The sequence below is a fragment of the Helianthus annuus genome, chromosome 16 (assembly GCF_002127325.2).
Source record: "Helianthus annuus cultivar XRQ/B chromosome 16, HanXRQr2.0-SUNRISE, whole genome shotgun sequence".
Classification (NCBI taxonomy): domain Eukaryota; kingdom Viridiplantae; phylum Streptophyta; class Magnoliopsida; order Asterales; family Asteraceae; genus Helianthus; species Helianthus annuus.
Genome location: NC_035448.2, coordinates 195,122,374 through 195,194,462, shown reverse-complemented (window position 1 = coordinate 195,194,462; position 72,089 = coordinate 195,122,374). Strand labels below are relative to the sequence as shown.

The window sequence follows — 72,089 nt, the reverse complement described above, 5'->3', positions numbered from 1 at the left end:
AACGATCTTCTGTCGAAGCGCATAAGCACGATCGTTGTCTTGGGCGCATATACGCTTAAACTCGGCCTTCTCCTTGGCCAGTTGCTCCTCAACATTGTGGAGTTTTTTCTGCAGCCCCTCGCGGCCCCACTCTTCAGCCTTCTTGTCAGCCTCAAACTTGGCTCTCTCTTCACCAAACGCGGCTTTAGATTTTTCAAATTCAGCAATACGTTTCAGCATACGCTCGCGATAAGCCTCCCAGTCGGCGCGCTCCCTAACCATCGTTCGCCATTCGCGAACTATTTGATGGTTGGCAGCACGAGCGTTGGCCTCGCCAAGGATATAAGTACGATACAACATCTCGTGAGGTTTCGCCCTTTGCCGATGGACTTCAGCAGGTGTAAAGGAGTTCAGGAACCACTCGCGCGCAGGGCTGAACTCAACGAAGGTATCTTTCTGTTTTAAACTCCAGGGGGCTTGATGAGGAGCGTCACCACGTTCTTCTTCAGTGTAAGTCTTGTAGTAAATATCCCCAACGGTGTCCTTCGCACCTATCACATTGGGGTTATAACCCCCAGCTCCACCAGAGCTCGCGCCGCTTGAGGAGAAGCGGCTGGAACCCTTGGAAGTAATAACAGGACCGGTGTTGGTTGGTTTGGTGACCTCAGGACCCGGAGATTTAAGAGGCTGATCCATAGCCTTTTTCGCCGTTAGCTCCTTCTCTAAGGCCTGCTTCCTCGCCACTTCAGCCAACCTCTCCTGTTCCACCCTCTGCTTCCTCTCCTCCTCCTCTTTTCTCTCCTCCTCTATCTTCTTCCTCTCTTCTTCTTTCTTTTTCTTCTCTTCCGCAACTCTCTTTTTCTCCTCCTCTCTCTTCCGATCCTCCTCCACCTTTCGCTGCGCCTCAGCAGCCTTCGCGGCATCCTGAGCAGCAGTGTCAGTGGACTTGACGGTAATCTTGGGCCTTTTCGCCGAAGCCTCACTGAACGTGACACCCTTCTCAGGGGTCTTCTTCTTGATTTCTGAAAAATAAAGCAAGTGCATTTGAGTAAAGAGAAAAGTATTAAGAAGAGAAGCGAAGAACTTACCAGGAGAAAATTTGTATAACGAGCGCAGCTTGCTCGTTTTCCCAACCACGGGAATCACAACAGATGTAGGGGCGGAAGCCACACCAGTCGTTGCTTCGCTCCTACCCCTCTTCCGCCCAATAAGATGGGCACCAGCATCTTCCTCTTCTACTTCTTCATCTTCTGGGAAAGACGGAGTCGCGCCAGCTTCAGGGTTGCGAGAACCCGCGCTCCCAGAACTCTTAGACCCACCAGCACCGGTCTTCCCCTTAGCTGCATGTGATAAACCTTCATATGAGTCACTGATTATCACATAGTCGTCTAAGTCACGTTGACGAAGGCGAAGAGTACCTTTGACAGCAGCAGATGTTGCGCGACTAGGGCCAGTGCCCTTACTGGTCACCTCAGGCTCCACCTTCTTCTTCCTCTTCACCGGTTTCTTCTTCTTCTCCTCGGGGTCAATCCCCAGGTCGCGCAACACACCTGCAAAGATTTTAGACCAAGAGCTTAGCTCGCCGCTGGAAGAACCTACGGACTCCTCGCTGGAAAGATAGAAAGTCTCTTTCCCAGCGAGAGTCACAGAGCACAATGGACGAGGTTTAGGGTATTGCGCACCTTCAGTAGCGGTCGGCGGTGAAGCGAAAGCATCAGCAGCAGGAAACATGAAGTTTCCTTTAATCTGGTCATACCAGCTTTCCTCGTCATCGCGCAATGGGCGAGCGCCCATGGAGCCACCAAAGGTAGAGAAGGCAGCTTGGTAGAGTTGCGCTTCTACAAATGGAGATAAGTAAGTGACAATTACAGAAATCCTACTTAGAAAAAGACAACAAAGAAGACACTAACCTTGATCGCCGATCTTCAAAACCGGAACCTCCCTGCTGCTAGGTAACCACTGGTCACTCATCTTAGCAGCAACTAACACATTTTCCCCAAACACCCGATTTGGGGTTGGGGTTAGCTGCTGGTACCACCGAGCAGTTTTTGGGATGGGAAGATCTTCCTTCGGTATGGCCTCGGTCCAGTCCCTAAAGGGCATGGCTATCGGCAAGACTTCTTCCCTGATGAAGAAGAACTTGGGTTTCCAGTCGTGGAAACTCTTAGGAGGATTCAACAAGATCTTCTTTGCCGCGCCCCGGCTTGCAAACGAGAAGAACCCCATCGTTCTTTGCAACTGGTAGAAAGCACGAAACTTATCTACCGATGGCTCGACGCCATGGGAATGGCACAAAAATTCAAAGTGTCGTACCCTCACCATCCCGGGAGGGCTCATCTGAGATATATGGAAATTGTAGTAAGAAAGGATACTGCCTAGGAAGTTGGTCGCCGGCAGTCGGAAATTACCCTGAAGAAAGAAGTCTTCATACAGGGTAATGTAACCGGGTGGTGCATCAGCCGCGGTCTGGCCCTGAGCCGGATACCGGGCATCCCACTCCGGTGGGAATCTGAAACTACGAACAATCTGTTCGAAGAGACCTAAGTCCCATCTAAGGACAGGAACTGGTCCTTCCTCACTAACAGGAGCCTCTTGGTGTTCTTCACTCATCTTTTTAGAAAGATCTGGAAAAAAGCTTGAAGAAAAGTTTGAAGATTTGAAGAAATCTTGAAGAGACGAAGAACACTTTGAAGATTCAAAGAGTTTTTGAGAGAAAAGTGGAGAAGAAACGAAGAGAAGTGAGAATCTCACCTTCTCTTCGGATATATATACCCATCGCATTTAATACGATGGGTAACCGTGCCGCGTTCGCCGCTAGGTTAACCAACAGGAGGTTGCCACGTCAAGCGGGAAACCAGGGGTGACGGTTACCACGCGCGCGTGGGCCTCACTCTCCTGACATGAAGTGCAACCGCCGCAGGCGGCATGATGACACCCGTGCCAGGGGTCAACTCAAACGTCGCTCTCAGCGACTTATCCCACCAACCTGTCAGAAGTTCAAATTTCGAAGTTTCCCGCCATAAAACGTGCAAGTAACTTCATGCAGAAGTCACATGAGCCGCGCCAGATATACGTAAACTACTATAACCTCGCGCGCCTAAAAGGCCAAACAATAAATCATTCAACACCTGCCTAGTACCTGCGCATTTAAAACGACAGTTTTCAACATACGCCATACAAGTCAGGATCAAAAGAACCATTTCCCCTTCTCTTATTTTTTATTAAGTCCAGAGCTCCAACCACTTGCGTTGCGCATGGTGCAGCACTGGACTGGGGGGACTTGAAGGGGTATGGTCCCAAAAAGTCGCGCAAACCTCAGATCAGGTTGCGCGTGAGACCATACTCCTTAACACAACAACTTGTTAACAACAACCTCGCGCGACCTACATCGCACTACGATTTATCCCGCGCGAGGGAATGCACACAACAAACCCAGATATCAGCACTTAGCATAAAACAATGGAAGAAATGAGCCACTCAGTAGGGAAGCGCGCGGCTACCTACAGTGGTACATAAGGTACAAGTGGCAGTAAAAGGAGCCAATGAGCGTCTAGCAGGCTCTGGTCAGTCGTGCGCCACGATCGCCTGACGAGAAGTACACAAGGACGCCTACATGGCACCAATCAGAGGACGGAGACAACTGTCCCACGATCTCCACTCGTCTGCTGATGACAGAAGGACAACAAGGCCGACAACAATGACACGTGGCTCCAATCAAGGTGCGCCAGCACCAACGAGCATCTAGAAGCCACTAAGCGGTCGACGCCAGTGAGACAAAGAGCATATCCGTTTTGTTGTCCGCTTCTGGCCCAAGGCCCATCAGCCCATAACCCCTCACACCTCTCCGGCTATAAACAGAGACCTCATTCCACAGGTTAAACATTCCATGCTCTCGGCTCTTACTCTTTACACTTAATTACTCTCAAAGCAGTCGCTTATTCTCACGCCGGAGCCTGGTTAAGAGGGAAACCCCCACATTCCCCTCTTAACGAGTAACGGTGTTCTGTTTTGCAGGTTAGATCACCAAGTCGGAGCTCAAATATCCTTAAGAAGATTAACCCCCATGAAAGGAACATAAACCAACCTAATTAACTCCCTAATTAGATCACTGTTTCTTCAAATATCCAATTAAGTGGTGGTGTATTATACAAGATTTTCTTTCTTTTTATCGGTATTTTACAGTACCTAAAATACCTAATTAGGTGGTGTATTATGCAATATTATTCCCTTTTCTTATCGGTAGTCTATACTTGCGGGGTTGGTTCCGTTACAAACCATATTTATCTTACAAATCGTAAGAATAGATCCTAACACTTAAAAAAAAGTTAAATTAGTACATACTAAAACAATACATACATAAAAATAGCACTTTTAAATATTAGCACATGAAAATTAACCAAGATAATTGATTTTATCAGCACATTGAAAAAAAAAAGATCCAAATAAAGAATTAATTGCTTGTTAGCAGTGTTATAAGGAATTCAAGATAATTGATATTATTTAGGTTATCATTTTACCATTTTTTTATAATTGGTTGGATGACACGTGACACTTTTTGTCTACTATAACGTTTTAACAAAAATAAACCAAAAGATTGTAGGAGGTAAGGCTACGCGGTATGGGGAGCGGCCTAGGGCCGGCATGCCTCCAACGCTCAAGACGGACATGCTCTCTCTCTCTCTTTTCTTCTTCTTCTTTATACACACACATACATACACACATATATATATTGATGCCTATCCTCACACCCTAGGTCCATCCCCTTTACGTCCATCCTCACACTTGCTTACGTGGACGCCTACATGCCGGAGCATCCTTCGAGGACTACCCTTCTCAACACCACATAGTCTTATCACTCATCTAAGTCATAAACAACGTATAAGTTTTACATGTCTTTCACTACATATTTGATATATCTATGTTTCTTTTGTCATTTATAAACATAAGTTTAACATTAAGTGTCCAAAACAAATGACATGATACACTAGTAGGATAAGTATATTGGTTGCCACATCAACGGAGACAACCATGAATTTTCATTGAAGCATCGATATAAACCATATACAAGATTCGCTACTCTTTGGTTTCCCCACCTCAAATGAAGTATACAAAATAATACGATCGATATTATCCCCATCTATGATATATTATTGGTCGCTGATGACGAGGGTAGCTCAAACCTTAATAAACCTGATTAGAAACACAACAGCTTAAAAGGTTGAAAGGTTAAAAGGTTCGGAAATAGTCCAACGGTCATGAACAGTAAAAAGACAAGTCAGAGCCTTGTCACATCACCCTCTGCGTGTCCAACACTCTCACAGCTGTAAAAGAGAGTATGTGCACAGAGAACACGCTTTTACCCGCAGGTCTAAACCCTTCAACCCTCAAATGGGCAAGTCCCTCACTGTAGCCAAGGATCACTGGTCAAATGCTTCCTCTTATAGAATATTCTTTCCCTATAAATAACAGCCTCTTGCCATTCATTCCAGCCATTCCAGATCAACTCAGATCACCCTTGATCTCTGATCTTACTTCCCCTCTCTAGAACCTGCTCCATGCTTGTTCTATTCTCGGCTCACTACAATATTATCTCACTTAACATAGACATTCTGGGTTGGACCCTTCAAGCCAGAATTCAAAGTGAATAATAACAAAGTGATCCGCCTCCACGTGCTACAAACGTGGGGGGACCCCACGACCTGCGTTAGGCTAATCTAACCCCTGAACCCTTTTACCCTGAGATATCGCTACAGGCCTTGGTCTTGTATTTGTTGCATCAACAAGTTGGCGCCCACCGTGGGGCTACGCCGCTTACTTTATCTTAAAGACCAGTTGTGTAGCTCCATTTTCTCTTTACATCATGTCTGAAAGCGAGTCTCTCGGTCAGGTAAATCAGGTTCCTAACAACACCGATTTAACACCAAGTTCCGGTCGGATCTCACCGGTCAAATCTATATTTCTTTCTACTCCCGGAAGTACTCCACCGGGATATGTTCCCGGAGTTCACTTCTTTTCAAACACCAACCCCTTCTCGGTCAGGGGTTGCACCTACTCAAATCGATGCAATGCATACGCCGGAACGCATAGATCTAACACCCGAGGGAGTAGCTAGAAATTTCTTACAACTGAGATTTCTTCTCAACTAGCATGTGAGCTTAGAAAGGGGGAAAAGGGTGAGAATAAGACCAAATTATGAGGAGTCTAAACCCTTATTATCACCTGGCCGTCCATCTCTTCCTTTTAGCAGCTCACATTCAGCCACATCTTACCTTGAAGTTGGTCCTAGTGTGACAGACCAACCACTCAAGCCTTTAAGGTTTTGGGAGGCCAAGTCCAACCGTTTTTTCCTTATTTACCTCCCAACCCATTACAACCGGTGCACCTATGGGGCATAAAACCACTCTTGATCAATTATGGCAGTCACCAGCTTCAAGTGTTCCCCCTCCCATTGCCACTTCGTGAAAACAAGCCGTGGCCACCCTGCCTTTGGCTCGAGGTGCGGTCATGAGGACATACATGGGAATGACTTATACAGTAAGCCTTTAAGGCTTTAACCTTATGACACAGATAATGGCATCTTTTATGAGTACCATCAGAAAGCCTTTAAGGCTTTAACCTTATGCCCTAGCTCATGACACAGATGATGGCACAATTTCCTTTGCAGCACATGAAAGCTGGATGATGACACAGAAAGCCTTCAAGGCTTTAACCTTAACTTCATCAACCAAATGCCAATCACTCACCAGGGTACCTCAAACGGTAACTCAGCTTCAAGGGTAGTAAAATACCTCTCAAAACCTTACAAGCCCAACAACTTGTCTTGCTTCTTCCAACAAATTGTTGAGTACGGATTTTAAACCCAGATAAAGATGCCATCACGGTACTAAAGACTACCTCCAAATCTTCGCCGGGACTGCAAGAATTGAAAAATGACCCAACTCCGAATGTTGTCCCATGTTCATGCAAACCCTTGAAGGGCCTTCTGGCATATGGTTCAATGACCTTCCTGGACGAAGCGTTCAGACCTTTGACGATCTTAGCAAAAGTTCCCTATAACAACAGAGGCATGTCAATGACGCCACGGTAATCTTCCAGACCAAACAACGTGATGATGAAAGTCTCAGAGACTTCATCAAAAGTTACAAGAAGGAAGGTTTAACTTACGCCGATGAAAAAATTAGGGTCGCAGGGTTCATGAATGCTAAATTCCAAATATCTCACAAGAGACTTCAATAAATGCCTGCCCAAAACCCTTGAAGAAGCACTCAAAAGGGCTAAAGCCCACATTCGAGGAGAATAAGCTGTATATATCAAAAAAATAAATAAAAAATAAAAATAAAAAAAACCTCTTAACTAGAGCTTCCAGTATGGCTCTTATGACAAACGGTTCAAAGGTTCGGATTCCAGAAGGCCTGAAGGCCGGAACCCTCAAAGCTTCAACAGTCTGAATCCCCCATCGAAGGTATCGCAGACATACCTATCAAGCCTTTAGGCCAAATAACCCATTATGTTTGTTCAACGAGAGAACAAAGGGACGAACCGAACAACTCACTTTTGCGGTGATCAATATCCCTTCCAACTATGATATCATCATAGGAAGGCCAGGGCAAGGTGTGTTCGGAATGGCAGTTTTAGTTGGTCAAGGCACTATGAAGTTTCCCACTGAAAAAGGGATATCAACCCTTCAACCTACCCAAGAAGCTTTTGTGGTTGAAGGGGAAAGCTCAAGAAAGGACGAAGACGATGAATAAGGGTTGAACATAAACCCAAAATATCCTCAACAGGGGATAAGGGTAAACACTAACCTTTACAATGAAACCCTCTCATACCTTGAAAGGATGCTCTTGCACTACGTCTTTGCTTGGTGCCCGGAATATATGACCGGCACCCCCCGTAGCATTATTGAAACATGAGATATGGATCCCATCTTATAATAAACTCATTATACAAAAGATGGAAAAGCTTGTTCTAGCCAGAATCCTTCGAGAAGGTTAAGTATCAATCATGGGTGGCCAATCCCGTAATAGTTCGAAAACCCGACAAGTCTGGGAGAATGTATATTGATTTTAAAAGACTTGAACAAAGCATGCCCAAAGGATTGCTACTCGCTGCCCGAGATAGACCTCAAGGATAACTCGCTCACAGGCTTCCTATTCAGGTGTTTTCTTGACGCCTAAAAGGGTTACCATCAGATCCTAATAAAAAAATGAAGAAAAAACCACATTCCACACTGATAAAGGTATATCTTGCTATCAAAAAATGCTTTTTGGTTTAAGAAATGCAGGTACCACTTATCCATGTCTGGTTGACAAAGCGTTTGCCGGACAAATCGGCAAGAACATTAAAGCTTATGTTGACGATTTGATGATCAAGAGCAAAACGGAATACCAAATGCTCGATGACATACAAGAAATCTTCCAAAACTCGAGAAAGATCAACATGAAGCTTAATCCAGTCAAGTGCTCGTCTCTAGGGCACATCATGAGGAAACAAAGCATAAAAGCCAACCCTCAAGGGATGTGCTAACAAGAAAGACTTTCGATGAAAAGCTTACAGCTTTGAAGCGTTTTACCCCAAAAGGAAGCCTTCAACCAAAGGAAGCAACACTTGGCTTCACTCCCAGGCATTTTGGCTCCGGAAATAGGAGGAACAACCTCTATCTACCTTTTGATTGCTGAAAATGCCATAAATACGGCTCTGATCATTGAACGAAACAATGTTCAGATACCCGTTTACTTTTTCAAAACTTCAAAATTAGCAGAAATCAAATATTCTTCTTTGGAAAAACTTCCTCTAGCCCTAGTTCAAACGGCTAGAAGGCTTCGAAGGTATCTTTAGGCACACCTAATACAAGTAGTCATTGATCAAACTATAAGGAATGTGCTTGAAAAACCAGAAATATTTGGACGGCTAGCCAAATAGGCTGTTGAACTAGGTGAACATAAAATCACTTATGCTCCAAGAAAATCTCTCAAAGCTCAAATTTTGGCTTACTCACCTTGTAAGTCCCTAAAGAAACCACAACAGAAGTTAATACAACCACCGTTGAACCTTTCAACCCTGATACCTGGAAGCTTTTTTACCAACGAGGCTTCCAGTATCGAAGGTTCAGGGGCTGGTCTGGTTTTAATCAACCCTGATGGGTTAGAATTTACATATGCTATTCGACTTGAACTTCGTACCACCAACAATGAAGCTGAGTACGAAGCATTGATCGCTAGGCTAAAACTAGACAAAGAAATAGGGGTCCAAAAGCTTCAAGCCATCACAGAGTCCTTACTTGTCTAAAGCAAATGACAGCCACAAAGAAATACCATGATAAATCAAAGGAACTGATGAACACATTCCAAACATGTACCATCAAACAAGTTCCAAGATCCCAAAACAAGAGAGCTGATGCCTTAAGCAACCTTACATCTCTCACATTCGCCCATCTCACCAAGAAGGTACTAGTCGAAATATTGAAAACCTCATCAATTCAAGAACTTGAGGTTCAAGATGTGATCACTGAAGAAGGGCCAAATTGGATGACTCTAATTGAAAATTTTCTCAAAAATGGTGAATTACCCAATGACCAGATAGAGGCTGAAAGGGTTCACATCAAATCATGGCAGTATGTGTTGCAAGGAGAAATTATTTACAAAAAGGTTACCTTGCACCACTACTCCGATGTGCTAGCCCAAAACAAAGCCAACATCAGATCAAGGAAGTACACGAGGGAATATGCGGAGCTCATTATGGTCCAAGATCTATGAACCTTAAATACTTATGACCCTCTATGCACCAAGATCCCAATGAACAATTATGAATATGTGAATACTGCCAGATACACGCACCGGTACCCAAAAGTCCTAAACACGATCTCGTTCCCATCCCTCAGCTTGGCCACTCCACAAATGGGAAATGGATATTGTTGGTCCATTCCCACCGGCCAAAGGAGGAGTGAAATTTTTATTGGTCGCCGTAGATTATTTCACAAAGTGGCTAGAAGTCAAGCCGCTAGGAAAAATCTCGGGCAAACAAGTCATTGACTTTGTATGGAAAAACATCACTTGCCGCTTTGGGCTTCCAAGGGTACTTATCGCAGATAATGGCAAACAGTTTGTCGAGAAGCCTTTTAGCTCATGGTGCAAAGAGTTCAGAATCACACAAGCGTTTAGCTCAGTGGCCTATCCCCAATCAAACGACCAGATTGAAAGAACAAACAGAAACATTGTGAAGGGGATACAAACAAGATTGGGAAGACATGATACTCAGTGCTTGAAGAGCTTCCCAAAGACTTGTGGGCAATTCAAACAACCGAAAAAACAAGCCACAAGAAAACACTTTATAGCTTGGTATTTGGGTCAGAAGCTTTCATCCCGACAGAAATAGCAGCTACCACACAACGAACACTCAACATTAACCTTGAGGCAAAACAAGCTAAAACCATGCTAAACCTGGAACTCCTAGAAGAAGCCCGTGACCAAGCCACTATAAAGGAAGCCAAATATAAGCAAAAGATGGAAGCTTATCACAAACTAGAAGTAAAACATGAACGATTCAAACCCGGAGACTTGGTCCTCCACAACAACGAAGCAAGGAAGAAAGAAAATCAAGCCAAACTTGGTCCCAAATGAGAAGGACCATACATCATTCTCGAAAAAGCACAAAAAGGATCATACAAGCTTGCCGATACACAAGGCAAAAAGCTTCCTTGCCACCGTAATGGCAAAAACCTTAAAAGATTCCATGTGTGGATAGAATGTTCTATGTTCCATCTTTCCTTCGTAATCAAAGTGCACCTTTTATAAATAAATGATGATTTTTCAATCAAAAATTTGTCTTTTCTATCCTATAATCAGGTTGAGAACCTAGCAAAACACTCCATGGCAAGGGCCATGTAAGGGGATGAGCTCCCAGGCCACATCGCTCAATAGGTTCAAGGGTTGAATGGACCTATATACGGGGTGAGTTCCTAAATCAATCCAACTCCATGAGATCATTGAACAACTCTAACTTGTCTCATAGACGGGTCTGAACAGCCTTCACTAAATGTTCCTTAAGCCTTAGAAAGTTTTCCTAAAAAGCAGATCATAACCAACAGGCTTACGAACCAAGATCAAACTAAGGAAAATGATAAATAGGATAAGTGCTATGTCTTATTGTTAAAAATACCAAGGCTAAGTGACTGCAGCACTGAACCCTTCAAGGTATAAATAACATAAAGACAACACAAAACCAACAAAGACAATTCCCTAGACATAAACACAATAATACAAGGTTGTATGCAACTTGGTGACCAAAGCACAAAGCAAAACACCAAGTCACAAACATCAAATGACAACCGGACGCCTCGAAGGCTTTAAGCTACAAGTATCTAACCAAGCTATCTTACAAAAACATACATCAACATTAAAAAATCATCAACACATAAGGAAAGAGTGGAATAAAGCATTAACACGTCGGTTTTAAACACAAGGCCTTAAAGGCCATAAACTTAACATATTGATCAAAATCCTTGAAGGCTACCAACTACCAAAGGAAACCTTAAGGGTTCCCCTAAAACCTACTTGTGCACAACACATCACATAACATTGTTTAAGGTGCTAAGAAAGCTACGAATAAAGTCAAAGTGTTTTTAGCTAGCAGCATCAGAAACGACAGTCTTTGCTGCACCCGCTTCACCACACTTAGACTTTTTGGCGTTCTTCTTTTTCATCCCACCTTTACCTGCTATCTCAGAAGCTTCAAGGCTTGTATCCTTCAAGCCTTCACCACAATCAGAGAACGTCTCTTCACTATCATCAGAGCATGAGCGCTTCTTGGAAAGAGAGTTCAACACTACCACACACAGCATCATTAAGGCCAGTGGGTTACAACTCCTGCAAGACAGAAAGAGGCTTACCAAAACACTTGGAAACCTCACCCACATAAGGGTAAGTCAAGTGTTCCATCTTCAAAACAGTTTCTTTGAATACATCAAAGGCCTTGGGATGAAAAAGATAAGACTTTTGCTGAGTTTATTCGGATTCACATGCCTTAAAACCAGCAAATAAACCTTGGTGCCTTCCATGAGCAAGAAGCTGGCTGTACGAATCACCCAAGGCACTATTGAACTTCGATGAATGAAGAAGATATGTAACCACTTGCTGGAATCCATGTTCAATTAACCATTTGTTATCACTAGTCGCATGGGCTAGTGAAGCTTTCAACCTATCTTTCTCTTCCAAGAAAGCCTACTTCTGAACCTCCAAAGCAGCCCAATCAACCCTGACTTAAACCCTGTCAGCTTCCAAGCGTTTTTCCAACTCAACCATCTCAGTCTTGTGCTGGGAAGAAAGCTCATCAATCCTCAACATCAGCTTTTCTCCCTCCCAGCATAACCCTCTGCCTCCTTCTTTAGAGTAGCTAGTGAAGCCTTCATCTCATCCCTCTTCTTCGAGAAGACATCATATTCTCGCATCCTCTTGCGAAATCTGGATACACCCTCTGGAAGCAAGGCAACAAGGTTACAAGCACCCATTACCATTTCTCGAAATCATCAGGTCATCATCCATAGATGAGCAAGAACCTCGAACAACATGAGAATCAAAGTGGGTAAGAACATCCTCACAAACGGATGAACTCTTGAAGCTGTCACCAACTGTGACCTTCCAATCCAGCACATAAACCTCCCCTGGATTAACATTGGTGGAACCTTCACCACCCTTCCCGGAACCCTTTAAGCTCACAGCCTTTTTACCCGCCAAATCGCCAAGGGTCGTCCCTTGTCCTTTTTTGATTTTCCCCAACCCCAACTTCTAAATCATCTGAAGCCTCTATGTCATTACTTAGTTCCACCGGCTCAGAAGCCGATGGTTGGTCAGCAGTCTTTATCAAACAACAGCTCGAACGACGAGTAGAGACTTTGGAAGCAACAACTTTGGTGAAACCCTTGACATTGGGAACGTTCACATAGCCTGAACCCTCGAACCTATGTTCAGTGCCCCTAACAACAACATCTTCGTCTGACGTAGCCTCGGTATCTCCAAACACAACATTAGATGTGTCATCACTCTTTATAAAGTCTAAGGCAAACATAACTGCAACAAATAAAATATAACATAAGCAGAAAATACAAAATATCATACCTTGATCATCTCTCACGAGCACAGGGTCACGATCCGGCTTGTCCCACAACTTGCTAACATCCATCAGCACTAAAACATGTTCGGGAAAGGGACAAAGCCTGGAAGGACACCCCCTAATAAACTTCAACAACCATCTATCTCGTGTTTGGAAGGTTCAAGCTCATTCAAAACAGCATAAGGATGCCTCCAAACAAGCCTGAAAGGAACAATGGACTCAGAAATCCAGAAAAATCGGTACTTCCAAGAACCAAAGGTAGTAACAATAGACGAAATTAAACACACATCAACCTGAGATGTTTCAAAGCTAAAACAATCGCCGTTCTTCGCTAACTGGAAGAAACGGCGGAACAACAACAACGATGGGTCATAAAACATCAAAGTGTAAAACCCTAGCAAGACCTTAAGGGTGTAACTGACCAAACGACAAACGATAATACTCTAAAACATTCAGAACAAAGACTGAAAACGGATGACGCAAGTTGGAATACTCAGCAATAAAGAGCAATGGAACCAACGGGACACTAATCGATCGATTTGCCAAAACCCAGAGCCACCGGATTAAACTTTAGATCGATCCCCCATTCTTTACAAAAAGCCTCAACTTCCTCTATAGTGAGACAAGTTGAATCCTTTAAGCCTTCAAGCCTTAAAGCCTTCAAGCCTTAAAACCTCGAAGCCTATCACATCTACTATCATTCTGAAATTCAAATCCCAAAACTCAAACGCCTTAAAGCCTTGAAGCCTTTAAGCAATAAAAAATAATGTGTAAAAGTCAGAAGCATTTGAGCTTACATCCCAAACACCTCTGACTTGGGGGGCTGATGACGGGGGTAGCTCAAACCTTAATAAACCTGATTAGAAACACATCAGCTTAAAAGGTAGAAAGGTTAAAAGGTTCGGAAATAGTCCAACGGTCATGAACAGTAAAAAGACAAGTCAGAGCCTTGTCACATCACCCTCTGCATGTCCAACACTCTCACAGCCGTAAAAGAGAGTATGTGCACAGAGAACACGCTTTTACCCGCAGGTCTAAACCCTTCAACCCTCAAATGGGCAAGTCCCTCACTATAGCCAAGGATCACTGGTCAAAGGCTTCCTCTTATAGAATATTCTTTCCCTATAAATAACAGCCTCTTGCCATTCATTCCAGCCATTCCAGATCAACTCAGATCACCCTTGATCTCTGATCTTACTTCCCCTCTCTAGAACCTGCTCCATGCTTGTTCTATTCTCGGCTCACTACAATATTATCTCACTTAACATAGACATTCTGGGTTGAACCCTTCAAGCCAGAATTCAAAGTGAATAATAACAAAGTGATCCGCCTCCACGTGCTACAAACGTGGGGGGACCCCACGACCTGCGTTAGGCTAATCTAACCCCTGAACCCTTTTACCTGAGATATCGCTACAGGCCTTGGTCTTGTATTTGTTGCATCAACAGTCGCAAATGCTTTATACACTTGGAATTTGAATTAAAAATAAAAAAATTATATAAGGTTTATTCGATATAATATAAAAATTAAAATTATGATAAGTGCAACACGAGTTGCGACAAAGATCTTCCCAAGATATATGTCTCAACACGGGTAATTGCCTTAAGGTTCATCTTATTTAAGTTGTAACAATTCACTGGTAGTTGTCCACACACACCACCTTTGCTCTTTATCGTTTATGCTCTCAGTCATCCTTGAGTGCCGATGGTTTTTCAACAATCTCAAATCAACTACACCAAACATACCCCAGTGCTCCACCTTAGTCAACATTGCAACCAAAAGATCATCATTTAACTCATCTTATCGTTGATTCAAAGTTTGTAATTATGTGAAGTATTGAAATACCTTAATTAAATAACTTGGAAACATAAGGTTATACAAAAATGCCGACATGTTTAACGTTCATACAATACACCTAAATTAGGCTAAATACACCAAATAAAACATACCGATACGTACAAAACAAGTTTTCGGTCACTTTGATATATTAAGTAAGAAGATGGCACCAGCAAACACCAAGTTTAAATGATTTAAAACATTTTTTAAAACAAGTTACATTTTTTACCACTAGTTACATACATCACAAACTGGAGGCCTCAGGTTCAAACCGGTCCCTCCCGAGTAACATTTTTCTATTTTACTTGTTTATTATATGTTACATGATATTTGTCTTAAAAGAATTTGTAGTCCTTTCAATATGTACAATATATGCCACACTAACAAAGAATTTGTAGTCCATTTTAAATATGTACAAATCTTATTGCCCACTTTGGAATGCAACACGACATATGAAAATAATCAAGAATTGTAGCTGTTTATAGACTCATCAACATGCTTCTAATCTATCACAAAGCACACGTAATCTCAAGAATTGTACAGGATTTGTTGGTTGTATCCTTATACATGGATCAAAATAAAAACCCTAATCATGTTTATTCAACCGTGAATGTGAATATGATATTAGACATCAAATCGGTAAAACTTACTTGTTGGAACAGATATCTAAGATGAGAATGATGAATCCATGACTCACGTGACGTAAAACATAGACGAAGTTGAATTTATACCAACACGTATTTTTGAAAGTCAATGGGGTAAAAACGTGAGGGGACAAATGTAATCACCAAACACTGTGCTAAGTAGCAACCAAACGATGACCAAATTCGAGAAAAATGTAAAACAAATCCTTAAAGTTTTGCACAAAAAGAAAACACAAACACAAAAACAAAATTATAAAAAGACAAAAAAAATATCACTATTATATATAACTAGTAATAACACCCGCGCGCGTTGCGGCGCGAGAACATTGCAAACATCGAATGGATTAGTCCAAACGTCGTGTGATGCGTTAACCGTATGGAAACGCGCATTTTGACGTATCGAATTGAACCCGAGGTAACCTATATAAGCATTGCGATTGAATCAAAACGTAAAGTAAATCAAATTTATATGTGACTCGCCTCATACATAGAAAAGAAACTACAATTTGACTCCACACGTTCGAAACAAAATTTAAGAAACATACATAAAATACGCACAAATACATATTATATTTGTCCTGACTCATCTCCCAAATCAAAACGTAGACCAACTCAAATTTATAGCACATAAAATTATCCACGTAATTTTTTTTAATGAATAAGTATTATACTTGACCTAAATCATTTTCTAGAAAAAGTTTACATCAAAACATAGAGCAAATCATATTTATACCGACACGTAAATAAAAATATGCACGTAAACATATTTTTTTTAAGTAAAGGAAGTATATGGGTAAACTCGAAACAAATTATAGGTAAAAAAAACTTAATAGGTTAAAAAGGTTCGTAAAACCGTACCAAGTAGAACCAATGCAACACAATTGCCAGCGACCCCAACATTGGAAAATTTCGTAAAATAAAATAAATAAAAAAGGAAAAAAATAACAGCGAACGAAAAACAGACGTAAAATCGCTGAACCACGCACGCCCGTTGTTGTGTGTTAATGCGAAGAAATTAGACCGAAACGTAAAACGTAGAAAATAATAACTAAGTCGAACGGGGAAAATAAACGTATTGCGACGAACCTCTCAAATGGGAAAAATATACCAAAAAACGGTGAACCTCACATACATGTTGCGGTGTGTTAACTTGCAAAATTTAGAACGAAACGTAAAACGAATAATTTGTGAAAGATGAAATTTATAAGAGGCCAAAGATGAAAATAAAACATATTAGGGTTAAATTGCAAAAGAAGAAAAATATTGGGTTAGAAATGAAAAATCAAACTTTTTTTTTGAAAATCTCCCTATATATGATATACATGGGGTGTACAACTCTATAAAGCAACATTTTTGTTGCTAATTTATAGTTTATAATTCCTTTTTATATAATAATAATAATGGGAAAATATCAAATAGGAAGTTAATTTTCGCTAGGAAGGATAGGAAGCCATAGGATTATGACATGTGGCAAATTTTAAAATAAAGAGAAAGGGTATTTTAGTCAATCCAACTCCTTCTTCTTCCTTTTTCAAAACCCAGTAAATTCAAAAACCCACCATTTTCAAAACCCACCATCTTCAACTATTTCTTCACTTTCTATCTCAATAATCACTACATTATAGTGCGATTTTCATCACCAATCAATGACTCAGAACCCGATCAACGTGTTCTTCAGCTTTTTTTTTGAAGAAAACTCAGTTTAATTTCATAAAAAGTCTCGTTTTTTTCGGGTGATTTTGGAGATAATCACTCGATTCATTCGATTCGAGCGTTGATAAGTGTTTCTATCATTCAAATTTTGTCAATTGATGAAAAAATCGGCTTCGATCCATGTAAGAAATTCTTTAATTTCATTTTCATGATCTGGGTTTTTGATTTAGTCATTGCGTTTTACGATCTTTGCGGGGGTCCGGGGGCGGCAGCCCCTGGTAGCGGGGTCCCAGGGGCGGCAGCCCCTGGCTGGGGTTGAGCTGCAGAAAAATTAATTGGCTCATCAGAAAAATTGCTGTACTAAAAACGCATCAGAAAAATTAATTTTCCATAATTTGGCTCATTTAGGTAAAACACATTTTTTAGGTGTTTTCAGTCCATTGCGTTTTAGAATGAGTCATTTTTAAGTGTTTTCTGGCCATTGCGTTTTACATATAAGACATTTCTTTGTGTTTTTGGTGCATTGCGTTTTAGGTAAAACACTTTTTTATGTGTTTTCAGTCCATTGCGTTTTAGAAAACAAACATTTTAAGTGTATTCTGGCCATTGCGTTTTACAAATAAGTCATTTCTTTGTGTTTTTGGTGCATTGCGTTTTAGGTAAAACACATTTTTATGTGTTTTCTGGCCATTGCGTTTTACAAATAAGACATTTCTGTGTGTTTTCTGGCCATTGCGTTTTACAAATAAGTCATTTCTTTGTGTTTTTAGTGCATTGCGTTTTAGAAAAATGTCATTTTTTAAGTTTTTTTTTCATTGCGTTTTACGTAACTGGTGGTTTTTCTATTGCGTTTTACGCAACTGGGTTTTAAATTTTTTTTTTAAAATATAGCAATAGTATACTCGTTTTAAAGATAAAAAAACGCCCGTTTTTTTGGTGCAATTTTTATAAAAAAATAATGTCGTATGAAAGAGTTATTAACGTTTAAAAAATGGGGGGGAATTGGAGGATAGAGAAACTATTGGCTTGGATTGACTAGAATGCCCTTGAACAAACTCACGCGCCTCTTTTCTTCCTTTCAATTTTGCCTGATTTAATCTTAGCCCTTGATTAACTTAATGGATGGTCAAGATCACTTCCTATCCTTCCTAGCCAAATAAACTTTCTATTGTATCTCCACCCTAATAATAATAATAATAATAATAATAATAATAATAATAATAATAATAATAATAATAATAATAATAATAATAATAATAATAATATATGTCTTTAAATGTCTTCATATCAAGTAAACGGACAAACGGTGGACGGTATCAAGTGAGACGGTAGACATGGTAAATGCGAAGCATCAAACGATGTGTCTTTTGACATGCAAATTTGGTTAACCAGTTGTAAAGAAGTTGGTAATTATCAAACAGGAGCCTTCTAGTGAAATGATTCGAAGAACGCAATCCAAGTTGTTATTTGTAGTATTATATTATTAATTATTATATAATTTTACCATCGTAATTTCACAATGAAATAAATCAACGTATTAAATTCTCTAGCTAATTGTGGTCGTAGATTTCTCTTAGACCATTCGTAATAATTAATACCTTTTAAAAGAAATTATTTTTCACGTCAGCATCATAACCGTTCAACCATAACAATAATCCAGATGCTACTTTATTTTTTCTTTTTTTTTTTATCAAACTTTAACTTCCCATATTTAATTGTTGACGGAAATTACAATTAAAAAAAATCCAGGTTTAAGTCATTTGAATTACCACCACAAATGTGGAACATCTTTTCCAATTGTGAAGGCTATTTTTTATTTCGGCTTTAATATCCATTATTTTTTGTTTCGACTTTATCCATGCATTTTTTTCAAATCTGCATTGAAGGATTAATTGGTGATGTCTGCCATGTTCCAACTTTAATGTGTTCATGTTGGAAAACGTGATGTAAATTTATCGTATTGTGTTTAAACAAATATTTCTTGATGATATGTCGACAGTTTAGATTATGCTATGTTCTACAACATGTTACTATGACATTTAACTGTTTTTTTTTTTTTTTACTTCAAATCAAGGGCGGACCTAAGGCTAGAACAGGGTGGGCGGGCGCACCCCCAGGAAAAAAATTTTTAGTGCTAAGTTCCGTCGAAAATCTCGTCCGCACCCCTTGGAATTTTTCGTCCGCACCCCATAGAATTTTCTGTCCGCACCTCTTGGACTTTTTCGTCCGCACCCCTTAGGTAAAAAGTGTTTTCAATTTATATTTTAAAAATATTCTTTAGTAAACTCCTATTTTATTAAAAATGCTACCTAAATTATTTTACTTTTAATACCTAAATAACTAAACCCAAATACCCAATACATTTAACTAGCCCACTACTAAGTCTTAGCCCAATAAACAAACCCAACAAATCATCAATATTTCAAACTAAAATAAAATAAACAAGCCCAAAACCGTTACATATTCTATCCTGTTCTCTTTATCATCCTTGCACGCCAGCGATCAGAACATCAACAGCGACAACAGTGAACAGTCAGCAGCCGCATACCACCGTAATCAACCACGGGTAAGTTTCTTTGTTATTTTTTATGATTTTTGACTGGTTTTTGGTTGATATTATCCACCTCCAGCGGCCTATTATAGCCGCATACTAACCATAGTAGACATGTGCTTCGTTTTGTTTTCATTATGTTATGGTGGGTTATATAAATTAAGTTCTTTTGTTTTACATGACCCGACTCGACCCGAACCGACCCGATACGAACCGGTTTTTTATTTATATACCTTGGGGCCGCCACTGCTTCAAATCAAAAACACTTTGTTTTTTTAACATAGTTGTTTAATCCATTTTACAATTTACTCTAGAACATTATATTACAATTCGTGATCTGAAGTATAAATGATCTAAGGTTTTCCTAAATAGTGTTTTGGTTATACTCAAATTACCTGATTTTTTCATATTAAATTAAAATTGTGTTCACACATCTCATTACGATTATTGTTATTTTGTTTATTCGCTCATTTCGGGTTTAGTCAATACTATTTGCTTTGTGCATAGTATCTTTTCAGTTCAAGAGGGGTTAGGGGAAGATATGGAGTAATAGAGTTGTATACATATTCCTCATATGCGGTGAGGTTTCCACTTGCATCATCGTCATGCTAAATACTCTAAATCGAAAGGGATATCTATAAATGTTGCTCAATCCGAGTCTAGTCACTCTTATGCTTCTTGTTGTAAATGATAATCAGAGACCAGAAAGATAATCAAAAAGGAACTCGTTTTATTGATATATTTCTTCCATACAAACAGAAAAATCAAGCCTTTATTTATAGGCATTACAATAATGAAGAAAAAGGAAAGATTTTGATAAATATGGAGAAGATGTTGAAGGATCCATAATTTTCTCTAAATTATTTTTTTTCTTTTTTCTAACACTCCCCCTCAAGTTAAATTGTGGGATTGTCACGATTCAACTTGGATAGGTTTTGTTTTTGGGTTTTGATTATGTTTGGTTTTTGGTTTGGCTACCGTCTCCTTGACATGGTAGTTTGAGCTATTGAGTTACCGCCTTTCGACATGGTAACTTTTGGGTTTTGATTTGAGCTACCGCCTTTAGACATGGCAACTTTTGGTTTGATTGAGGCTACCGCCTTTCGACATGGCAGCCTATTTTGGGTTTTGGTTTCCCCTCAAGCTGAAAAAATTCAACTTGGCCATTTGGGTCTTGGCATTGGTTTTGATTTGGGTTTTTGGGTTTTTGGTTTTGGGTTTTTTGAATTTTTGGTTTTGGGTTTTTTGAATTTTTGGGTTTTGGTTTTGGGTTTTGGTTGTTTTTTTTTATTTTGATTTTGAAAAAAAGATTTTTTATATTTTAAAAGATTTTGTTTTTTAATTTTCTAAAAAAAGGTTTTTTTTTTCCTTTTAAGGCACTCCGCCTTCACCGTACAAAACAGGAAAGAACCCGTGGGGGAGTTTGCACTTTGATGGCTTGCTTGGATAATCTTCAGTGAAATTAAGGGTGAGGGGATAAAAACCACCCTCCCAATCAGTCCCAGCTTTACTGGGTATAGTATAGTGCCAGACCATCAAATTAACTGTACCATCGGGGAGAGATTCTGGCCTCGCTACGGAACCATGAGGGTGATTCTTTCGCCATGCTTTGCGTTCCTCGGTGAGACGACCACGAGCTATGCCGCCAGACATGATTTGCGGTGGCGATCAGTGAGGTGTCGGCCTCTGCGAAAGTGGAGATATAGTGGTCACAATGGTTTGTTTGCTTTGTTTTTCGATCTGTGAACAATCTTTTAGTGGTGCCGAACAGAACTGTTAGGGTTCAAACAACAAGAACGAACTAAAACAAGGTCTGAGCGGCTAGGGTTTCTTGCACGGCGGTGGAACTGATTCGCCGGAACTGATGAACGACGGCGGCTAGGGTTTCTTGCAGCGGCGCTGGATTCAGGTCAGATTTTGGAGTCGATTTTGAGGTTTCAATTTTTTCTTTTTGGATGATATTGGTATGAAAAAAACGGCTTTGATTGGATTGGGGTTTGAAGAGAAGGCGACCAATATTCTGGCGGCGTTGTGGCTGATCGCAGCAAGTTTTATGATTTTCTGGTTTTGTTTTGAGATTGAATTTGGCTGGGATAAATTGTAGGAAATCAACAGAGTTTTCAGGGATCAGAAACTCTGCTCTGATACCATGTTGTAAATGATAATCAGAGACCAGAAAGATAATAAAAAAGGAACTCGTTTTATTGATATATTTCTTCCATACAAACAGAAAAATCAAGCCTTTGTTTATAGGTATTACAATAATGAATAAAAAAGAAAGATTTTGATAAATATGAAGAAGATGTTGAAGGATCCATAATTTTCTCTGAATTATTTTTTTTTTCTTTTTTTCTAACACTTCTAAGTTCTAATAATCCATTTCGTCTTCCTCCATGTACATGATAACTTATCAGCTACAAATGATTACCCGGAAATATATGAAACCGATTCTGTTTGTCTACGGTTTTAGGTATAAAGGTCTTTTTTTCGATTGAGCTTGGGTATTCGATTTGGTGACTTTGGTTATAATAATAATCTTAAACAAACATGAGTAAAATGAAGGATGAAGATTAGAGTAGTTTACACTCTTTTTCCTTGTTACACTTTTTTTTTTCATTTTGAAATATAGCAATTTGCACTTTTCGTTCTTAGTTTTCATTAATAACATAGATCATCCTTGTTTAATTAACCAAACTAACATTATGTACTAAAAAAAGAATTAAAACAAATAATGATGCCGAATAATTATTAGTGAAGATTAAAGACTAAATGTACAAATTAGTATGTACCTAAATAACAAAATATAAAATTTACTTCTTACATTAACACAATTACACAAAGAATTCATTATTAAACCTCACAATAGGGATACAATAATTGCTTAACGTCAAATATTTATGTTTTGAATTACCATAGGACTGAGAAAAATAATCCATTCATTGCTAAGGCTTCAAATAAAGCCTTAAACTTGACACACGACTGAGTGACTACTTTTAATAATCTCAAGCTCGACAAAACTCTATTAGGCAGACAAGTACAACTTTAAATATGATATTTATATAAAATAAAATTCAATAAACAAAGGGCTTGTAGCCTATCAAGGTGTGTACACACTAATGTTCATCCCTGTGAAATTGATGTTCGAGTCTCATGGTGAACAATGATGTAGATTTAAAGTAGGACTGTAGATGTCATGGATAAACATAAAACCGAATTAACGGACGGTTCGGTTTTTTGTATTTTTGAAAATAGATTTTTTATTTGGTTTCAGCTATGCTTGAGTGCATAACCGAAAATAATCGAAACGAACGGAAACAAACTAGAAGTAGAACTTTTAGTGTTTTTGGAAAGGCTATCTCCATCCACAACCTTCTCCAACCCAACCTTATAATAAAAAACTAATTTCTCTCTCTTCCACCTATACAACCCAACTTACCTCAACCTTCTACTCACATTCACAACCCAACCTTTAAAACATTTTTTATTAAATATATATTTTTATGCTTATTATTTATCCATAAATGTGTTAAAAATAATTACAATTAATATTTTCATTTGAAACCGATTTGTTTAAAAAAAAATAAATAACAACAATATAAGAAATCTTTTAATAAAAAAAACACACACATTCATCAAACATAGTTAATAAAGTTATCGAAAAAAATCTAACGAACCAATAAGACCAGTACATGTGGAAAACAAAGATATATGCATTTTTTATAAAAAAAATAATTAAAAAATATATTTTTTTGAAGAAACTCGGTTTTTGATAAAAATTTATATCGATATGTTCACAAAAAATAGTTAAACAACACTGTGTTTTCAGATTTTTTTAATAATTAAATTTTAAAAAGTTATTAAAGAAAATCATGTTTTAGCTAAAATGAATTGTTATAAAACAAAAATAGAAAACATAATTATAAAAGAACCACTTACAAGCCAACATGTGGCATTTTAAAATAATAAAAAAATCATCAACCAAAGTTGACACACCAACTTGGTCGTGAGTTTTAATTGATTTTTTTATTTTATTTTTTCACTTTTTAACCAACCAACCAAGGTTTTGATCACCAATGGTTGTAGCCTAAGAACCTTGTTGGATTTGAAACTCTAGGCATTTTATATTGATGTGGTTTCACGTGACACGTGTCTACTTTTATTTGTTGAATTAAATATGCTTGAGTTTTAGTTAAAAACTTTGTTGGATTTAAAACTCAAGCCATTCATTTAGACCATGTGTAGTGGTAATGTTTCTACCCTTAGGCGTTTTGCGCCATGTGTCAGCCCAGTCAGCAATGAGGCATTATGGGGCGTTTTCTAAAATGGGTGTAGTGGGGATGTGGGACATTATGTTAAAAGAGATATAATAAAATTAAATAAAAAAACCATCAAAAAATCTTATTGGACAAAAAAAGGAAGATCAAGGGTTATTGGACAAACAAATGGAAGCAAGGCGTAGAAAAAAGCACGCCAAAACCATTTTTTGTGAAAAAAACACGCCTAGGGGGCATATGTGGGCGTGATTGGGCGTGATTTTGTAAGAAAACACTCAAAAACTGGATCACTACGCATGGTCTTGGTAATATAAAACTATACTTTATTTTACTATTATTAATTCCGATTAATGTGCATATCCATTTTTTTGTGTATAATTTAGTTAATTTTTTGCATGGTCCACACATTTGTACTTAAAAAAAACCCCAATTAATTAATCATAACCGATACAAAATTCGAATAATCGAAACTTAGGGTTGGCGTATCGTGTCAGACACGACCTACTAAGATATGAATACAAAACAAGTAAACACGAAGACGACACAGAATCTTATCGTGTCAGTTTTTCCAAACATGAACACGAACCTGATAATAACAAGTAACATGAACATAACATGTTAAGACACGAAAAAAAAACTTACAAGCATATCATACGACCTGTTAAGACATGAAAAAAACTTACAAGCGTATCATATGACCTGTTAAGACACGAAAAAACTTACAAGCATATCATACGACCTGTTAAGACACAAGCTCGGCCTGGAGGGGTGGAGTGTGGAGTCTTAGGTCTGACATATCGTGTCAGACACGAACACGAAATACGTAAACACGACATGAAAATTAACAAGTCTTATGATGTCGGTTTGTTTAAGACACAAAATCTGTTAAGAGTCAAACTGACACGAACCTGTTAAGGTCGTGCCGTTTCGTTTCGTGTTTTCGTGTCCGTGCCTAAAATTACCAGCCGTATCGAAACCAATATGTTATAAAGCTCTAATAACCAAACATATGGGTTTTAGTTTCAATGAAAGCTCATAACCAAATCAATCCGTACTCATCTAGACATGTGTATTTGCATTTCTATTTTTTTAAAGAAAATATTAAGGGCAAATTACACTTTTCGTCCTTTATATTTGTAGCGGGTTGTAATGGATAGATTTTGACTTCAATATTTACAGTCACGATCCTTTATTTGGAAAACGCATTATATTTTTCGTCCTTTAGCACTAACCACGTAAAAATTTTCAGTTATGTCTATCCATTTAAAGGTATTTTGGTCATTTCATGTTTTAATTTAAAATTTCATTAATATATAAACACCATCTTCCCCAATTCCCCAACCCTAATCTCTCTTCTTCATCTTTCTCCAACCAACCTCTACTGTCACACCCCAATCGATTGCGGAAACATCGGAGTGAGACGAAATAGATTGCTCGAGACATCATAACAATAATAATCGTGACAAGTATTTAAATAATAAATTCCATTTCATTTCTAAAGAATCAATTACAATAATTATAGTAAATACAACACGAGATACAACACAATAAGAATACAAATGAAAGTGTGTATCTAAGCTTCCTACTAGGCTCCATGCATCACCAACATCATCGCTAAACCTGCAACATGTTTTAAAAGTGTAGTTCAATACAAAAAGTATTGGCGAGCATACAAGTTTTTCATATGTAGCATAAAAAGATAAGTTTCAAACAATTCCATGTGGCAAGCTCTTGATACAAGATAAACATTAAATTCGGCATGTGTCTAACATATCAAACCAATGATGAAACGCAATACGCTCATGACATAACCACAAGTCTACGGGCGGTGTGTTAATCCTATAGCGCTATATATGTCACGGATAGGCTCGTACGAAGTTAATGATAAGTCTAACACAAGATGTCATAAACCCAAGTTTAAAGTATCAAGTAATCAAATAAGCATGCGTGTAGGAATGTTTGTGTATTATGATTAAAGTGTAAGTGTCATAAGAAAACATGTTACACCCCAAAAGTGATAAACGTAAAGAGGGATTCAAGTATACTCAGAGAATTGCTAAGTCTTCCGATCATCCAAGTGTTGACGAGTGTATGAAATTAGGAGGATGGAACACCAAGGTCACCCTAGATGGGCAAACGAAGGTGTATGAGAAATGGGATTACCACGAAGGATTTGAATTAGAATTTAAAGTATAACCCGCTGATATAAAGGTATATATATACATATATATTTTATATAGTTTAGGTAAAAATTCTAAATTACGTCTATCGAGAGTATTGTTGAAATGTTGTCTAAAATAAATATACATTTACATCTATTTTATAAAAATTAGTCGAATTTGATAGATTTCGATTTATAAAACTAGTTCGTTTCGTTTTACGGAATTTTACAAAAAAAACGGGCAGGGTTTCCTCTGTTTTTTTGGACGATCCTAACAACACAAGTTGTCAATTTATTTGCCAAAACTCAACAATCAACGAAACATAGTATATTTAAACAAGTTATATAACAAAAATATGCATATTCATACAAGATTCAAAGGCACGATTAGTGAACTAGTTCGAGTACTAATAATAAATAAAAACAGTAACTATGAATACGCAGTAATAATAATAAAAATTTGTGTCGTTAAATTATCAAGTCTCGTGCTTAACCCGATGACCCGAACCCAAAACAAGACTGAACTGAGACCCGGAACTAAAGCCAAACGAGACCCGGAACTAAAGCCAAACTAGACCCGAAACAAATCTAAGTTGAACCAATATCTGAGTTAGACCGAAACGACTGACCGAACTGAGACAAAACTCGAACCTGCTGAAACAACCAACTAAACATGAAATCTTATCCGAACCTGCTGACTTGAACCTGCTGACCCGCAACCCGAGAGACCAGAACATGATACTGAACCACGACGCCTTGTTAACTGACCCGACCCGCGTCTTGAACCGAACAAAACGAAATTGAACCAAACCTACCCAAATCAAAACTGAGATGAAGCTTGAACCTGCAACATAACCTGAATCGAACCGCCACGAGCCGAGACCCGAGCCCTGAATCTGACCAACCTAACTCAGATCTAAGCTGATCGTTGCGGGCCAGAACAACATCGACATCACCTTCAATATAAAAGGAAACGGAGGGGGTGGATTTCTTTACCGGAAATTTGTCGAAGGCCTTGAACCGTCGTCGTCACTTCCACTACCGCTGTCGTGAGCGGCGGCGCCGCTCCATCTTGTCGACCTTTCTCTCTCTCTCTCTACGTCGTTAATTGGTCTCGCCACCGCCACTTTCATACACCGGAAGATCAAAGATTCATGGGGGTGTGGGGTGTGTTGTCGGAGGGAGAAGGGTGGCGCCCGTCGGAGATGTAGCTCCGGTCGCCGGAGCTCGGTAGAGGGGGGAACAGAGGGTTTGAGTTCTATAAGTTGTAGGTATGAGTGCTAATGAGAGAGTGGGGGAGAGAGGCAGTGGTGTGTTAGGTTGAAGACAAGTTTTGAGATTTTTTTTTTTTTTGGGAGGGAAAAAGATAGAGTGCGGCTGAACACAATTGAGTAACTTTTAGGGTTTGACTTGTTTGACTTGTTTAAGTACCAGGTTTCACTTAATGGGCTTGGGCCCAAGGCCCACAAGTCCAAACTCGTGCTTTTAAGTGGCCCGCCAGCTTCTACAAACCCATTTACGAATCTCGAAATCTACGTAGCGTCGTAAGCTAAAATTTTAAATTTAAAAAGGCGTAAGATAGCGTCAGTAGACGTTGTTTGTCAATTGCGTTAAAACACTGCAGTTGCCGTTCCTGGTCAGTTTTTTTTTTCGATTCGATTCCGACCGTGATTCCAAAAATAGGAAAGCGAACACGTATTTTCTAAAAACATAGCAACACGGAAATACGAGGCGTTACAGTCTCCCCTCCTTTAGGAAATTTCGTCCCGAAATTTATTCAAGAGGAAGATTTCAAGAAGGATGGAAGAATAGGTTCGAATGTTTAAACGGATTTGTTTGCAAACGGGGATTCGTATAAAAGACAAAGAATAACGGAGATTAAGGGGAGTATAAAAGTGAACGATTGTCTTTAATAAACGAATGCGAGTATTAGAATAGCATTAGTATTGGATAGACGAAAGTAGCGTGCTAAGAATGGAGTCTCGTCGTGGATAATCGGATATAATGCGTTTGTGAGTTGTTTAAAGTTTGTATTAGGTCCAAAAAGGTCTGCAAAACACTGAATTTTCTCATGGCACGTTTTACGGAAGTTTGGTAACATGATGAAAACACTTATATATAGGATGTACCAGCGGCGTACCCAGCATGTTTTGACCATATTACGTTCGTCTCGTATTCGATGTCATGTTACGATCCGTGTCTTACCATACACAGTAGTACACTTTATGGTTCTCATATGCCCATCACTATAATCCCGTGTGCACCCGCGATTATATTGATCGCCGCATGATCAGCATAGCTTGTACTAGTTGTGTACGAATCAGGGTATTCATAAATTTGGAAAATACAGATGAGTGCGTATACGAATGTAGTGTTTAAGCATGTTTATGTGTTTAAGCATGTATGGGACCCACGTAAGCGAATCCCTCGGATTCCGCTCGCATACGGGTACGAATGTAGTATTTAAGCATGTATGGGACCCACGTAAGTGAATCACTCGGATTCCACTCGCGTACGGGTACGAATGTATGAGTCACGAGTATGGATGTAAGTATGCGTATGGATACAAATAATAGTATAAGTATGAATATGAGTAGTCATAAATGACGATGATTTCGTGTATGACATGTACTGAATGTGACGAACTTACACATGTAAAATGATTGAGAAGTTTGAGTATGTAAAACGAATGATATAAGGGAAATCGTTGTGAGACATAGAATAAAGCATGTGCGATGATATGCATGTGTCGTTGTTTGAGTAACGCGTTGAGTTTATCAAATCAAATAGCTTAAGCTTGATTCGGAATGTAACATCTAGTTCGTGAATGCCAAAAGTATGTAAAACATCTATTGATTATGCGAGATATACTTTGTATAAGAACGGAATTTCTATTCTTGTTCCAAAAGAATTTACGTTAGTTGAAAAGTGCTGATCCATATGAAGTCTTCTTACCCACGTGTTTTGAATTTAAAGGACATATTGAGCGGTGTATGTAAAAGGTTTTGAAAATGGTAAGTTTGCATCGTTTTAAAGGGGTCTTGCATTAAAAATAGGAAATTTGAAATTAGAAGGTTCTCGTGAAAACGTTGCTTCTTAAAGAAAATTTTATGCATATTGAACTTAGTGATCTTTGAAAAGTGTTTTAATAAAATGTTTTATTGATTTTGAAAAAGGTCTTAGAAAAATGGTCTTATAATAACTATAAGATCTTATAGGCAAACGAAATGGCTAGTTTGATTTTCAATTGCGAACAAAGTCTTTGATATGATGACAAAATGTGAGTGTGTGTTAGTGATTAGGTTGAGTATGAAGTTCACGGGCAAGAGATTCATTGAACCGATTAAGTTGATAGGTAGCATTTCATAAGGTTTTGAAATTTGGGTAATAAAACGTTTTAAGGTATGATTAAAAGTTTTGTGTTTGTGAGTTACGTGAAAACAGATTATTGGGCAAGATGTACGTTTAATAAAAACAATGAATTTTAAAATTTGCACAGTAGGGATTTTGACAATTGAAAACGACTTAGATATAAAACATGATCGCGTTGTACAATGGAGTCTCTCTTGAAAATAAAATTTTGGTAACGATCGCCTAGGTAAGGAAATCACCCCTAACTCGTCGGCGAGGTCGTTTTAAGTAAAAGGAGGAGTGGAGTTAATTGTCAAGGTAAGGGATTCACTCCTATCTCGACGATATGTCTTCATTTCGGTGTTACAAATAATATAAACAAAATTAAGCGATGTTTTGAAATCATGCATATGTATAAATATATGAATAGATTTAGTACGATGTGTGTGTGAGAAAATGATCTTGAAAATAAATTTGAATTTGAAACGAGAGAGTTGTATCATATAAAAGCGATGATAGTAAAGCATAGGTTTGATTAAAACTTGGATTGTTCCAAAACGGAACTTTGACTAAACCAAAGCGGTCGAAAACTCTTTTAAATTTGAGAAACATGCTTTGGCCTAATAGGTGGAATACTCTCGCCGATATCTCGGTTAACGGTATTCACCCTTCCAGTTACTACATGTTCCAAATCCATCGAAAATTCGAGATTTGGCGGGATTTTTGAAAATCAAGGAGCGGAACTAGTCGACAAGGTGCGGGTTTTACCCCTAACTTGACGATTTCGTACCCTAAGTGTGGTTGGTACTCTTCGAGTCAAAATTTAATTCCGACACTTTGACGAGAGCCCACTAGGATTTGAAATGGAAATTCTCCATCGAGATGAAGATTTCACTCCTAACTTGGTGGCGAATTTCGCGTAAAAGAATAGGTGGATTGAGAGTCCTTCACCAAATTGTGGGTTTCACGCCTATTTTGGTGAAGTCGTCTCGTTTGTGTATTACGAGTGGTTTCGAGTTTAGTATAAACGAGTAAAATGCCTTTGGAAGGCGTACGTTCGAAATATTAAATCAAGTATAACACACAATGCATTTCAAGAAATTAACACATAGGGAACGTTTTCAAGAAGTTAACACATAAGAGACATTTCAAGAATAGCACGTAAAGATGTTTCATACGGGTAGCATGTGAAGCCAATATGGTCGAATTTGGTGCTTAACTATAGACTAGGTCAAAAGCATGGCAATTTTCCTAATTCCCTATAGTTATGGCTCTGATACCAATCTATCACACCCCAACCGATGGCGGAAACATCAGAGTGAGACGAAATAGATTGCTCGAGACATCATAACATTAATAATCGTGACAAGTATTTAAATAATAAATTCCATTTCATTTCTAAAGAATCAATCACAAGAATTGTAGTAAATACAACATGAGATACAACACAATAAGAATACAAATTAAAGTGTGTATCTAAGCATCCTACTAGGTTCCATGCATCACCAACATCATCGCTAAACCTGCAACATGTTTTAAAAGTGAAGTTCAATACAAAAAGTATTGGCGAGCATACAAGTTTTTCATACGTAGCATAAAAAGATAAGTTTCAAACAATTCCATGTGGCAAGCTCTTGATACAAGATAAACATTAAATTCGGCATGTGTCTAACATATCAAACCAATGATGAAACGCAATATGCTCATGACATAACCACAAGTCTACGGGCGGTGCGTTAATCCTATAGCGCTATATATGTCACGGATAGGCTCGTACGAAGTTAATGATAAGTCTAACACAAGATGTCATAAACCCAAGTTTAAAGTATCAAGTAATCAAATAAGCATGCGTGTAATATAAATGTTTGTGTATTATGATTAAAGTGTAAGTTTCATAAGAAAACATGTTACACCCCAAAACTGATAAACGTAAAGAGGGGTTCAAGTATCCTCAGAGAATTGCTAAGTCTTCCGATCATTCAAGTGTTGACGAGTGTATGAGATTACGAGGATGGAACACCGAGGTCACCCTAGATGGGCAAACGAAGGTGTATGAGAAATCGGGATTACAACGAAGGATTTGAATTGGAATTTAAAGTAAAACCCACATATATAAAGGTATATATATACATATATATTTTATATAGTTTAGGTAAAAATTCTAAATTACGTCTATCGAGAGTATTGTTGAAATGTTGTCTAAAATAAATATACATTTACATCTATTTTATAAAAATTAGTCGGATTTGATAGATTTCGATTTATAAAACTAGTGCGTTTCGTTTTACGGAATTTTATGAAAAATGGGCAGGGTTTCCACTGTTTTTTTTTTTTGGACAATCCCAACAACACAAGTTGTCGATTTATTTTCCAAAACTCACCAATCAACGAAACATAGTATATTTAAACAAGTTATATAACGAAAATATGCATATTAATACAAGCTTCAAAGGCACAATTAGTGAACTAGTTCGAGTACTAATAATAAATAAAAACATTAACTATGAATAAGCAGTAATAATAATAAAAATTTGTGTCGTTAAATTATCAAGTCTCGTGCTTAACCCGATGACCCGAACCCAAAACAAGACTGAACCGAGACCCGGAACTAAAACCAAACGAGACCCGAAACAAATCTAAGTTGAATCAACATTTGAGTTTGACTGAAATGACTGACCGAACTGAGACAAAACTCGAACCTGCTGAAACAACCAACTAAACATGAAATCTGATCCGAACCTGCTGACTTGAACCTCCTGACCCGTAACCCGAGAGACCAGAACATGATACTGAACCACGACGCCTTGTTAACTGACCCAACCCGCGTCTTGAACCGAACAAAACGAAATTGAACGAAACCTACCCAAATCAAAACTGAGATGAAGCTTGAACCTGCAACATAACCTAACCCGAACCGCCACGAGCCGAGACCCGAGCCCTGAATCTGACCAACCTAACTCAGATCTGAGCTGATCGTTGACGGCCAGAACAACATCGACATCACCTTCAATATAAACGGAAACGAAGGGGGTGGGTTTCTTTATCGAAAATTTGTCGAAGGCCTTGAACCGCCGCCGTCACTTCCACTGCCGCCGTGAGCGGCGGTGCCGCTCCATCTTGTCGGCCTTTCTCTCTCTCTCTCTCTCTCTCTACGTCATTAATTGGTCTCGCCTGTGACAACCTGTAATTAACGGCCTTCTAATTACGTGATTAACAAACGTTTAGGCGATAACAAGTAGTGTTTAAGACATAGATTAACTTACTTAGGCCTTCTGGAGTGCCTAGGAACGTCTATTCGGCTTTACAGTACACGAATGTTGATTTGCGGGAAGACTGCTGAACGAGAAGCGGTAACGAACAGACACCAGACAAAATACTGCTCAACAGCCGACAAAAGGGTCATTCTACCAATGCGACAACTGCAAAATATCGTTAAACCCGCTTAACCGCTCGTAGAGGTCGCGATGTCTGTTCAACAACTAACAACTGGTAGGGAATTGTGGTAACTTGTTCAACAATTGACAAAGTTCGGGATAATGACACATTAAGGAATAAAGACAAACCTAATTTCGGGATGAAATTCTTTCAACAAGGGAAGAATGTGACAACCGACAAATCCAGGCTAAAACCCGAATTTGGCGCACATCGTAATCTTACGTTTTAGAGATAGTTTTTATTAATTTGGTCGTCATATGCATAGTGATGTCTATCCGGGTTGAATTTCACATTTGATATATTTTTTTTTTTTATAAATTACCGGCTCACACACGAGTTAACCCGACACGTACGAAGATTGGTGGTAAATGTCTAAATACATGGGAAACCACTCTATAGTAATACTATGTGTGTAATGCTATAAATATATATATTTAGATATATATATTTGTTATTATTTAAGTTTTTGACAAGTTAATTGTAAATTATATTTGTGATACGCGGTTAGAGCAACACTAATACAAATGTATAAAAATATTTTTATACACTAGACACATTCATATTTTTATGATGGTTCTATTTTACATTTTATTAAAAAAAGTAAATAGAGGGTAAAATTAAGTGAGCATTTTGTACACCTAGCAAAACATAATCCATACTCAATAAACCACCACCCTACCCTACCCTACCCTACTCCCACCACACCTTACTCCCTAGTCCTACCTGCATATCCTACGTCCAACCTACCCTCCCATATCTTGAAGATTTGCTTGATTAAATCTTGCCCATGTTTTGATGATGACCATTAGATATTTGGGTTTTTGTTTTTTTTATATATTTATGGTTTTACATAAAAACCATATCCATTAGAAACAACACCACAAAAACACATTAGCCCTTTCATCCATTTCTATCTTACGGTTACACACATCCTCACACACATAAGGTTGAATCTTCAAGTTCAAGCATCTCACTATCTTGTTTCTACTCTACTCTAAGTTGGTATGATCCCTTTCATCCTTGTTTCTCTTGAGTTATATGCATTTTATTTTAGATCAAACAATCACCCAACACAAGTCCCTATGTAATATATGTTATATTCTAAGATTTAGAAACATGCTGTTAGAAATGTGATCTCACCCATTCAATTGGTTTACATGAATATAAAATGTTTGAGTTCACAAAATGTTAGTGACATGTTATTCATCCAAACTTTTTAGTTCAGAAATAAAAAGGAATCGAAGGGCATTAATAAACAACTTAAAAGTCCTATAAATATATATATATATATATATATAAGGCTACTGATAAGTTATTTCTTGGGGAATATTTATAAGTGTTTTAGCTAAAAACAAACTGATATATATACTTTAGTATATTGGGTTTTGTTGGTGAAAAAGAAATATTGCTAGATATTGTTGATGTTTAGTGGGGAAACTTGGAAACAAAGTGATAACTTGGGTGTTTTGGTGAAAAATGATGCGTTTAAAAACTCTATGTTTGATTTTGAGGGAAATTATATATTTTGTAACCTTTAACGTTTTAAACCCTAACAAGCCTTTTACGTAGGGAGATTATGATAAAATTTTATTTTGTTGGTGAAAATGACATAAACATAAGACATGGATTTTGTGGACCATTTTCTATATATACATTTTTATAACATAAAACATGCATATCTTTTGAAAGGCTTGGTAATATCAAATGGCACAAGTATTGTTGTGCAGTTATGTGTAATTATAGGAGTAACATGGGTATATACCGTAGCATAAAACAAATAGAGACACATGAAATAAATATAGTATTTATTTGTTATATTATATATAAAAATAATATACATTATTATTATTTTTATTACGATACATGATGTATTTGGGACATATTCTTCTAAAAAAAATAAATATATATAAAATATATTTATTCATTTAACAAAGACGAATAAATAATACGGATATTATTTAGACTCGGGTTAACACGAACACGTAGACGTGTGTGTCGAACACGAATTATGTCTTATATAATTTTAATCCTACTAATATTATAATTATTTATAGTTGTAAATAAACATATTGGGAAGTCGGGAAACACATCACCAACGGTTGTCGAGTCAAACGAGTCGAGTCAAACATTTGAAACAAGGGTCGTATTAACACATCGAGTTGTGTTGGGTGAATCAATTACATATCAGACCTGTATGTCTTAGACTTTGAACAAACCTTAAAGTATCTTTGTTGTAATTAGGACACCTATAGGTCATCACGCAATCGCGGGCTTTATTTGTCTTTGATTGGTAATTGGAGTAATTGCTTTGCTGATCAGGTGAGTTCATAACCCCCACTTTTTACTGTTTTACATTTTTATAAATGTTTTCGGGGGTGGAAAGACATGCAAGTTTTGCAAAAGTAAACAACTTTTCGTTGAACAAAAACTCATATTTCTAAACCATATTGCGAATGGATTTCAAGGAACTCAAATGGTTTACGAACGGTTTATACTAAACATACCGGTTTTACAAAACAAATGCGTATTTTCACAAACGTGCATGATTTTCATGACTAGTGACAGGAATGTCCTAGTTACTACAACGGGACTGGGTTGTTCTGCGTACGAACAACGAGACAACCCAATGGGTTTATGTCCCCCTTTTTCTTTTGAAATACATATTAACTACGGTATGATTAAGCTATGGAATGAACTCTTGGATCACGTGCGAATAGGCGCTAACTTAGGCACCATTAATCCTTTTAAGGACCACGGAACAGGGGGTAGATCTATCGGGTATGGGCGAGCCCCACTCACGGTCCTTGTGCGGCCACTTAGAGTGCTTTTGTGTCCCTGTCGAAGTGAATCGACACTTAAATCGTCTACCGGGTTGAGTGCTTCCTATGTCGGCACGCATATTAATGTCTTAGCTACACATTAATGATCAACATGTTCATAGACGCATTACATACCTACTTATAAACTGAACTTTCAAATGTTTTTAAGATTCACTTGATGTAAACTCACAAGTACATGGATTTACAAACTTTAGTAACGGTTTTCAAGTTATACCTAAGTAAGAGGAAGCGCCGATCCTGCTTACAAAGGTTCGTTTGGGCTCGGCCCATTCTCTCTCGTGCAATGCACAAAGACTATTGTGGGCTAGACTCACAGTTTTTCATAAATCATGCCAAGAAAATAATTTTACTATATTTTCTCAACAAATTTAAACCGGTTATCAAAAAGATTTATTTTAAATCTTTTTAAAACAAACTATGAACTCGCTCAACTTTATGTTGACTTTTTCGCATGTTCTTTCTCAGGTTGCATTTTTCAAAACTACGGAACGGTTGGAATAGAAGAACCCACGGGATTTCGAGTACTTAGCGGGCGTTCATTGTTTAGAAGTCTTAGCTTTTTGCTTCCGCTGTGCAATGAAGATACCGGTCCAGTCACGCCAGCTCTGATATTTCGGGGTGTGACAGATTGGTATCAGAGCTATAGGTTTCAGCGAATTAGGTTTCTGTAGAAAGACCTAGGCATTAACCTCACTATCCCCTGGGGACTTAGATATCAAGAATTGTACGCATACAGAACGCCTAAGACTTGAATATGGGTTCCAACCGTTGCCAAAAACAATGAGTCAACAATTTTGGTTTTAAACAAACACAAGTGTTGTGTTGATACACGGTTCACGAAACAAATTCATACATTAAGCACGACTTTGAGAGTTTTGGATAACATGCATTTCGGACCTTTGTAAAGCTTATATCGAAACTCATTAAAGGTCCTCACTTAGAAACCGTGACTAACAACTCGGGCAAAAGCCATTATATTATGTCGTCTATGCTATCTTACTTACCTGAGCAGGTAACCTATGTGGAATGAAACGCTATTGCGCAACTATACGTGAAACATAAACTATACGTCAGCGAATGTCGAAGTACATCACACACGATTTTCGAGGCAAGGCCTTGGGGAAAACAAACTTGGGCACGACAACAATGATGTTAATTCTGTCAGCGAGAGAATTACTGATCGAAATGCGGCAAATTACCACGTGATCCTGCAAATGACACCAATCACGCTGAAGTATGTTTAACTGGGATTTCACAACAATCTATACTTACTCTGAAGAGACTCACAATGGTTGGCGCTGCAAAGGAAGTCACACGTCTTCGCATTCCTCCTATTTCATTTACGGCGGATATGCCATGTTCGACATTCCATGGTAATGTCATCTAACAACCGACCCTCACACGAAGTTCCAGGTAAAGTCCTTAAACTTCTTTTGTTGAAATTCTGATTTTTGCATATAGCGAGTAGACTTTCATATTTCTACTCCCCCTAATGATCCTTGCATCACGAAAATTTTCTTTCATAATAGCGAATACTCATTTGCTTCATTCTTGACGAATTCATATGTTACACATGCGTTGTTTGTTAAGCATGTGGCTTCACTTGAAATTGTTGCTTTATCAAGTTCAAATATTATTTCGCTATCTTCAGTCCTTGCATTGTGATCTAGCTAAACCACATTATTGCATAATGTTGACTCTTTGATATCGAGTCAACGAAACTCGTTGAAGCTCCTTTTTTTTTTCAAGCTACATACATGGTTTTTCGTTGTAACCATGGCAAAACTTTCTTGTCGATACATGTAATCATTGTTGGATTGCGCTTAAACCAAGTTCAATTGTTTGAACTTGCTCGTAATATACATTCAATTCGAGGATCCATACGATGGGTTGAGGCCATCATATTCGAAATAATCCCAACAAGCACTTCATTTGCTTCGAACCATAACAGGCTTGTTTGGTCTTCGACTTCATTGAATCATTTCTTTGATCACGATCACCTTGTGGTGGTGTTTTTTTTTCACAAGTTTGAAGCTTGCGCTAATCTCTTTGCTTACATCATACACGGATTTAATTATTTATTTGTTTATTGATATTAAATCTGCTTGTTCGATTTGTTGTATTAGATCAGTCTTAATACAATCGTGTGTTAAGATAATGGTACACAAATTCATGTCATATTTCGGTATACCTCTTAACGGTTCTTTAATCATCGATCGAATATTTTGTGATATCTATTGCTCTTTCATTTCCGATCGGAAAACATTATTTATTTGTTTCATTATCAATTGAAAATATCATGATGTTTGTTTGGAACAAACATTCACATTTACTTCGTTGAGCCCTTCATCTGATTTCATACACGGTGATACTTGTTCGTTCACCACTATTATTGAATTATTTCGATCACTACGACACCTTGTGGCCTCGGTGTAAACTTGTAGCTTGTGCTAATCACGATCAGCCGTTTCATGGGAAACTATTTATGTTTTTCGTTTGACACATCGTTTAAATAGTCTTAATGCAACTATGTATTAAGACGATGATACACCAGGTTTGGTTGTATTTAATTTCGGTGTATCCTTGCAACACGTTGATTTTGACTTATTCATTTATTGGTTCGACAGTTGACAAATCATTTCTTGATTCTATCTATTTGAGCTTGTTGATTCAAGTTTCATTCATACAACAACCAATGCAAGTTTCCGTTGGTAGAAAATTCGATTGTTTCCAAAAATTGACTTGCATATTGTGAACGCTCATTTAGAATTCTATTGGTCGAAATTCCTCTTTTGTTGAACCCCGTAAACTTGGTCGCATTGTTGATAGTATCACTATGCTTTGTTCACTTGACATCGATTCCTAGAACAAACTCAGTTGAACTGCTGGGTTCTTATTGATGCAAAATGTCTTTACATTCACGTAATCTGAATAAGTCTTGGTTCGATTACACGGTCATTCACTTTGGTATTGTTCGGACTTACCTGCGAACGACACAACTCTGAGGAGATAGCATATTCTAAATTTCGAGGACGAAATTTCTGCAACAGGGGGAGAATGTGACAACCTGTAATTAACGGCCTTCTAATTACGTGATTAACAAACGTTTAGGCGATAACAAGTAGTGTTTAAGACATAGATTAACTTACTTAGGCCTTCTGGAGTGCCTAGGAACGTCTATTCGGCTTTACAGTACACGAATGTTGATTTGCGGGAAGACTGCTGAACGAGAAGCGGTAACGAACAGACACCGGACAAAATACTGCTCAACAGCCGACAAAAGGGTCATTCTACCAATGCGACAACTGCAAAATATCGTTAAACCCGCTTAACCGCTCGTAGAGGTCGCGATGTCTGTTCAACAACTAACAACTGGTAGGGAATTGTGGTAACTTGTTCAACAATTGACAAAGCTCGGGATAATGACACATTAAGGAATAAAGACAAACCTAATTTCGGGATGAAATTCTTTCAACAAGGGAAGAATGTGACAACCGACAAATCCAGGCTAAAACCCGAATTTGGCGCACATCGTAATCTTACGTTTTAGAGATAGTTTTTATTAATTTGGTCGTCATATGCATAGTGATGTCTATCCGGGTTGAATTTCACATTTGATATATTATTTTTTTATAAATTACCGGCTCACACACGAGTTAACCCGACACGTACGAAGATTGGTGGTAAATGTCTAAATACATGGGAAACCACTCTATAGTAATACTATGTGTGTAATGCTATAAATATATATATTTAGATATATATTTGTTATTATTTAAGTTTTTGACAAGTTAATTGTAAATTATATTTGTGATACGCGGTTAGAGCAACACTAATACAAATGTATAAAAATATTTTTATACACTAGACACATTCATATTTTTATGATGGTTCTATTTTACATTTTATTAAAAAAAGTAAATAGCGGGTAAAATTAAGTGAGCATTTTGTACACCTAGCAAAACATAATCCATACTCAATAAACCACCACCCTACCCTACCCTACCCTACTCCCACCACACCTTACTCCCTAGTCCTACCTGCATATCCTACGTCCAACCTACCCTCCCATATCTTGAAGATTTGCTTGATTAAATCTTGCCCATGTTTTGATGATGACCATTAGATATTTGGGTTTTTGTTTTTTTTATATATTTATGGTTTTACATAAAAACCATATCCATTAGAAACAACACCACAAAAACACATTAGCCCTTTCATCCCTTTCTATCTTACGGTTACACACATCCTCACACACATAAGGTTGAATCTTCAAGTTCAAGCATCTCACTATCTTGTTTCTACTCTACTCTAAGTTGGTATGATCCCTTTCATCCTTGTTTCTCTTGAGTTATATGCATTTTATTTTAGATCAAACAATCACCCAACACAAGTCCCTATGTAATATATGTTATATTCTAAGATTTAGAAACATGCTGTTAGAAATGTGATCTCACCCATTCAATTGGTTTACATGAATATAAAATGTTTGAGTTCACAAAATGCTAGTGACATGTTATTCATCCAAACTTTTTAGTTCAGAAATAAAAAGGAATCGAAGGGCATTAATAAACAACTTAAAAGTCCTATAAATATATATATATATATATATATAAGGCTACTGATAAGTTATTTCTTGGGGAATATTTATAAGTGTTTTAGCTAAAAACAAACTGATATATATACTTTAGTATATTGGGTTTTGTTGGTGAAAAAGAAATATTGCTAGATATTGTTGATGTTTAGTGGGGAAACTTGGAAACAAAGTGATAACTTGGGTGTTTTGGTGAAAAATGATGCGTTTAAAAACTCTATGTTTGATTTTGAGGGAAATTATATATTTTGTAACCTTTAACGTTTTAAACCCTAACAAGCCTTTTACGTAGGGAGATTATGATAAAATTTTATTTTGTTGGTGAAAATGACATAAACATAAGACATGGATTTTGTGGACCATTTTCTATATATACATTTTTATAACATAAAACATGCATATCTTTTGAAAGGCTTGGTAATATCAAATGGCACAAGTATTGTTGTGCAGTTATGTGTAATTATAGGAGTAACATGGGTATATACCGTAGCATAAAACAAATAGAGACACATGAAATAAATATAGTATTTATTTGTTATATTATATATAAAAATAATATACATTATTATTATTTTTATTACGATACATGATGTATTTGGGACATATTCTTCTAAAAAAAATAAATATATATAAAATATATTTATTCATTTAACAAAGACGAATAAATAATACGGATATTATTTAGACTCGGGTTAACACGAACACGTAGACGTGTGTGTCGAACACGAATTATGTCTTATATAATTTTAATCCTACTAATATTATAATTATTTATAGTTGTAAATAAACATATTGGGAAGTCGGGAAACACATCACCAACGGTTGTCGAGTCAAACGAGTCGAGTCAAACATTTGAAACAAGGGTCGTATTAACACATCGAGTTGTGTTGGGTGAATCAATTACATATCAGACCTGTATGTCTTAGACTTTGAACAACCCTTAAAGTATCTTTGTTGTAATTAGGACACCTATAGGTCATCACGCAATCGCGGGCTTTATTTGTCTTTGATTGGTAATTGGAGTAATTGCTTTGCTGATCAGGTGAGTTCATAACCCCCACTTTTTACTGTTTTACATTTTTATAAATGTTTTCGGGGGTGGAAAGACATGCAAGTTTTGCAAAAGTAAACAACTTTTCGTTGAACAAAAACTCATATTTCTAAACCATATTGCGAATGGATTTCAAGGAACTCAAATGGTTTACGAACGGTTTATACTAAACATACCGGTTTTACAAAACAAATGCGTATTTTCACAAACGTGCATGATTTTCATGACTAGTGACAGGAATGTCCTAGTTACTACAACGGGACTGGGTTGTTCTGCGTACGAACAACGAGACAACCCAATGGGTTTATGTCCCCCTTTTTCTTTTGAAATACATATTAACTACGGTATGATTAAGCTATGGAATGAACTCTTGGATCACGTGCGAATAGGCGCTAACTTAGGCACCATTAATCCTTTTAAGGACCACGGAACAGGGGGTAGATCTATCGGGTATGGGCGAGCCCCACTCACGGTCCTTGTGCGGCCACTTAGAGTGCTTTTGTGTCCCTGTCGAAGTGAATCGACACTTAAATCGTCTACCGGGTTGAGTGCTTCCTATGTCGGCACACATATTAATGTCTTAGCTACACATTAATGATCAACATGTTCATAGACGCATTACATACCTACTTATAAACTGAACTTTCAAATGTTTTTAAGATTCATTTGATGTAAACTCACAAGTACATGGATTTACAAACTTTAGTAACGGTTTTCAAGTTATACCTAAGTAAGAGGAAGCGCTGATCCTGCTTACAAAGGTTCGTTTGGGCTCGGCCCATTCTCTCTCGTGCAATGCACAAAGACTATTGTGGGCTAAACTCACAGTTTTTCATCATGCCAAGAAAATAATTTTACTATATTTTCTCAACAAATTTAAACCGGTTATCAAAAAGATTTATTTTAAATCTTTTTAAAACAAACTATGAACTCGCTCAACTTTATGTTGACTTTTTCGCATGTTCTTTCTCAGGTTGCATTTTTCAAAACTACGGAACGGTTGGAATAGAAGAACCCACGGGATTTCGAGTACTTAGCGGGCGTTCATTGTTTAGAAGTCTTAGCTTTTTGCTTCCGCTGTGCAATGAAGATACCGGTCCAGTCACGCCAGCTCTGATATTTCGGGGTGTGACATCGCCGCCGCCACTTTTATACGCCGGAAGATCAAAGATTCATGGGGGTGTGGGGTGTGTTGTCGGAGGGAGATGGGTGGCGCCCGTCGGAGATGTAGCTCCGGTCGCCGGAGCTCAGTAGAGGGGGGAACAGAGGGTTTGAGTTCTATAAGTTACAGGTATGGGTGCTAATGAGAGAGTGAGGGAGAGAGGTAGTGGTGTGTTAGGTTGAAGACACGTTTTGAGATTTTTTTTTGGGGAGCGAAGAAGATAGAGTGCGGCTGAACACAATTAAGTAACTTTTAGGGTTTGACTTATTTAAGTACCAAGTTTCACTTAATGGGCTTGGGCCCAAGGCCCACAAGTCCAAACCCGTGTTTTTAAGTGGCCCGCCAGCTTCTACAAACCCATTTACGAATCTCGAACTCCACGTAGCGTCGTAAGCTAAAATTTTAAATTTAAAAAGGCGTAAGATAGCGTCAGTAGACGTTGTTTGTCAATTGCGTTAAAACACTGCGGTTGCCGTTCCTAGTCTGTTTTTTTTTTCGATTCGATTCCGACCGTGATTCCAAAAATAGGAAAGCGAACACGTATTTTCTAAAAACATAGCAACACGGAAATACGAGGCGTTACATCTACCACCACCACTCCCACAGTGCCACCACTCATTTTCGATGACCTATGTTGTCGAGGCTTCTCGTTATTTTGTTCTAATGACCGATTGAAGGCGTCTTCTACAGGACCTCTTGATGACTGTCGTAAGGTAAACCAAAAACCTATTTAAACTACGTAGATAGCGTAAGTAGGGTATCGTATCCACGGAGAATTTGTGGTCAGTGTTAAAGAATTTAATTAAAAACTAAACTATCTAATTGTGGGTTTGTTTGATTTAAAAGAAAACAAAATTTGTCACGAAAAGTGTTATCAGAATGAGAAGAAGTAACCTCCACCCGGAATCCTGAATACCCGTTTTAATACAAAAATCCGTTTACTGATTCAAAACACCACATAGACATGACCTTTGAATTAATGACTTTGATTAATTGTTAAGGATAGTTTTAAGATTCACCATTCAACCTAACAACGCAAGAAAGTTGCCAATACGCTTAATAAACGATAACTAATTCAAACACAATCAACGTTACCAAGAAATCAACACAAGTAGTCAAGATATACCCGTTTACAAGAATCAGAAATAAGATAATTATGTCAAACAGAGCAAACGTTCATCCGGGCGGAAGTCACTGATTATTTAGCCGCTCATGCTTGTTTATCTAGCTTCAATCTTGATTCGGGAATGATTAAACATGAGAAAACAGCCTTGAATGATGTTGAATCATGTTATAATTGTCTCCTGGTTTGTATATGACGGTTGCCAATTGATTGTTATGAAAGTTGATGACCTAATAATCTATTTTCGTTGTTTAAATAAGAATTCCCGTCGTCACCCGGGCCGCGCGTTGCGGAACAATCACCCCCACCCTCCGTGTGTCGCGGGGGTCACCTACTTGACCGACATTGTTCAATTTTGACCGACATTCACTTCTTGATCTCCAGCGCGTTGCGGACATGGACCAGAAGACTGCCGCGTGTCGCCTGACGTGTTCAGGTTGATTTTTTTCTATCTCGCGTCCCGTTGACCTTCAGATCCCGCTTTTAAGCTCGTTTTCTCTCAATTACTCACATTAACACTTGTTAAGTCAAAATTACCAACACTATATAATACACTTGGTTTGACCAGACATCACCTCTGGTGGTTACTGAAGTCTGCATTCACCACATTCCCCCAAATCTCCCAAAATCACCACTATTTTTCATCACCTTCACGCGTACAATCATTCATATTATGTAAAACAATACATTTATCCATCAATCTCAATGGCAAGAAACCCTGCAACTCGTCTTCTCCGCCTATGTTCTTCACAATATAAACTCTCAAAGGTCAGATTTTTCCCATCTTCTAATTGATTTTCTTTACATTCCACACAAACCCACCAATCTTTTTGCTTTTTTCACCCTAAAAGAACCAAATTTCCCCTTTAGGGTTAGATTTTAGGGTTCCTAGTTTCAGTTATTGTACACTAAAATCTACAGTGTTAGAACATGTTGATGATAATAATAAGAAGAAGGATGAAAATCAAGTATCTACATCACATGTTGCAAATGTTGATCATGTACAACTTTACCGTAGGCTTCGTGATGGTCCGGTTGCAAGAAAATTAGGGGTAGAGGTTGGTTGGAGAGAGATGAAGAGGAGGGATTCTAGGGTTAGGGTTGGGGAATTAGGGAAGATGGTGTTTATTTGTTAATGAACATTTTAAATAAAAACATGGAATGACCAGAATACTCTTAAGTGGATAGACATAACTGAAAATTTTAACTTGGTTAGTGCTAAAGGACGAAAGGTGTAATGTGTTTTCCAAATAAAGGATTGTAACTGTAATTATTGAAGTTAAAAGCTATTCATTGCAACCCGCTACAAACATAAAGGACGAAAAGTGTAATTTACCCAAATATTAAACTCAACGAGATTTCGATTCAAAGTTTAAAACAGTTACAAACTTATTTATCTATCTATCTTTTCAAACATTTTTTTTAATAAGAAAGTACTAAATTTAAGAATAAAGTACAATGGTATACGGATGGTCTATGTGGTTTATCAAGATTTTGGATTTACCCTTTAGTTTTCCAAAAGTACACAACTCGTCCTTGTGATTTACTCTTTATAACGTATTTAGTCCCTAACTTTTTTCAAAAATACACGGATGGTCCATGTGGTTTGCACTTTGTAACGTATTTAGTCTCTAACTTAAACATACTGTGCACTAAATACGTTACAAAATGCAAACCAGGGACTATTCGTATACTTTTAAAAACTAGAGGAGTCCATCAAGATCTTGTGTTATTCAAGCATTCGTAACCGTCTGGTCCATTACGATACAAACTCGTGTCACCTAACAACACTAGTAGTCAGAATTGGACTCTAATTCTAATTCTAACAACAATAAAATATTCACCTACAAAAAAACGGTTTCTCCATCCAATCCAGATCCCAAAAAAAAAAATCATCCTCATCTAACCTAATTTCATGGAGTCCGAATCCACTGTTCAATCAGACAACGATCACGGATGGCAGAAGGTCACATACGCAAAGAAAAACAAGAAGAAGAACCACAACAACAACAATCAGCAACAATTACCGAACTCGCATCTCAACGGATCCACCAGTAACACCGAAAGTGTGTTCGCTGCGATTGAGAAGCAATCGGAAGAGCGTCGGAAGGTTCTGGAAGCTCAGAGACTAGCGATCGATGATGATTTTGATTCTGAACCTCCGGTTAGATCGTTGAAGAAGAAGAAGAAGAAGAATTATGAGGATAGTGATGAAGAGGTTGGTGAGGATAAAGTGGATGTAACGGATGATGTTGACGCGACGAAGAAGAAGAAACAGAAGAAGGTGAAGAAACCTAAGGTTACGGTTGCGGAAGCGGCTGCGAAGATTGATGCGGATGAATTGGCTGGTTTTCTGGTGGATGTGATGGTGAGTGAATTGAGTATCCATGATTTTATTCGTTATTAGTTAAAATTATTACAATTTTGGAAGCTATAGGATTTACAGTTGAAACATATAGACACTTTTTAGGTTTAGTTGTGAGAACTTTTGGATATTATTTGTTAAAATATTGGCTAGTTTTCTGTTGGATGTGACGGTGAATGAATTGAGTAGATGTTGTGCTGTTATGATTTTTTTTTCATTATTAGTTTAAGTTGTTATGAATTTAGAGCTCTAGGATATATGGTAACGGTTTTATTTTTATTAAAATTATGAATTTACATCGAGATAGACGGTAAACGGGCAACAAGCTGCACTGCTACCCTTTTTTGAATAGCGAAACTAAGTCTTTTAAAAACTATGTTCATAGATCTCGGGGTCACAACATTACTATGCATGACCGTTTGAACTCGACTAAGTAGGTCCACAACCTCGGGGTCATAACAATACTATATATAGTTGAAACATATAGACACTTTTTAGGTTTAGTTGTGAGAACTTTTGGATTTTATTTGATTATTGGTTATAAAATATTGGCTAGTTTTCGGTTGGATGTGACGATGAATGAATTGTGTAGATGTTGTTTGTGTAATTTAATTTGCTGTTGTGATTTTTTTATGCTATTAGTTTAAATTGTTACAAGTTTATAGCTATAGGATGTACAGTTGAAACAAATAGGCACTTTTTAGCTTTAGTTTTGAGAACTTTTGGATATTATTTGTTAAAATATTGGCTAGTTTTAGGTTGGATGTGACGGTGAATGAATTGTTTAGATGTTGTTTGTGTAATTCAGTGTGTTGTTATGATTTTTTTTATTATTTGTTTAAATTGTGAGAAATTTATGGCTCTAGGATATACAGTTGAAACAAATAGACAGCTTTAGTCTGTTTGGAGAACTTTTGGATTTTAATTGATTATTGAGTAGATGTTGTATGCGCAGTTCGATGTGCTGTTATAATTTTTTTTTAATTATTAGTTGAAATTCTTACAAATAGACACTTTTTTAGCTTTAGTTGTGAGAACTTTTGGATTTTATTTGATTATCGAGTAGATGTTGTATGTACATTTCAGTGTGCTGTTATGATTCTTTTTTCATTATTAGTTTAATCTGATACAAATTTAGAGCTCCAGGATATACAGTTGAAACAAATAGACACTTTTTAGCTTTAGTTTTGAGAACTTTTGGATTTGATTTGATTTGATTATTGGTTTAAATACTAAGAACTAACATTTATAACTTGTGTTTATAGACTTCATATGAGGCGCAGGAAGATATACAATTAAGGAGGTTTGCTGACTACTTTGGACGTGCATTCTCTAGCGTGCCTGCTTCACAATTTCCTTGGGTGAAGTTATTTAGAGAATCCCCTGTTGCAAAGATTGCAGATGTAAGTTCTCTTCGAGAAACTATGATTATAATACAAGTTAAAATGATAATGAACTTATACTCCTGACTGCAAAATTATAGTGCTTATGATTGTATTGTCCAGTGATTTGATTTGTATGAAGAGTTTGTGATCCAAACAATTCAAACTGTATGTGAATGTCTTTGAAGAGTTAAAATGATAATGAACTGTATGTGTACGTGTATGAACTTTTCTCTTCTGGTAGCATATAACTTATTCATGAAAAATGAAAAAACAAATATCGGTTTTTTTATGGTATGAAACCTTTTCTTCTTCCTCTTCTCATTCTTTTCGTTTAAGTGCAGAATCCTGTGTCACATATTTCTGAGGCTGTTTACAGAACATCAGTTGATTGGATTAACAAAAGACCTGTGGAAGCGCTTACTTCTTTTATCGTTTGGTCTTTAGACAGCATTCTTATCGACCTTACAAGCCAACTCGGTGGTCCAAAGGGTTCAAAAAAAGGCACCCAAAAGACATCCTTAAAATCTCCAGTAAGATAAGAGAAATCACTTAATTGTTCTTCATCAACTTAGTTTAACTGATTTCATTCCTATGAATCTTTAACAGGTGGGTCTGTTTGTAGTATTAGCTATGGTGTTACGAAAGAAACCTGACGCGTTAATTACCGTATTGCCAACTTTAAACGAAGCACTAAAGTATCAAGGTCAAGACAAGCTTCCATTGATTGTGTGGATGGTAACACAAGTGAGTTGACTCGGTACCATTAACTGTTTATGAGCAAAAAGAGATTCTATTTCTGGTTCCATAAAGGATTATATATTGATTATAAAGAGTTTAAACTTGCAGGCATCACAAGGGGACCTGGCGGTCGGGTTATACTTGTGGTCTCATTTGATATTGCCTATAGTTGGGACCAAATCGGGCTCCAATCCGCAAACACGGGATCTAATATTGCAATCAGTGGAAAGGTTTTAAATCGCTCTTCTTTCTTTACATCTACCGCATAGTTAATTGCAAACCTGTGACGTATTGATTATTTTTCTTGTGTTTGTAGGATTCTGTCTGCCCCAAAGGCTCGGACTATTTTAGTAAATGGTGCTGTGCGAAAGGGTGAGCGTCTATTGCCGCCAACCGCATTTGACTTGCTTTTGAGAACCGCCTTCCCTTCATCATCAGCTCGTTTGAAGGTGGGACTTCTGTAAGCTATATTGGTCATTTAGACTGTTCATTTAATAGTAATTCCTGGAAAAGGGTAAAATTGTCATTTACTATTGAGTATTGGGAGCCACCTTCCCATTGGTAGTAATAGTCTTGGAAACGGTCATTTACTAATTTTCATACGATTCATTCAACACATAAAACAAACAACACTATTATTAATCGAACGGTGAATGACAGATTGAATATTCATTCATGAGCCTTAAAAATGGTTGTTATCGTACAGGCAACAGAAAGATTCGAAACTGTGTATCCTACGCTAAAAAAGGTGGCTCTTGCTGGTTCCCCTGGAAGCAAAGCCATGAAACAAGTCTACCAACAAATTATGACTATTTCTTTAAAAGCTTCCGGAGAAGGTACACTTATTTAATAAATTTAACTTCTAAGTTGAAGAATATATTTCGAACGTTAATTTCTTGATATTTTTCCTTTGCAATGGCAGGGATCCCTGAGCTAGCCCATGAAGCATCTGATATTTTTATCTGGTGCACAACTCAAAATCCTGATTGTTGCAAGCAATGGGTTAGTTTCTTCCCTTTTTTTTGTATAAAATAATCATGATAAAACTGAACTTTCGTGGGAAAAGACGAAAAGGATTTCTCAGTTCCATGCTTTAATCTCCAAATTGAGGCTATATCTTGTAAATCTAAGTGTCTAATAGTAATACCGTGTAGCTCCCAAGCAATCCCCTTCTAATAGTTGACTAGTTAAACCGCCTTAATTTGACTTTTGTTCATTAATGTGGATGAGAATTAGATGCAAATAATAATGTAATCAGCATGGATCAGAAATTCAGAATCTTAGTATTGAGATATGCAAATTAAAAAACATGAAACTTTGGTGCCTAACTGAGTTAATTCATCTATGTCACCTTTTTAACTCGTTTATATGAAAAAAAGGGTCAATTCGAGCTGTATTTGTTTGGTAACGGGTAAGCAGGTAAAATACAAAAAACCACTAAATAATTATAACGTACTAATAGTAGTTTTATTCATAGTTGTTAATAGTGAATAGCGACAAGGGACCTATATGCTACATAGCGAATAGCGACAAATAGTGACCGTTATTTTATAAATAGCGATACACTAGAAAAAGAATTTTGAAAATTTTTATATGTATATTATATCAAATTCCTTGGTATATATGCTATTTTACATATATATTTAACAAAAAACTATAAATCCATCTATTTTATAGCTGTATCTAATTGCTATTTACATAAAAAAAAAAACCTAACTGTCGCTATTCACGCTATTGGTCGCTATGACCCAGATAGCGACACTTGGTCGCCTCGCTACCTAGCACGCTATAGCGGTCGCTATAGCCGCTATTGACAACTATGGTTTTATTTAAATAAAATTATATTATTATATGAATCATATTTAGTACATTAAATAATTTAAACCCAAAAATGACAAATGGCATTGACCCGTTTTGGCTCGAGGATAAACGTGGTTGTTTTGACCCGAACTCATATTATTCCATTACCCAACCCGCATGTACCCGTCACCTCTAGTAACTAAGTTTGAACTTTATCTTTGGTGTCATGTGTTATTAAAAATTCAGTTTGTGCTGAGTTATATTTACAACTAAAAGGCGTTAATTCCTTAAATATGATTATGTGCAGGATATGGTATATTTGGATAATTTAGAAGCAAGCATCGTTATTTTGAAAAGGCTCAATGAACAATGGAAGGAACTATCTCTAAAACAGTCTTTTCTTGAGGCCCTAACTGAAACTCTCAAGAGTTTAAAGAGAAAGGTATCATGTCAAAACGGGCCGGGCTGGGTTGACCGGAAAACAGCTTTGTTCATTTTTGAGTAAAATGCCATTTCGTCCCGGAGGTTTGCGATTATCGTCCAACGGTTTGTTTTTTCGCATCTAGATCCAAAAGGTTTGAATTCTTGCCATTTTTATCCGGCTCTTGAACTCCATCCATTTTTCTCTGTTAAGGCATATGGGTATACAAAAGACCGAATTGCCTTTTAGGGTAACAAAAAAAGACGAAAATACCACTACCTTAACGGAGACAAATAGATGGAGTTAATGAGCCGGATGAAAATGACAAGATTTTAAACCTTTGCGGAAAAACAAACCTTTGGACAAAAGTCGCAAAACTTGCTGCTAAACCTTAGGGACGAAAATGGCATTTTACTCTTCATTGTTTTGTTATAATTTTATCATACCGCACTTATGTGTTCTCTTTTTTATTTATTCCCCCTAGAATGAGAAGGCGATGACAGAGGGAGATAAATCCGGTGATCAAGCACTCTACAGGGAAGCGGATAAACACTGTAAGGTGTTATTGGGAAGGGTATCACGCGGGTGGGGGTGCGCCAAAGCAACGGTGTTCCTCATTGTTGCCTTTGGGGTGGGGGCTGCGTTTCTGACTCCAACGACCTTGGAGTCTTTGGATTGGAACCGGTTATCTGAAGTTATAAACATCCAGAAGTTCGTCTAAGATGACGAAGACAGACTAATAATATACACAGTATCAGTTAAGCAGGCAAGGTCAAAATTGCCCTTTAATATAATAAATAAAATAATATATATATATAAAAGTGAGAGTGAGGTATTTATTATTTATCTTTTTCTTCCTAAAACTAATTGTAGTTTAAACTAGTTGCGAAGCGATCTTTGTGATTTTTTCTTCTAAAGCCATGAGTATAGATAGTTATTTGATTTTTCATCGGTCATTGTTGATTTGTTGCTATGTGGCTTGTGAGCTCTAAAAACAAGCACGTATGCACGCACGCACGCACATTGTGGCTTTTCGATAGCGTCAACTGTCAAGTTCACTTTTCTATTACTATGATGCTAAAGAGGTTATCTTTGTATTGGGCCTGATCCAGTGGGCTTTGGCCCGCCGATCTCCACTGGAATGGGCCAACCCTTCTATAAAGTTAATTCACGTTTAAACATACACCTCTATGGATGATCATCGAGTTATCGTTGTCGGTGTGGGATTAGTACAACTTTGGTGTGATATTCGACACACTAGAGATCTCCTCTGTGTTAACAAATTTGAGTTTTTGATCAACACACGTGATGATGGACAACAAAACATATGTCCAATCTAGTGTTGTAGTATTAGGTGAGTGACAATGTTCTTGACCTACCATGTGACATAGAAGTATAGAACACATTATGGACAGCTTACAATCGTTCATAATAATGGTTTGAAAACCACAAGAACCATCATATACTATAAAGAATACAAAATTAACAAGCTGACACTAATTGCATGGTAAAGAAATATGATTATGGTAAATTATCTTAATTTTATTTTTGTCTTTTAACTAATAAAATTACAGTGCCAACAATTTTGTTGAAACTTAAAAGACGTAAAATGCAATTTACCCTAAATATAAATTAAATCGTTATCAAAGTTTTAAGTTAATTAATCAATTACAGTTATAATCACTTCACTTAGCTATAAATGAGGTTGTCATTACATTAAATATCGACAACTATAGAATTCATAACTCATAAATCCATTTAAATAACGACAACTTTAGAATTCATAACTCATAAATCCATTTAAATAACGACAACTTTAGAATTCATAACTCATAAATCCATAGTAATATTTATTTTTCTACGACAAAACCACCCGATCATAAATCCATAACTCATAACCACCAGAGTATCATCGTGCCACGAGCAGAACCCGATCATATCCATATCCACGAGGGTATAATGTTATACATCAAATCAGGAGGAAACCCAATAAATCTGGGAAAACCCCCTTGTGTGAATCGAACTCATGACCTAATGGTCCCTACCCTAAACTTTATCACAGCTCCAAGATGACATTAGACTATAATGTCATGGGCATTTATTTATTTATTTATTTTTCTAAATAGCATATAAAATTTAATATCCCATAGGATGAATAATATATAATGCTACTCAATACAAACGTGCACTATGGTGCGTTTAATCTTCGCTCTCAATAAAAGGAACACAAGTAGGACCATACTTGATGACAGTGCACCAATTTGGACACCCCACATACCAACCAAATTTTAAAATTAATAAAAACGAAATACAACTTTAATAATAAAAAAAACAGTTGCAACAACCGCTTTTGCAATGCAGTTTATCTACTTTTAGATACTTTGGACTAACATAGAAGCAATCTCTGATCATAACAACCATTTGTGCTTTTGTCACACACACACACACACACACTACTACTATTAGATCAATTGAGATATCTAGTGATTTGAGAGGAAATGGCGACAATGCTAACATGGCGAAAAGCATACGGCGCTCTCAAAGATCACACGAAAGTTGGGTTAGCTCATGTTAATAGTGATTTCAAGGTTAGTTTATCGAATGAATTCTTCTAGCGATTTTTTTCTTATTTTAATTCAATGTATGTTAAGTTTATATAATAAATCTGTTTTAGGAAGTTGATGTTGCGATCGTTAAAGCTACAAATCATGTCGAATGCCCACCCAAAGAGAGACACATCAGAAGTGAGTGTTTTTTTTTTTTTTTTTTTTTTTTTTATGTTAGATTTTTTAGTTGGATAAATGCATGTGTTTATTGTAGAAATATTGGCTGCTACATCTGCCATTCGACCTCGAGCAGATGTGCAATATAGTTTACATGCACTTACAAGACGATTAGCCAAAACTCGCAACTGGACGGTAGTGTTAACAACGTATAAGTTATGATTTATGGTTCATGTTTGATACAAATAGATCTTTTTGTTTTATGTTACTTTGTTAGGTGGCATTGAAGACACTGATAGTTATCCATAGGGCGTTGCGGGAGGGTGATCCTGCTTTCAGGGAAGAGCTTTTGAATTTCCAACACCGAGGGCATGTTTTGCAGTTAGCTACTTTTAAAGACGATTCAAGCCCGATTGGTTGCTTATGAAACTCTATTTGTGTTGTTTGTATTATTGTGTTGCTTTTAAATTTATGATTTTATAAAATGTGAATGTGGATTTTCAGCTTGGGATTGTTCGGCTTGGGTTCGTACGTATGGACTGTTCTTAGAGGAACGGCTTGAATGCTTTAAAATTTTGAAATATGATATTGAATCTGAGCTTTTTACTAGATCTGCTAAAGGTGAAGATAAGGTATGTTCACTATTAAACAAGATCTTGTTAACGACTTAGTTTTGCTCTTCAAAAAGGGGTTGCAGCGCAGCTTGTTGCCTGTTTACCTTCTATTTCGATGTAATTTCTATATATGCATTAAAACTTTTGTGAATGTATGTTAACAGATCCATATCCAACAACACATGCATTTATTTAATTTAATTAAATCATCATCATACTCAGTATATCCCACCAATAGCAAAGCTAAGGTAGGGTCTGAGCAGGGTGAGATGTAAACAGCCTTACCTCTACCACGTAGGAATAGAGAGAGAGGCTGCTTCCAATGAGACCCCTGGCTCGATTGTAGTTTTGCATCAAGCCTTGGACATAAGGCACATAACACTCAGCAATTGAGACATACGCCGATTAGCGCATGTCTTTGGGCTATCAACGCCTCCACATAATGCATGATTAACCATCCCCCTCTTTTAACGTTATTTACACGAAATTAGTAAAATAACGTTAAAATCAGTGCACTTTCACTTTTGCCCCCCAAGCGCCCACACATTATATGAGCATACCGCAAGCGGGGCGTATTTAATTTAATTAAATAATATGTTTAAATTTATTATCGTATGGTATTCAACACGTCTTTACTTATAATTTGCAGGGCTATAGCAAAACACGCGATTTGGATAGTGAAAAACTTTTGGAGCAGTTGCCTTCTTTACAGCAGCTATTATACCGTCTTATGGCATGCAAGGTTTGTTACCTCCTCAGTACAAGTGGCGGGTCGGGCAGGTCGGGCAGCTTCAACTCTTTTTACCTTTTTTCTTATGCAGCCTGAAGGAGCAGCTATCGGTAATTATGTTGTACAATACGCGCTAGCTTTGGTACTCAAAGAGAGCTTTAAAATTTATTGTGCAATAAACGATGGAATTATAAATCTTATCGACAAGGTGATTTTACTTGCATTACATTAAAAAGCATGATACCTTCTTCTTGTAGCTTTCATTTATATTTTTCTAAAAATAACCATTTCGCGATGTCAGTTTTTCGAGATGCCAAGACATGAAGCCATAAAAGCCTTGGATATATATAAACGAGCCGGTAATCAGGTGACATCTTGAATCATTCATTAATTTTGATTTATTTACAAACCTTTCACTTTGTAATATTATGATTATTAGATATGGCAAATCAGATTGACCCGACCCGTGTCATATTTTAAGCTACTCTTTATTTTATTTATGATTTTGACCCGTTAGGGGTAACTTATAACCCGAATCGACCTATTCATATAATCAAATTTTCTACAGGCTGAAAGTCTTTCTGACTTCTATCAAGTCTGTAAACGACTCGAGCTCGCTAGAAACTTCCAATTTCCTGTTCTTAGAGAGGTAAATATACTATATTACCCATCGAGTAAGGTTGGGGTATTATTATTAGTTATTAGTAATTTAAAACTCTTGCAGCCTCCACAATCTTTTCTTGTGACTATGGAGGAGTATATAAGCGAAGCGCCACGGATGGTACCCGTCACAACAGACGCTTTGGTGCGTGTAAACTTACTTACTATCATACGGACCCTAAATCATATATTTAAAATTTAGAGTTAATTGCCCGGATGGTCCCTGTGGTTTCACGTTTTTTTAGTCCCCATCTTTTGAAAATAGCAGGTATGCTCCCTATGGTATGTTATTTTGTTACTCGGATAGTCCCCGGAGTAGATGTCAGTTAGTTTGGAAATAGCAGGTATGGTTTGTAATTTTGTTACTCGGATGGATAGTCCCCCCCGAGTAACAAAATTACAAACCATAGGGAGCATACCTGCTATTTCCAAAAGGTGGGGACTAAACGTGAAACCACAGGGACCATCCGAGCAATTAACTCTAAAATTTAATTATTTTTTAATAATAATATTGTGCACTTCCAGGAATATCCGGAAAGGCTTATGCTGACTTATAAACCAGAAGACAACACTGAAGATGCAAATTCGCCTGTTGAAGCTAAACCCGTGCCCGTAGATAGTTTTTCTGTGTCAAATGACGATACTACCCCTGACCCTGACCCTGCACCTTCCCCGCCAACTGTTAACAGCAGCCAGGATCCCGATGATGATTTACTGGTAACGTGTCAAAATCTGATTGGTTAATCAATCCCACATGTTTGTGAATTTGTCTATATGTTACATTTAGGGGTTAACTTTCAATGCACCATCAATTGAGGAAAGCAACGCGTTGGCTCTTGCCATAGTTCCAACTGGTAACGCGTCTTTTATTTCATGAAACTTTTATTCATGACTTATTTTTTTATGTGCGATGTCTATGCGTAGATGCGACATCAAATGGATCCACTGGTGTACAAGCGAAAGACCTTGATTTAACCGGATGGGAACTTGCACTAGTCACCACCCCCACCACCGATATTTCTTCATTTCAAGAAAGACAACTGGTAACTAATTCCTAGGGCTGGCAATAGGTAACCTGTATAAGACACGATTAGAACTGTTTACTGAAAAGTACACCAAGTGATTTTTTACGTTTTTAAAAATAATCAAAATTTGAAAGTTATGATCCATTATTTCTCCTTCTAGGTGCATAAAATATACAGACATTGGATATAAAGTAGTTAAACGAGTCGTATTCATGTTTAAAATTTTTGTTGTTCACATTATCAGATACCACTTAAACCTGATAAGACACTATTTACCAGCCCTACTAATTCCACTTGTTTACTAGCTATTATACTTGTTTTTTTTTTTTTCATTATAACCGAATTAGTAACGTAAATGATATTAGAGGTAACGTTTTCTACCCTTTAACTTATGGACATGTTGATCTAGGTTATGTCATTATCTTTAAATATTATACATTGACATGACTTTTACAAAACATAAAACACAAATGTCCAAAAAGATATAAAGGAAGAATGAAAAAATTACACCGTTGGTCCTTGTGGTTTCTGCCAAATTTCAATGTCGGGTACTAATAGTTTTTTGTTGCAAAATCAGGTATTAATGTTCTAATTTGTTACAATGTTGAGTACTAAGGCCAAAATTATATACCAACAGTTTTGTATACAAAATTATAATATATCATTGTTATAGTCAATATAGTGTAGTGTTGAAATGGACCTTAATAATGTGTAGGTCAACCTAGCCCAGCCCAGCCCAGCCCAACCCAACCCATTTTTAGTTTTGACTAGTTACATTTTTAGTGTGCAAAATTGTTGTTGTAATCAAGAATTGTGTGGGCAGGGTGGTGGATTGGACTCGCTCACGCTCAACAGTTTGTACGATGAAGGAGCATACAGAGCAGCCCAACAGCCTGTTTACGGGTCTCCAGCACCCAACCCGTTTGAAGTAGGGGACCCGCCGTTTATAGCAGATCCTCATATAGCTAACCCATTTGGTCCAGCCCAGCAACAACTGAGCTTGACAATGGGTCCACCCAACCCTTTTATCGATTCAGGGTTTGGCCCGTTCCCGGTCAACAATACGCATACTCAAGTCACTAATCCGTTCGAGACGGGTTTGTTATGATGAAACTTGTAGAGGATATCACCCAAAAAAGGAAGAAATTGATTTTTTTTTTTTTTTGGTTTGGTTGTGGGTTTTGTTTTGTTACTTAGGGTCATATGGTCCTAAGATCTTGTAACATGCTTGCTTTTGTGGGTTTTTTTTTTTTTTTTTTGAGGAAATATAATCTTGTTTTGGTTGTTATTTGTTAGATATTGAAATCTACTTTTTTTCACTAGTGGTATAGCGTACTACATATAACGGATTGGCTAAATACATCCCCTTTTTACTGGTTATACCCTTTTTTTCTAAAAATACAGTTTAAAAGTTGTCAAATTTTATCTCTCTATACAATTTAAATATGTTTTTTTAAGACAGTTTCTCTAACTAGTATTTTATTATATTTCTATAAAACGTCATTACAAATTAATTAAAAAGATATATTTTAAACAATAAAAAAGTTTCAGAACCTTTTTTGAAAAAAACAGTTTTATTTATTTTGTATTTTAGTTCTCTCGTCTTTCTATTTCTATTTTTATTAGTATTATTATTATATTAAAATGTTTTTATAATATAATTAACAACTTTTATTTATTAAAAGTAATAAAATACAAAAAGAAAATAAAACGTTAACTAGCACATTAGGTAGTAAAATGATTTGATCAAAGCATGTAATATTAATTAATAATCGATATAAGTTGAAATTTAATTATTGCGAGGGTATGTTACTGACTAATCAAAATCATAATCTACAAACTGATAGTGGTGATTCTCAAATATATTTCTCTTCTTTTAACTCCAAAAACTATATTAAGATGGCTGGCATTAAAGCTTCATAAAAATATATGTGTATTAATGTTTATACAAACTGAATTCGAATACCAACTTCAAGCCGTTATGAACAAAAAAATCACACTTCAAAGTTAAAATGACTTGCTTAGTTTAAAACGTAATGAAACGATTTTTTTTTCAAATAACCAAAAAAAAATCTTTTTAAATAAGATAACATTTTAAAAACAAATACTAGTAACAAAAATCATTAAAGATAACAAAATGACAAAAAAAGGGTTTGGATTGTAATAATGTGAAAGTTGAAGGAGGTGGTGCATTTAGTAGAAAAGAAGATACATTTAGTAGCGTCCTATAAGGATGGTAGTTTATATGTTGTATATATCTTAGATTTTTAGTTCAACTTACTTTGTTTAATATTGAATAGATAATAAAAAGGGAGATAAACAATAACGTGAAAATTAAGACGAAAATATGATTTTAAACTTTGCCATGAGTCATGCACATGGTCATTTAAATGAAATATCATTAATAAAGTTAAAGTAAACACTAATTATGTAAAACAATCATCTTCTTTACTTTAAAGTCTTTTATCATAAATTTTAGACTGAATTATAACAAAATGATGTTTGTCTTTCGAGTCATCAATGGAAACCGAAAGCAGTTGTAACTGTTGCCCAACCAAGCAGGGACATTTGACCAATGGATCTATTTGATTTAGTCTGTAAGCAACTTTTTAAGTCCGCGCTAGCTATTAAATCAACAACCTTGACATGTTATTCGTTCAATAAGCTCGTTTGGTCTCAAACATTGTTCAACAAAGAAAAAAGTCAAGCATTATGAGGTTTCATCAGTTTTGTTTTGATTTTCATCGATTTTTCTTGATTCAATAAAATCGGTTGAATCTTTCATTCCTAATCCGTTAACTCGTAACTAAATCAATAACACCATGGTTTCGATTTCTATAGGCCGATACGATGATTTAGTAAAATGATAGAACCGGCCAATAAGATACGATATTTAAAAAGAAATATATAAGAGTAGGTCTAACATGTGGTATCCTTAGTGGCTCCCCACACCTTGCTTTCTTGAATGACTCCACCTACTTATTAGTGGTTTATCGACCCCCTAACTGGCTTTTATTTTCTTATCATGATATACATTATATATTTGAGCAAGTTTGTATTACAACTTTTACTTTTCTAGGGACCATGTGTATATTTTAATATAGCAAACTATAAATAGGTGTAATAAGAATAATAACAAAATGAAAGAAAACCCAAACATACGATGGATTGTTATAAGTTTTGTAAATCGTTCGAAGAAAAAAAATGATATTAATGAGTCATGTATATGGATTGGTGGGTAAAACCCGACACATGCATGGAAATCTAACATGAACTCGAACAAGGTAAGGACATAAATCTTATCAAACACAAACTCAAACACAGAGTTTTCACGAATTGAAACTAACAATGTTTGTTAATTTTACTTTAGTTTATATGTTTTGCATTTATTCTCCAAAATCATAATATTACAATAAAAAGTAGACATGTATATAAAATAATTTTAAATCATAGAATGTGAACATGTTTTGTCAACCTAAACACGACCTTCGTAACTATACGTGTTTTGTCAACCTAAACACGACCTTGGTAACTAAACGTGTTTATGGGCTCGATTCGATACTAACCCGAACATGTCTCAAGTCCACACATAAAACAAGATGTCATTCTTTTTTTTTTTAACGACAAAGAATCTCACGTGTAAACCTACCATACTCGAGGCGATGTTCAAGGTCGACTCCCCAACCGCCATGAGACCGTGCCCTCTGATGCGCAGGAACCGGATGGAATCCGTAAACCCTCCCCCCTGGTCAGGTTCGAACCCAGGATTAAAGCCCCGATTCATCTCTTCACCCAAATGTCTCTCGAAAATGACCTAAGCAGGAATTGAACCTACGTCCCTACTAGAGAGAACATATCTTTTGACCACTGAAACAACATCTCTATTATCTCTATGACAACAAGATATTATTCTAGATGAAACTCTTAAGTTTACTTTTAATTAAAAAAAACATGAATTCCAGTTAGTTTACCTTTAATACATATTAATTATTATTATTTCTGTAAAATATCTTAAATTAAAGAAGAATGTAGCCCCATTGACAGCATACAAAGTCTAATTCTGTTGCTTAAAACTCAGTCAAGACTCTCAATAGTCAAACCTCACAAACATCTCTCTCTCTCTCTCTCTCTCTCTCTCTCTCTCTCTGTAAATATACATACAAAAAAAGAGCGAGCAATGGCTGCAAACAAATTTGCAACAATGTTGGACAACAACACAAACAACATCACATTAATTCTCATTTACACCTTACTCGAATGGATATTAATAATCCTCCTCCTTGTCAACTCTGTTTTCTCCTATTTGATCATCAAATTCACTCAATTCTTCGGTTTAAACCCTCCCTGTTTCGCCTGTGCACGAATCAATCGAATTCAACACCATCTCTGTGAGCTTCACTCAAAAGAAATTTCTGAATTGAAGTTCTGTTCAAATCATAAAAAACTAGCCGAATTTCGTGACATGTGTGAGAATTGCTCATCCTCTGATCCGGGTCCGAATAATTTGAATAATCGGAAGTTAGCGGAACCGAGGAATATTGTGTTTTCGAAAGTCGAACGGATTGATGTGATGCAGATTGATGGAGAAGGTGAAGTGGATTTGAAGTGTTCTTGTTGTGGAGTGAATTTCGAGAGGAAATCTTCTTGTTTTGTGATTCATCCTTTATGGGATGTTATGGATATTGCCCAGAAGGTGAATTCGATCGATGATTATATTGAGAAAAAGGTTTCGGATGATCGAATTGGATCAAATTATGAAGAAGAATTTGAAACAGAGGAAACAGAGGAAACAGGGGAAACAGAGGAAAGAGAGGAAACAGGGGAACATGAAGTTGAAATTACTAGAGAATTAAATTCAATTGAAGAGAATTTGATTCAATTTGAAAACGGGGAAGATTTAGATTCACAGGATCTTCAGTTTTTTACTGAATACAGTGGAGATAAGTTGTTTCCGTTTGAATTAGCCGATCAAAAAACAGAGGAACTTTCGAATAGTATTGAAGAAGAAGATCATGAATTTGGGGATTTTCAAGAGGCTAAGATGAATTTACAAGAAACTGTTGTTTTTCATGAGAATCTGAGTGATTTGATTGATTTTGGTGATGAAAAAGTTGCCACGAATGAAGAAACTCAAATCCGATTAATCGACACTGGAGAGGTTCAAGAGGATGATTCAGATAGTCGTCATCCAGGTAAGTATGTATGATCTTACCTAGTGCAAACGAGCCGGGCTACTCGAGCTTAAACGAGCCCGAGTGAGTCTGAGCTTTGCTTATCGAGCTCGAGCTGGCTCATGAGCCTAAACGCGCTCTCTGCTTATATAAATTTTTATTAATATATTAAATTTATATTTAAATAATAATAATAATTACCATTTATAAAAATATAAAAAAATGACTAAACTATATGTATAATAATAATTATAATTAATATAAATTAATTATACAAATATTAAACAAGTTGAACCCGAGCCGAGCTCAAGCTTGAAAATTTACCTACGGGCCGAGCTCGAGCTTTCATATGTCAAACAGCTCGAGCCTGGTTAAAGCTTGGGTTCAGCTCGGCTCGGCTCGGCTTGAACAGGAATTACTCTTACCATTTCAATCAAATTTATTTAAATTATAATTGAATTTTATGTTTTCTGCAGCTCATGAAGAAGAAGAAGTTGTGTCAATAGGAACACATATTCCGGTTTTGGATTCATGTGATGAGATCATACTCGAAGAACCTTCAACAGTTTATGATTCTTTGCATTCAAATATTGAAAATGGTAATATCTAATAGTGTTATAAGAATATGTATGTCATTACCCAAATGTCAAGAATTCATGAAACTTTGTTTTTGAATTTGTTTAGATTGTGAAAAGGCTCAAGAAGAAGAAAATGTAGGGGATTTGAAGAACTTGAGTGTAAAGATAGAAGAGATTGAGGAAGAGAGAGCTCCGGATACACCGTCGGGTATGCATAGTCCGAATCCATTTCACAAGAAGTGGTTGATCCCCAAGGCAGGGGCGGAAGAGTCTTTTGACGGAAGTGTGATTAGTGAAACGGACAATGGTGATCCGGTGAACACGGCCGAGAAGCTCAAATCGGCTTTAAAAGCCGAGCGGAAAGCGTTACGTGATTTATACTTAGAATTGGAGGAAGAGAGGAATGCTTCGGCTGTGGCCGCTAATGAGACTATGGCTATGATAAACCGGCTTCAAGAAGAGAAGGCGGCGATGCAAATGGAGGCGTTACAATATCAACGAATGATGGAAGAACAGTCGGAATACGATCAAGAAGCTTTACAACTCTTAAATGAACTTATGATGAAGAAGGAAAAGGAATTGGAATCGTATCGAAAGAAAGTGTTGGAATACAAGGCGAAAGAGAAGATGAAAACGTCTTCGGTTTCCGAGGACGACGAAGGGTCATCAGTCGACTTGTATCATGTAACCGAAGATGCAAATACCCTTGACGTGGATCGAAAAATTCAACATGCGCATACACCCATTGATTCCGTTTTGGATTTGGAATCGACATTAGCCGACTTCGAGGAAGAGCGGATTTCGATTCTTGAGCAATTGAAGTTCTTAGAAGAGAAGCTTGTGGCATTGAGTGATGAAGAGGATCAACATTTTGCTAATGTAAGGGTAATAGAGGATCACTATGAAGAGACCAACGCTATAGGTTTTAGTTTTAGTGGTCAAGTTATTGAATGTACCACAAACAACGGATTTGTGAGAACCAGAAAACAAGCAATGGGGAAACAACTTCTCCCTCTTTTTGACGTGGCGGAAGACGATGTGACGGTTAGAAACGGATACGAAAATGGATTCCATCCTTCTAAGTTTGAAGACACGGCTGTCATGAGATTTGAACTCGAGAAGAAGCGAATAGATATGGAAGAGGAAATAGATCAACTCCACGTAAGGCTACAAGCCCTAGAGGCGGATAGAGAGTTTTTAAAACATTGCATCGGATCGATGAAAAAAGGCGATAAAGGGATGGAAGTACTTCTAGAAATCTTGCATCATTTACGAGACCTTCGAGACGTGAATCTTCGAGCAAAGAGTTACACCGAGAATGTCCTCTTATAAGATTCATTACAAATCTATATACGGTACGTAACTAGTTATTTTTTATCTAACAAACGCAACAAGAGTTTCTATCTTTATTAATACTAAAACTCTTGATGCGGTAATAAAATAATATAATAAGTTTTCTTTAATGGTTATACTTGCTTTATATCACTTTTTTCCATATGTTTAGGGTCAAAAAGTGGTGAATCATGGAAGAGAAGTCCTTGGAGGCACATTGTTGTGGGGTTTCCTTTATTCCATATATGGCCTTGTGCTATAGCATGTTTCTTAAAGCATCAAGGGTTTTTGAGTCATTTCATCTCCACTTTTAAAGGGAAAAAGGAGGAGGATGATGATGGTTGCGAGTGATTAGGATAGTGAGGTTTAGAAAGAAAGAAGACAAAAAAAAGTTAGGGTGAGAAAAGTTACCATTTTCACAATGATTTAGTTTCAAGTTGAGTAAAGTTAACTTGTTAACTTGTGTATGTCCGTTAATACATGTGTTATATGTTGTTTTATTTTGTATGTTTTACCTTTTTCTTACATGTATTATAAGATTGTATTATATAACATAATGTTACACACTATGTTGTATTATATTCTTTTATAATATGATGGGATAAAGATAAGACATACAATGGTGGACAACATATCCAAGTTGTTTTGATTGTTGACAGTTAGGTGTAGGAAAATTTCAAAATTTTGGAATTTTTTTTCTTTAAAATTTGTCTTTGGAGTAGGAAGAAAGGGCAAGGGTCCTATTCCTTATATTTTATGTGTCCTTTTGTAAGTATATAAAGTCTGTTCTTTTGTTTGGAATTGATTGTTCTATGTGTAGTTGTTAATTTATCTGTTTATTGACATCTACCTTAAATTGGTAACGTAAGTGGCGAAGCTTGAGATTTCCGACCGGATGGTCGAAAACGTATATACCAAAAGTTTCTATAAAACCGGCCGGGGGGGGGGGGGGTCAAAAACGTATATACCCAAAAAAATTCTATACGAAAACTACATACTCTCCACTACTGAGCGAAAAGTTCGGAGGGTCGGCCGCCCCCTCCCGCCTCCACAAAGTTACGCCCTTGGTAGCATTGTGTTTGTCGTTTAGAATGTTTGTCTCAATGGCCAAACCTCTTTATATTAATCACACATATATATTAGGTAATTAACGGGTAACCCCTAAATGGTCACGTTAGTAGCAGAGCTCCGGATCAACATATTCAGAACCATGAGTTCTGGCTAATCCATACATCTAGAGCGTTAAGACCACCATGACTTTCGGATTGTATGAAATATCTACAGGCTCATTAGCTCCAAATATCCGGACCACCACAATCGACAAGTGACAAGTGGCAGACAAAGATACGCGGACAACATTACCAATAGCTAACACAATAGACTAATACGAAGTCCTGACAAGGATAATGTGGACATCATTGTCTTCAATTCGTTAACTTTGATGGAAATAGGATAAAAAAAAATTGTTAGTTGATAGTGTTATTAGAACCCTAATACATTATTATCCTTTGTTTCTTGAACATATAAAACAGGAAATTGTTAGTTAATACTTACTAGTATTAAAGTTGGACTGAATACTTGAAAAGTTATAAAAGTGTTAATGATGATTTACAGATATTTTTTTAACCGCAAATTTGGATGATTGACGGACCATTGAAGTATCAAAATCGTGCCACCAGCGAAACAACCCGATCATATTCATTTCCAGTTATCCAGTAGGCAATAACGCATATACACAAATTCAAGAGTAAACCCAATAAATCTGGGAAAAACCTACTTGTGGGAATCGAACCCAGAAGCCTTATCTCATCTCCAGATATCACTAGGCTATGATTTAAAGATAATAAAAGGGATTTTCTAATGGCACACCCCCTGTCATCTTTTTTACTCTTTTCTTCGATTTCAACAAATCTTTTCAATAATCAGTACGCAACAAAGAGACCGCCTTGTTAATTTTAGAGAATTTTAGCTTATGTTGATGGATAACGCAAACAAGTTCTCCACAGTTTGTTATTCAAATCTCTATTTGGTCATCTTTCCAGACTGCAACACACGATAAGTTCTCCAAAAGAATGCATACACAAATAGTACCGCAACCGTTTTTTTACTACGGAAACGGTGGCTATGCAAAATACAAACCGCAATCGTTTGTGACCATGGGAAACACAAGTTTTCTTTTTGAGCTTGATGGATGTCCTTTATCTCAATTGAGGCGTGCATTGTTTAAATCTGAATATAACTAGATGTTACGTGTAACTTCATTAAACCAAGAACAAAGCCTATTTCAAAACACATGTGTTCGTATCAGCGTTGTTTATCACCCTATGTGAACATTGGAAACCCGACAAACGGTCTTGACAACTGTGACAGCTTATCTATCTGTATGTGTCACATCCATCCTGTTATAGCAATCGATATGATTAACTACCAAAAGAATGCATACACAAATAAGTTCTAGTGGACGAAGCAAAGAGACCGTTATTACATCCGCGACGATTCCAGTGAGTCCTATGAAGCAAGTGTCGGTCTATTCAATTGAGAGAAAACATTGCATGCCTTGAACGAGTCTAAACACTCGTAATCCTCAACCGGCTTTGAAAACGGACGGAATCTACGAAGAAACTGTTTGATTTCACGGTGAGTGGAGAAATTAGCGACCGAGAAACTGTTTGAATTTGTGGATTTCGGTTGGTTCAGAAACTTAACAAGAGAAGCAACTAAAAAAGCGGTGAACGGTATTTAACGTACACACCGCATTCGAAGATCCTTGCATTAGACACAATTTGTTAAAATTTGTGGATCAATAGAAATAACTGAAATAACAGTTTCTGTTGTTCAGTACCAACATAATGCATACACAAATAGTTCTAGTGTGATCCAGAGGTCGGTCTTGAACGAGTCTAAAACACTCGCAATCCTCAACCGGCTTTGAAACCGGACGGAATCTACGAAGAAACTGTTCGATTTCACGGTGAGTAGAGAAATTAGCGACGGAGAAAGTGTTGGAATTTGTGGATTTCGGTTAGTTCAGAAACTTAACAAGAGAAGCAACTAAAAAAGCGGTGAACGGTATTTAACGTACACACCGCATTCGAAGATCCTTGCATTAGACACAATTTGTTGTAATTTGTGGATCAACAGAAATAACTGAAATAACAGCTTCGGAATCTATTAGAACGATCCTTGTTCATCATTGTTCTTGAAGATGAAGAAACGAGGGTTTATTTTGTTTAATCTATTAGAACGATCCTTGTTTCGAAAACCTGATTCTGTTATTCAATACCAACAGAATGCATACACAAATAGTTATAGTGGACGAAGCAAATAAAACCGGAGCTGTTATCTTGGTTGTTCAGTACTTTCGTGATAAATACAATGTTCATCTTCGTTATCCTTTGCTTTCTGCAATTCAAGCAGGCACGGATGCTAAATGTACTGTTATTACATCCGAGACGATTCAAGTGAGTCCCATGAAGCAAGTGTCGGTCTATTCAATTGAGAGGAATCATTGCATTTCATCCCTGTTGAAAAACATAATCGATAAATTTAGGGAAAATGGGGTTGAAAGATGATAACCCTACAGTGGAGGATCTCATTCTACAGCTTCAATAAATTCAGGGGTATTCTCAAAATAATGTTTCCTAAATGTTTAAAGACCAACAAATGTCCAAAGTGTTGCTTTTTCGTTCGCGTGACGGAAAGCTACCGCGTGACAGGAAGCTACCTTGCAAAAATTTAAAAATTAAATCGACACCCTCAATACGCATCGTAGAGGCCTATACGATGTGTATTACTTTTTGGTAGGGGACGGTGGCATCCTTTGACAGACATAGAAGTTTGAACCCACCTCAATACTCATCGTATAGGCTTCTACGATGCGTTTTGAGGGTGTCGATTTAATCCCTCAATGTGTGCCAATAACACGACCCTAGTAAAAACTATAAGGTGGATTAAGGATATAAGTAACGATTTAAAAAAAAAGTAATTAATTGAAAGGAAATAATGATTGAGATGGGTTCACGTTTGGTAATTAATTGAAAGGAAATAATGATTGATAGGTACATGATTACATCCATGCACATTCATCAGGCATTCCATCATCATCATCCTCTTAACCTCTTTTGGCACCCACCGTTTTTCTTTTACATTTTTCTAATGTTTTTTTATTTGCTAATGTTATATTTGGCAAACTAAATCCAAAATTTATGGAATATCATTTTATAAACGGCCGAAAGAGATTGAAAAAGAAAAGAAAATTTGGGTGTCAAATGTTTTTTATGTGTATGTCATAACTCATAACTAACTGATATCTATATGATAATAAAATAGATAGAGATGATTATTCTTAGTTATCTTTGCTAATAACCGTTTATTAATGACTTTAATGTTAAAACTCTGAAGAAGGAAAAACACTAAGAGTCACTAATAAGCGGTTATTAATGATTTTAAGGTTAAGAGGTTGTTTGTTTAGCTTTTAATGACTCAGACCTCTTACTGGTTCAGCACTTAATGGTTCAGACTGTTTGTTTCGCGAGTAGATGTCTGAACGATTTAGACATTTTTCTCTGAATGGTTAAGCATTATACTGAGTCTGAATGGTTAAGACCTCTTATCTGAATTGGTCAGACATTTGTCTCTGAACGGTTAAGCATTATACTAACTGTTAATGGTTTAGACCTCTTACCGGTTCAGCACTTACCCATTCAGAAGTTGTCAAACAGCTCCTAAAACTTTGAAGGAAAAACACCGAAAGTACAATAGCGGGGAAAGAGGACACACCCGTGAGGCATGTATGCACAAGTAAATGTATCATGCAAGATATATAGCATTTATAGGGCAAAATACACATATTCATAAAATGTACAAGGTTACATATGTATTCAACTAGTAGATGCCCCGCCTGCGTTGCGGGGCGATTGGGCGGGGCGATGGCCGAATAATTCTTAATCAATTACAAAAAGACTACTATAATTTTGCCATGGGGAAAAAAACGATGATATGATCGTAATTTTGGGCCTCTCTCTGTATGGCTGTACAGAGGGCAAAATCATAAATATATTTTGAACCGGAGGCGAAATCATAATTTTAAACTGAGAGCAAAATCATAATTTTTAGCTAGGGGTAAAAACATATTTTCATTTTGAACGGTGGGGAAAAGCGTAATTTTGAGCTAGAGGGGAAAACAACATTTTATTTTTAGCTGGGGGGGGGGGGGACGTAATTTTAAACAAAGGGCGAAACCGTAATTTTAAACTGGGAACAAAAGTAAAAGTTAGGTTTTCAATCAAGGGCAAAAGTGTAATTTTGAGCTAGGGGCAAGAGTATAATTTTATTTTGAGCTGGGGGCAAAAAGGTAATTTTAAACAAAGGAGGAAAGCGTAATTTTAAACTGAGAATAAAAGTAATTTAAAAATAGGTTGGTCCAATGGGGAAGTGTCAGGCAGCTGGCTATTCCCCCATTTGGGTAAATTTTAAACTGAGAGGAAAATCATAATTTTTAGCTGGGGGAAAAACATATTTTCATTTTGAACGGTGGGCAAAAGCGTAATTTTGAGCTGAGAGCAGAATCGTAATTTTTAGCTAGAGGGAAAAACAACATTTTATTTTTAGCAGGGGGAAAACGTAATTTTAAACGGATGGCGAAACCGTAATTTTAAACTGGGAACAAAAGTAAAAGTTAGGTTTTAACCCGATGGCAAAAGCGTAATTTTTAGCTAGAGGCAAGACTATAATTTTATTTTGAGCTGGGGGCATAACGGTAATTTTAAACAAAGGACGAAAGCGTAATTTTAAACTGGAAATAAAATTAATTGAAAATTAGGTTGGTCCAATGGGGGAGTGCCAGACAGCTGCCTGGCACTATTCCCCCATTTGGTATTTGTAGTAGTTAGAATAGAATAGAATTAGAATAAACTACATGATAACATGTCCATTATATGACATAACGCATAAAAATATTTTTTTTTAAAGGACATAAAAATTACAACACTTAATTTGGTCTCAATGAAGTACCTGAAGCCCCATCAAGCCAGTATTAAGGATATAACCGCTAACTACAATTGAGTTGAACTCTCAAGATAAAATTTTAAAATATTATCATACAACCTTTTCGCTTTGTTATAGTTGAAATATAAAAAAAAAAAGTTATTTTGACCATTTTTAAGCTTTGCCGGGTTTATAAAAAACGAGAAAGAAAAACTAATGGGCTTGGACTGTTATTATATGGGCTATTTATATTTTGTTTTGTTAAGGGTGGGGCAAGTGGGATTTGGACAGCCCAGTTTTTTGGCCCGCCCAACAAATATGCCATATATCTCGTAATCTACACAATTTTTCATACACTTCTCCCACCAATTTGTCTTTTTTTAATAGCAGATTACAATGCTACTAAAATATACGCCATGTATCCGATAAGATTAGGTTCCTCACCATTTTACAAGAGAGACACAAATAAAACACCAGCAGATTTAATGTGTTAGCAGGGATAGTACGGGCAGGGGCGGACCTATCTCTTTGGTAGGGGTAACCTCCGCTACCCCTTGGTCGGAAAAAATTTGGAAAAATTAGTGTAAATTTTGGAAAAATTTGACGTTTTTTCGATTTCGTTACGGCTTATTTATAACACGTTACCCCTTGGTCGGAATCCTAGATCCGCCACTGAGTACGGGCTGTCTCTCAACCTAGTCTCCGTAGTGTATAAATTCCACTCAACTCCGTCTCCAATCTCCATAGTGTAAAAATACTCTTTAACTCCGTCTCGTTTATACAAAGGATACCCTTGATTCAAAAAAATATTTTTTGAGATGTCTTGATATTTTGTGCTAGATCTGCCACCATACAACACATTGATACCATTGGACTACAAACCCATTTCTTCCCACCAATTTGCTCTTAGGTTAGTCATCGGAGTTTCAATAAAGTCTTTGAAACTTCATTTAATAGCAAAAAAAGTGCATACAATGTGCGACTGGAATCTTCATTTAAATTTGTAACGACTAAAATCTTTAATTTTTAACAACCACCAAAATAATTCAAGCAGATGGGCGAATCGTATGTTTTTATATAAAGGACTTGATAATAAATCACTCCTCCTTAGAATACGGGTGCAAAAATATTACCGGTTACATAAAAGAATAATTCAGATTTTTAGACGCATATAGAAGTAAAATCATAAGTTTTATGGTGTCTCTAGTGGCTCAACTTATTTCATAAGTTTTTATTGGTTTGTGTAACATAAATTAATGCTAAACATCCCCCAAAAACCTAAACCCCCGAACTTTTCGCTCATTAATGTTATATATGTACGTTTCGTATAGAATTTTTTAGATATATACGTTTTCGACCTCCTGGTTTAAAAAAAAAAAAAAAAAAAAAAAAAAAACTACTTACATAGAATTTTTAGGTTCGGTGACTTCCGACCTCCCAGTGAAAATTTTCAAGCTTCGCCACTGATAGCCGCTACTGTTAACATCAAACATTGCCAGATTTACTTTGTTAGTTATATGAAATTTGTTGATACAACAAATAATAGACCAAGGCCTGTAGCGATATCTCTGGGTAAAAGGGTTCAGGGGTTAGATTAGCCTAACGCAGGTCGTGGGGTCCCCCCACGTTTGCAAGACGTGGAGAGAGGTTCACTAGTATTGTTTTTATCCTCCTTAGATCTTGAGCTGATTAGAAATCAACCCAGAAAGCGATCGTTGGAGAAGATGAATTATTTAGTGTGAAGAAGAGAAGCAAGCATGAAGCTAGTTCTCAAGAGGGAGAAGGAGAATCAGAGAGTTAGGGTGATATCTGCTGATCCTGGTGTGTTTTGTATGGTGAAATGGCCTGCATTTTATAGGGGAAGGTGTTTCTCAAAGGAGAAACCCGTGACTAGTGAATCTGTGCTTGCAGTGAGGGGTTTGCCCATTTTGGGGGTTGAAGGGTTTGGACCTGCGGACAAAAGGGTGTGCTCTCCCACATGGTCTGGTTGCAGCTGGGCAGGAGGTTTCACACGTTAAGTGTTGATGTGACCGGACACTGTGCTTGTCCTTTTTACTGTTCGTGACCGTTGAAACATTTCCGAACCTTTTAACCTTTTAAGCTGTTGTGTCTCTAATCAGTTTATTAAGGTTTGAGCTACCCCCGTCATCAGCCCCCCAAGTCAGAGGTGTTTGGGATGTAAGCTCAAATGCTTCTGACTTTTACACATTATTTTTTATTGCTTAAAGGCTTCGAGGCTTTAAGGCGTTTGAGTTTTGAGATTTGAATTTCAGAATGATAGTAGATGTGATAGGCTTCAAGGTTTTAAGGCTTGAAGGCTTAAAGGCTTCAACTTGTCTCACTCAAGAGGAAGTTGAGGCTTTTTGTAAAGAATGGGGGATCGATCTAAAGTTTAATCCGGTGGTTCTGGGTTTTGGCAAATCGATCGATTAGTGTCCCGTTGGTTCCATTGCTCTTTATTGCTGAGTATTCCAACTTGCGTCATCCGTTTTCAGTCTTTGTTCTGAATGTTTTAGAGTATTATCATGTGTCGTTTGGTCAGTTACATCCTCAAGGTTTTGCTGGGATTTTACACTTTGAGGTCTTGTGATATGGTATGATCTGTCACACCCCAACCAATGGCGGAAACATCGGGATGAGACGAAGTGTGAAGATTGCTCGAGACATCATAACGCTAATAATTGTGACAAGTATTTAAATAATCATTTCATTCCATTTCTAACGGATCAATTACAAGGCTTTTGAAACACTACAACAACATGAATAATAAAATAGTACAATATGAATACAAATCTTTTTAA

The 72,089-nt window shown here is 37.1% G+C and overlaps 4 protein-coding genes and 1 long non-coding RNA gene across 6 annotated transcripts in view; 4 read left to right on the top strand and 1 right to left on the bottom strand.

Annotated features, from left to right (window-relative positions):
• The window catches only part of LOC118488039 (myosin-6-like), a 1,504-nt gene extending 1,097 nt beyond the window's left edge, over nucleotides 1-407 (bottom strand). Inside the window, exon 1 of the mRNA XM_035985087.1 lies at nucleotides 1-407. This exon is cut by the window's left edge and continues 81 nt beyond it. Coding sequence (XP_035840980.1) covers nucleotides 1-339 — 339 coding nt within the window. The 5' untranslated portion in view covers nucleotides 340-407.
• Nucleotides 408-33,634: 33,227 nt separating this feature from the next.
• LOC110917921 lies at nucleotides 33,635-36,344 on the top strand. Its single transcript, XR_002580948.2, has 3 exons — nucleotides 33,635-33,993; nucleotides 35,233-35,310; nucleotides 36,297-36,344. It is a non-coding gene; the product is annotated as an uncharacterized LOC110917921 (long non-coding RNA).
• A 3,721-nt stretch (nucleotides 36,345-40,065) lies between these two features.
• On the top strand, nucleotides 40,066-51,417 carry LOC110915183. Its single transcript, XM_022159836.2, has 12 exons — nucleotides 40,066-40,150; nucleotides 41,401-41,467; nucleotides 42,450-46,129; nucleotides 47,392-47,529; nucleotides 47,853-48,041; nucleotides 48,118-48,255; nucleotides 48,358-48,479; nucleotides 48,566-48,698; nucleotides 48,956-49,085; nucleotides 49,172-49,251; nucleotides 50,357-50,491; nucleotides 50,955-51,417. Exons 3-12 carry the CDS (start codon nucleotides 45,677-45,679, stop codon nucleotides 51,189-51,191), a joined length of 1,755 nt encoding a protein of 584 aa, XP_022015528.1. The 5' UTR covers nucleotides 40,066-40,150; nucleotides 41,401-41,467; nucleotides 42,450-45,676; the 3' UTR covers nucleotides 51,192-51,417.
• Nucleotides 51,418-52,833: 1,416 nt separating this feature from the next.
• Nucleotides 52,834-57,541, top strand: LOC110915184 (putative clathrin assembly protein At2g01600). Of its 2 annotated transcripts, XM_022159837.2 has the most exons (14): nucleotides 52,834-53,058; nucleotides 53,145-53,214; nucleotides 53,291-53,388; nucleotides 53,471-53,609; nucleotides 53,698-53,825; nucleotides 54,457-54,549; nucleotides 54,629-54,745; nucleotides 54,839-54,904; nucleotides 55,106-55,186; nucleotides 55,262-55,342; nucleotides 55,723-55,914; nucleotides 55,985-56,051; nucleotides 56,122-56,240; nucleotides 57,046-57,541. In XM_022159837.2, exons 1-14 carry the CDS (start codon nucleotides 52,969-52,971, stop codon nucleotides 57,328-57,330), a joined length of 1,626 nt encoding a protein of 541 aa, XP_022015529.1. In that variant the 5' UTR covers nucleotides 52,834-52,968; the 3' UTR covers nucleotides 57,331-57,541. The 2 variants fall into 2 exon arrangements, with proteins under 2 accessions (XP_022015529.1, XP_035840979.1); XM_035985086.1 differs by lacking the exon at nucleotides 53,291-53,388 and having other exon boundaries at nucleotides 52,901-53,058.
• Nucleotides 57,542-60,332: 2,791 nt separating this feature from the next.
• Nucleotides 60,333-64,104, top strand: LOC110915186 (myosin-binding protein 2). Its single transcript, XM_022159838.2, has 4 exons — nucleotides 60,333-61,414; nucleotides 61,870-61,992; nucleotides 62,078-63,326; nucleotides 63,476-64,104. The coding sequence occupies exons 1-3, from the start codon at nucleotides 60,400-60,402 to the stop codon at nucleotides 63,301-63,303; spliced, it is 2,364 nt and encodes a 787-aa protein (XP_022015530.1). The 5' UTR covers nucleotides 60,333-60,399; the 3' UTR covers nucleotides 63,304-63,326; nucleotides 63,476-64,104.
• The last annotated feature ends 7,985 nt before the right edge of the window (nucleotides 64,105-72,089 follow it).

Coding starts and splice junctions, on each gene's coding strand:
- LOC110915183 (XM_022159836.2), top strand. CDS start 45,677: ATGGAGTCCGAATCCACTGTTCAATCAGACAACGATCACGGATGGCAG. Junction 49,086..49,171: donor TTTAAAAGCTTCCGGAGAAG/GTACACTTATTT, acceptor TTGCAATGGCAG/GGATCCCTGAGCTAGCCCAT. Junction 49,252..50,356: donor CTGATTGTTGCAAGCAATGG/GTTAGTTTCTTC, acceptor GATTATGTGCAG/GATATGGTATATTTGGATAA.
- LOC110915184 (XM_022159837.2), top strand. CDS start 52,969: ATGGCGACAATGCTAACATGGCGAAAAGCATACGGCGCTCTCAAAGAT. Junction 53,389..53,470: donor CCAAAACTCGCAACTGGACG/GTAGTGTTAACA, acceptor TTACTTTGTTAG/GTGGCATTGAAGACACTGAT. Junction 54,746..54,838: donor TTATAAATCTTATCGACAAG/GTGATTTTACTT, acceptor TCGCGATGTCAG/TTTTTCGAGATGCCAAGACA.
- LOC110915186 (XM_022159838.2), top strand. CDS start 60,400: ATGGCTGCAAACAAATTTGCAACAATGTTGGACAACAACACAAACAAC. Junction 61,415..61,869: donor TTCAGATAGTCGTCATCCAG/GTAAGTATGTAT, acceptor TGTTTTCTGCAG/CTCATGAAGAAGAAGAAGTT. Junction 61,993..62,077: donor GCATTCAAATATTGAAAATG/GTAATATCTAAT, acceptor GAATTTGTTTAG/ATTGTGAAAAGGCTCAAGAA.